Genomic DNA, 72,089 nt, shown 5'->3' on the forward strand with positions numbered 1-72,089 from the left:
ATGAAAAAATAGATGGTGCCTATACTAGATTTAACAATATTTGTTCAAGTTTAAAAGCTCTAGGTACAATCTACACAGATAAGCAATATGTTCGAAAATTCTTAAGAACCCTACCATCAAGATGGAGACCAAAGGTGACGGCAATTGACGAAACAAATAATGCGGAGAAGTTAACTCTAGATGAACTCATTGGAAATCTCAAAGTACATGAGGTCATACTAGATAAAGATGATGAGGTAGAAAAAGCCAAAAGAGAGAAGAACAAGTCAATCGCTCTAAAGGCTAAGATTCATGATGAATATGACATCGATGATGACGATGATGATATTCTAAATGATGATGAACAACTTGCATTCATTGTACGTTCATTTAAGAAATTTTATCGAAGGTCGGGAAATCATGTTCGCCCCCCAATGGAACAAAAGAAAACGTCATTCGATTCCAAGAAGAAGTTTGTAAGAAAATGCTTTGGGTGCGGTGACCCAAACCACTTGATAAGTGAATGTCCTAAGAGAGAGAATGAAAAGGCGTTTCTTGGAGGTGCATGGGATGATGAAGAAAATGACACACGAGAAGAAGGAAAGGAAACGTGTCTCATGGCCATTGATATTCCAAGTGATGACGACAAGGAATCACAAGTCGGACAAACCGACAATGAGGTTTGTCTCAATGGTGTTGTACAAAATGAAGAATGGATAATTGATAATGGATGTACAACACACATGACGGGAACAAAGAGTTCTTCACAAAGTATACGGAGCACAATGGAGGTGATGTAATCTTTGGTGGCGATGTGAAAGGAAAAATCGTCGGTAAAGGTAACATTACTAATCAAAATATTACACTTGATTATGTGTTACACATTAAAAATCTAAGTTTTAACTTGCTAAGTGTAGGAAGAATATGTGATAAAGGATATAACATGACATTTACTAAAAATTCCTCACACATAATAAAAGATGGTAAAAGTGTCATAAATGGAATTAGGAAGAAAGGCCTTTATACATGTAAATTAGATGATTTCAAACATGTAGATATTTGTCTCACTCTATACATGATACTAATACCTTGTGGCATAGGAGACTAGGGCATGCTAACATGAAACTAATTCATAACATATCCTCAAAAGACATAGTTAGAGACTTGCCTAAATTGAAATATGAAAGTCACTTTTGTGATGCATGCAAAGTATGAAAACAAGTTCATGCAAGTCATAAAACTAAAAACTTTATCTCTACTAAAAGATATGTAGAACTTTTACACATGGATTTATTTGGACCATCGACCGTTTAAAGTTATGGAGAAATTTTTATACTTTAGTAATAGTAGATGATTTCTCAAGGTATACATGGACACTATTTCTATAACATAAGAATGAAGCTTGTGAAAGATTTATAATTTTTGCTACTAAGATACAAAATTTGTTTGGTTGTACTATGGTAACAATAAGAACAGATCATGGTAGAGAATTTGATAATGATGCTCAATTTGGAGTCTTTTGTGATTTAAATGGTATTTTCCATAATTTCTCGGCTCCTCGCACACCTCAATCCAATGGGGTTGTTGAAAGGAAAAACCGAACTCTTCAAGAAATGAGTCGAACAATGCTTAATGAACAATTAATACCTCAAAAGTTTTGGAGTGAAGCAGTTGCCACCTCCACCTATATTCAAAATAGAGTCTTAATTAGACCATCAATGGATAAAACACCTTATGAAGTCTTGAATGGTAGAAAACCAACCGTAAGTCATCTTAGAGTATTCGGGTGCAAATGTTTTATCTTAAACAAAAAGGAATATCTTACAAAGTTTGAACCTAAAGATTACAAGGGAGTGTTCTTAGGATATTCGTTAGAAAGTAAGGCATATAGGGTTCTAAATAAATACACCAATGTCATAGAAGAATCCATAGACGTCACATTCAATGAAACTCCTCCTCCACCTAAGACTAAACCTTTAGAGGATGATGATGTGATAGAACAAGATGCTATAGAAATAATGCCAACTTAAACCGAGTCCAACGACACAAATGAGGATGGATCTCATTTAAAACCAAGTAAGGATAACTTAGCATCCTCGATCGATCTTAAACATGTTAAGGATCATCCCAAAGATCAAGTCATAGGAGATATCAATACTAGAACCACTAGGTTACAAGCATTCAACCTAATTGCCAACTACGCCTTCATCTCTCAAATAGAACCCAAAAATATTAAGGAAGCCTTATTAGATGAAAGTTGGGTAGAAGCAATGTAAGAGGAATTAAATCAATTCCAAAGGAGCGATGTATGAGATTTGGTTCCTTTACCTAGTGAGAACAACATCATAGGTACCAAATGGGTTTATAGCAACAAACTAGATGAAGATGGCAATGTAGTTAGAAACAAAGCTAGATTAGTAGCACAAGGATATAGCCAACAAGAGGGAATTGATTATGATGAAACATTTGCTCTCGTCGCTAAGCTAGAATCAATAAGAATACTTCTTGTATATGCATGTGCCAATAACTTCAAACTTTATCAAATGGATGTTAAAAGTGCATTTCTAAATGGTGTCATAAATGAAGAAGTTTATGTGTCACAACCTCCGGGGTTTGAAGATTTCGAAAAACCATATCATGTTTTTAAACTTAAAAAGGCTCTCTATGGACTTAAACAAGCTCCTAGAGCATGGTATGAAAGACTTAGAACCTTCTTAATAAGTCATGGTTATGAAATGGGAAAAATCGATAATACACTCTTTATTAAAAGGCATGAAAAGGATTTAGTTATAGTTCAAATATATGTTGATGATATTGTATTTAGGTCTACTAACTATTCTCTTAGCAATAAGTTTTCTAAGCTAATGCATGATGAATTTGAAATGAGCATGATGGGTGAACTCAAGTTCTTTCTCGGACTTCAAATGAAGCAACTAGAAGATGGAACGTTCATCAATCAACAAAAATACATTCATGAAATGATCAAAAAGTTTGGAATGGAGAACTCAAAACCAATGGCGGCTCCTATGGCAACAAATGTGAAACTTACTTTGGAAGGAGAAGGAGAACCATTCGATAGTACTAAATATAGGGGAATGATTGGATCCCTTCTATATTTAACGGCAAGTCGACCCGACATCATGTTTAGCGTGTGCTTATGTGCAAGATTTCAAGAAAATTCAAAGACATCACACGTAGAGGCCATCAAAAGGATCTTTAGATACTTAAAGGGGACAATGCTTCTTGGGTTATGGTATCCAAAGTTCACCGGGGTTGATATTATGTGCTTTGCGGATTCCGATCACAGTGGATCTATGATTAATAGAAAGAGCACAAGTGGAGTATGCGCGTACGTAGGGCTTTACTTAAAATCATGGTTTTCGAAGAAGCAAACGTCCGTTGCATTGTCTACCACCGAAGCCGAGTATGTGGCTATGGGAAGAGCATGCGCACAAGTGTTGTGGATGAAGCAAACCTTCCTTGATTACGGTATCATCTCATCTGAAATACCGATATGTTGTTATAACAAAAGTGCTATAGACCTATTTAAAAATCAAATATTACACTCTAGGACTAAACACATAGACATTAGGCACCACTTCCTTCGTGACCACGTCCAAAATGGTAATATTGTGATAGACAAGGTAGAATCTGCTGAAAACATAGCTGACATATTTACTAAGCCCCTTAAAAAGGAGACCTTTAACTTGCTTAGGAATGGGTTGGAAATGATGGAACATACTTCGTAAACTCTGCAGCAGATCATGCACGGTCGAAGGACGGTCGACCGTGTTAGCAGCCGCCTGACGTCTGACGATTTTCTTTATCTTTTATGCTTTCTCTTTAATATCCAAACAACTTTTCACCAACCACATCTCCTCTTTAAACCCCAACCACTGGATTTCCAGATTTACTTTTGTCCTACCTTCAAGTACTTTTCAAAAAGTGGTCCATATTCTTTCAATTCTCTTTAAGGTAAGCATCCAAAATCTTACTTTCAATTTTACTAGATTGATTATATTTTAGTCTTTCCAAACTAATAGGAATACTTGTTTCTTGCATGATTTTCTTAAAATATATGAGTAAAATTGTTCTAAAAGGCTTTTCTTATCAAATGTGTCATAATAATGATTTCTTGCATAAAAACTCATATATGTTTTAAGCCTTTAAACTCACTCATGCACACATATGTGTTTGAACAAATCATTATGATACTTGTTAATCTCATGACTAGTATCCATTCTTGACAAACATAAAGTAAAATGATGAAACTTTTCTAAATTTTCAAAAAGAAAATAGCACAATCTAATTTTAAAATTATGTTTTCAAAATGAGTCTAGACAAGAACTAATCCACACATGTTTAGCATATAGTTTTTCAAATTTGTATAAACTTGATTATTTTGCTAAAATTGTGGCTTTTCTAGGAAATGACCAACACGAGAAATCAACGTATCACGAACAATAGGCAACACATGGAGACTAGAACACTTCATGAAGAGCGTGTTGTTTATCATACCGAATTTCCCGAACTAACTCAACTTTTCACCCAAAACAATTGCTTCTCATTCCTTGAGCTTGATGAAATCATTTACCCAACATTAATTAGGAAATTTTATGATAACCTTGATGTCTCAAATCCCGAACAAGTTGCATTTCGGCTTTTCCATACACCTTACACTTTGTCTTTCGAACAATTTGCAACCGTTATGTCCATTCCTTCCAATGGGCGTTCCTTCTATACTCCTTCAACCGATCGAAGATCACTTAATCCCACATTTCCATTACAACCCATTTTAGATCTCATTACCATTCCCGGAGTACAACGGAACCTCAATCAACAACTTCGCATTCAAGATGACAAAATAGGCCATGATCTCCATCTTCTTTCAAACGTCATCCGGAACAATGTCTATTGTAGGGAACCTACCGCCACTCACGTTTCAGGAACCGAAGTTGTTGTCATGTGGTCTCTAATTACTCATGAACCCATAAATCTTGCTTTTCTCACCACTCAAAGAATGGGTTACCTCGAGAACTAGGAACTCGCCCACTTCCATACTCAAATCATCTTAATCAACTTTCCCGATTTGTTGACGCCATCAACTCCTCTCAAATTCCTCACCCCGTGTCCACAATTTCGCCAACCTATTGGGAAGCTCATTCGGTGATCATTGTCTCTTCCGACAATGAAAGCTCAACTATCTCTGATGCATTTAGCACCAACGGTGTTTATCCTTAAACAATCGATGTTGGTTAAGAATAACTTTAAGGTCGGGTAGATACAACACTTGTTCGAAGAATAAAAACTTGTTATGAATTGTAATGCTTATTATGTTTATTACTCTTTATGTTTAATATTGGTTCGAGGGGGAGCCATTCTATTGATAAACAGGAACAATTGATAAGTGTGTACGATTTAAGGAGGAGCATTACTCTAGGGCGCACTTAGTTCCAAGTGGAACTAACCTTTTTGCTTCGACAAAAGGGGGAGAAAGTGTATGGTAAGTGATGTTAACACTTATGTCGGCTTACATAGTTAACACTTACTCATATGTTTGTCATCATCAAAAAGGGGGAGAATGTTGGTTAAGATTCCAATCATAATATTCAAAGTTTAATCACTTTGTTTTGATGATGATACACAAGAGATAAGTGATTAATCATATGTCGGACGACATGGGTTCATAATCCTAAACTATCTCTAGCAAAAGACCAATACATAAGTAATTATCTTGGTAAAAATGTTACGCGAATGCACTACGGTCGACTGTGAAACTGACCGTGTATGTCCTGTACCAACGAATTCAAGTTTTTCTAAAACTGTCAATCTACGGCTAACCTCACGGACGACCGCAGCTCGACCGCAGTTTTCTCTGTTACCAAAATTATCCACTTTAAGTTAGACCACTTTGAGGCATCTATAATTTGCAAAACCTTTTTAAACATATTTATAATAGTTGTCCTTTTTGATCTCAAAAGAGTTTTGAACCAAAAGAGATTAAGTTTTACTAATCACACCTAATGACATCTTAATGACATTTTAAGCTAAATTTAGATTAAACACACAAGTGTTATATCTTTTCACTCTAGTACATAATGTCATTTAAATATACTAATAATGGTCATTAAAGTCCCAATAATGGAGTTGCTCTCCCATTAATTTTATGAACCACTGTATGTTTGTAAATGAAATTAGTCCAAGCTAGTCAAGGTTGTAACAAAGATCATTAAGCTTCAACTAGACTCAAACTAGTTCATTTGAGATGCAACAATATTCCAAAGGACAAGATACTCCCATAAGCAAAATGACAAGTAATTAAGAAAGGGTGATGAAGATTTTGGAAGATAATGGATTGTCAAGAGACAAAATTCTGCAATTACCTCTTTAGGTAATCAATGACAAATGGTCAAAGATTGAAGACTTTCTTCTTTTATGAACATGTCAACTTCCATACTTATGTCCAAAACAAAAGGGGTAATAGGGATAATTTCATAGATGATTGGCCTTTAGTTGCAGCTATTCAACAGGGGAAAATGACAATTTTCAAAGGACAAAAATAGCCATAAGAATCAGATGTCAGAGGTACACGGTCGAACCACGGTCGACCGTGCAGCGAGCCGTGTAGCTTCCAGGCAGATTTCTCTTTCCTATAAAAGCCAAGCCTTGAAGCATTTGAAGACTCACCTCTTGCACTTATATTTTCACATACTTACTGATATCATTCTCACAATTTAATTGTAATCTTTTTAGAGTGATTCTAGCAAGAGTACTTGTAAGCTTAAGTTGTAAGTTTACTTGTAAACTATCTTCTTAAAGGGATCTAGAAGGTAGTTGTGTTTTTCACTAGGATAGTGCATTAGGATCTTGTGGTAAGAGCTATAGGTGTTTGTGAATTCTTCAAAGGGACGTAAGGGTTCACAAGTTGCGGCTTATCAAAGTACTAATGTTGTATCCGGACACTCCATCGAGTTTGGAGTATCATAGTGAAGAAAAATCTCAATTCGTAGAATTGAGAAGTGGATTAAGGAAGATTAGTTAACATCTTCCCGGACCACTATAAATCGTTATATTTGTTCTCTCTTCCCTTATCTCTTTGATTACATTTATATATGCATGTATCTTGTTAGTACTATTTGAGAACAAACATTTCAAGTAACACTATATTAAGTTCAAGTTCGAGAAAAACTCAAAGAAATTTTCAAAATCGACTAAGTAACTATTCACCACCCTCTAGTTACTTACAAAACCCTTAAGTGCGTCAAACTCACCTTTTTGTCGGTCCATTCTTCCTCCGAAGTTCGAAGTCTAAAGATGTCGAGGGTCCCATATTAATCAAATTGTAACGTCCTCCAGATAGGGTCTGGAAGAAACGTCACTAATATCAAATAAACCAACATATTATAATATACGAGAACAATACTACATGATAAAATTAAACTTTATTGAGAGTACGCAGCGAAAAATGAAATGTCGTTAAAAGAATTGAAATTACAATAAAGTAAATGTTTCAAATGCAAGAATAGTAAATGCGATATCTCTTGTTCCTAAGTCCAAGTAGCATCACATAAGCAGTAAGTAAGTAAGCTTGAATCAATCAGCACCTAAGACAAACATGCTAAAGTGTCAACCAAAAAGGTTGAGTGAAATCATAGGTTTAACAAAAGTAGTTATCGTTGTTTTTAGACCACAAGATTTAGTTTGTAAAGTTGATCTCCCGCAGGATCAAAAAGTTATACCAATGCGTGATATTTAGACTAAACATTCAAGTTTGCCTCAAAGACAAGTTGTAGTTTATACTTGTCGGTTTAATTTCATTATTAAGTAATACACAGACTTAGTCAAATGTATCGGGGACGTTACTCCCGATAGGCCTACCCCCAATAATTAAGCATGCATTCAACGAGCAATTAAAAATATCACTGTAGGGACTTAGTCGAACATAGCCGGGTATAACATAGTTTAATAGTTTGGTACTTGTGTCTAAGTTGTAAAATATAAAAATAGCATGTGTCTCACCCCAATAAAAGTAAGTAAGTTTGCTAGCAATAAAGAGTGGGGCTATGAATTCACCTTAGTAAGTAGAGAGAGAGAGTTATTCCTCGAAATAGAAAGTTGGATGAGTGAGCAGAAAAGTCAACCTATTGACATTTAAGAGTAGTAAGTGTTTTTGCCCAAGTTTAAGTAGATGTTTAAGTATGATAGTGTTGTAAGTATAGTTCGTTTTACTAAGTTTCCTTTTCTAGTAAGTTTCTATTTTTAGAAAGTTTCCACTTTTAGTAGATTTCTTATCTTAGTAAGTTTCTATAACTAGAAAGTTTCTACTTTAATAGTGTTTTCCATTTTAGGATACTTGCTGTATTAGATAAGCTTCCAATCACCCCTTTCCCTTCGAATGGCCATTTTAGGTCTAGGGGCTTGAGCTATAGGATCCTTTAAATCAAAAATCCAAACCCTTCCGCCTAGAGTTTCGTAGAAACCATTCATCAAGAAAGTTCGAAGATCTATACATCTCTAATACATATCCCAAAATATTTTTATGTGTTATAATATAAGTAGTAGGTTATAGGTGTTAGTAATAGTAATAGTGTATACATGTTAATTAATAGTATAAGTAGTATTAGGGTTTCATTAATTAGGGTTAGTTAATTAAAGTAGTATTTTAATGATTAGGGTTTAGGGTTTTGAGGATCTAAATAATATGAATGTTAAGATCATGCACGAATATGATTATGAATATAAACATGAATTGAAAGAAAGATTTAACAGTTTTAAGATTTTGGATCATACCTTGTTAATGATTATGAAGATTAACAAGAAACAAGAAGAAAACTTGGTGATGAAGATCAAATAACCCAAATAATGAAGAACACACTTGAAAATCTTGATGAACACGAAGAACAAGCTTGAAGATCTGAATACCACAAGAGATGGAGAGGAGAGATTGTTTTTGAGAGAGGATTTTGGTGTGATTTGTGAATGAGAAACTAGGAGTCTAGGGGTGTTTATATAGTGCAAGTATTAGAGTGTTAGTCAACATAAGGATGTTCTAATTAATGATTTTATTTTATTTTATAATTTTTAGTCAACAATAGGTGGTACTAGTTTATATATATATATATATATATATATATATATATATATATATATATATATATATATATATATATATATATATTTTATTTTTTATTTTTAGTCAATATAAGGATGTAATTGTTTAAGATTCTTTAGTCTCATTATTATTATTATTATTATTATTATTATTATTATTATTATTATTATTTTTACATTTACTACATGATAAGTATTATTTTCTTTTTACTAATTCATGACTTGTATATATTTTTTTTTATTTAGTTCCCAATTGTTTTATTATTTATATAAATGTCAATTTTTATTTATTATTTATAGGTTATTAATTATAATATTACATAAATGCATAAATTTTAATTAGCAGTGAGTGTCGACTAACAGTCTATTATTTTCATCTTTTATTAACTTGTCAATTATTGCACAAAGTTAATTAATATGTTTTATAACTCTTAACACTTAACAATTGTTGATTAAAGTTTAATCATTAAGTTTTAATTATATTGTTTGGGCATTTAATATTGAAAAAATATAGAATGGAAAAATGAGGGTCGTTATACAAATAAGCCGTCGTATTCATGACATCCGTCCAAAACATCTTGGGTAGATTTGCATACAACCACATATACCTAGCCCACTCATTGAGCGTCTGGTTCATGCGTTCGGAAACTCCATTATGCTGTGGTTTTTCCGGAACTTTTCAACATACGAATACATGTTCCAAAGCAGCTTCTCCATTATCATTCTTCAAGCACTTAACTTTCAAGTTAGTCTCATTTTCCAAAGCAGCCCTCCACACTTTAAAAGTATAAAATACATCAGATTTAACTTTAAGATAGTAAACTCATACCTTTCTTGTGGAGTCATTAATGAAGGTGACATAATAGCGGGAACCACCATGCGACTTAACCATTGTAGGTCCATAAGCATCGGAATGAACAAGTTAAAGCTTCGCCTTCTTTGGCGCAATTCCCGATTTCCCGAATGAAACCTTCTTTTGCTTCACCAAAGTACATTCTTCACAAAACCCGGTATCCACCTTCTTCAAATCCGGAATCTTCCCATTAGAAACTAGTAACTTCATCCCCTTCTCACTCATATGCCTTAATCGTCATTGCCATAGAGTAGAATTGACCCCTACATTACTCGTCACATTAACCTCATCATCATCGAATACCTCAACCATGTATAAAGTTCCCCTTTTATGTCCCGAAGAAATGATACGACCATCCTTTTTGACTTGCCACTTGTAATCACCAAAGGTAGTATGATTACCTTCTTCATCCAATTGATCGACTGAGATAAGCTTTCATATTGAATCCGAATAATACCTCACATTCTTCAAAGTCCATTCAGATCTATGGGATGTCTTCAAAACCACATCTTTAATGCCTCTTATGTCTAAACGTTTGTCATCCGTCAATCTCACCTTCCCCCGATACTCTTTGAAATTCGTCATCATCTCCTTGCTAGAATTTGCATTGAATGATGCAACCGAATTCATGATCTAAGCTTCAACCGAATTTTTAACACAACACACTAGAGCGTCATCCCTGTCTCCGAAAGTGAAGTTCACCCTAGCATTATTCACCGTCGGATTCTTACATTGAGTGCTAAAGTGACTTTTTTGATTGCAATTCCAAAAAACCGTAGATTCTCGTTCCTTAGAGTAATAACTCTTTTTGGATGTGTTACCCTTCTTCGTACCATTATCGTTCTTCCTTCCCTTTTCGTTACTTAAGAGCAAACCAGAATTCCTCCTACGAGTGTCTTCACCAAGAATCAAATCCTGAATCCTTTCAAACTTAAGCTTAGAAGTTATCATGGAACTACTAACCACAGTAACCATACCCGACCAACTTTCAGGAAAAGACAAAAGCAAGGTCAGTGCCTGAAGTTCATCATCAAACACAATCTCCACCGAAGCAAGCCTTGAGATTAGATTGTTGAACTCATTGATATGATTCGTTGCACTTGCACTTTCCTTCATCTTCTTGTTGAAAAATTGACACATGAGGAACACCATGTTGGCCTCGTTAGGTTTCTCATACATGTTTGTAAGTGCGTTTAAGCACCCCAAACGTAGTCTTCTCATTAATAACGTTATAAGGAACGTTCTTCGCGAGAGATATCTTAACTGCCCCTAAAGCTTGGCGATATAGGAGATACTAATCTTCTTGTTTGACTTAATCAGGCTTCTCTCCCAATAGTGGTAAGTGTAGGTTTTCTAATACCGATCAATCCTAAACTTTGCTTCGTCTGCCGTCGTGCCCTAATTCGAACCTTGAGCTCTAAATACCAGTTGTTATGAATTTATGGACCCTAAACAAAAATCATCAATCAAATACGGTGATCCCACAAACAACAAACAGACCAAGTAATGAAAGAAAAGTAAACGACACAAGATATTACGTGGATATATGTAATCATTGTGATTGTTTTAGTCCACGGCCAACTAGAGAGCCTTTTTATTGATTTTTCGTGCTTCGGGTTACAAATTACATAAATCCTAATTATAATGCAAAGAGAAATAAGGAAACTAGCTAAACCGACTTGTTCATCACGACAGGGCTTTGCGACCGCAACCCTTAGGCTCGCGATCGCGAGATCTTCTTCCTCAGTCGTAAAAGTGAACCGTAAAAGTACGACCCAAACTACTCTGTTCAAGATTTCTGTGTACATCCTTTTCACGACTACGAAGGTTACACTCGCGATCGCGAGGTCTTCGTCTTCCTTTTTTTCGGTCTTCTTTGCACTGCAAGATGATATTGAAATTTGTTGGATGTGTGAAGGATATCAAAACAACAAGAGAAAAGGCTGATTTGGATTTTACTGTGGAGGCGCGGCGCGGCTAGGGCCTGACGGCTGAAAATTCTAGAATAAAATTTTTTGTTCCCTAAGTTGTTTCCTTGCCTATATAAACATCTCATTGTAACTCTAACATGTGTGCACAAAAATTATAGTGAAGAATCTGTGGTTTGTGCCCGTGGAGTAAACTTTTCTCCGTGTTTTGGAGTTGGGATATAACCACGTTAAATCTCGTGTCGTTTATTTATCGTTTCATGCTTTATTTTATCGTTTGTCGTTGTGGGTTTGGTGATTGTTTTAAATCACCTGTCTTGTTTGGGTCCATAAATTCTAACAAAATTTAGGTAAATTTGTGAGCTAGAAGAGCAACTTTAGCAGAGAGTGACATGTGAGTTGTCGCAATTTATTAATTTGAGATACATGCTAACTATACGGCTATACGCGTATAAAATGCTTGAACTCGATAAAGTTTCGTGATTAGCAAATGTAACATGTATCCTAGGGTCAAGGATAAGACAATTACAAGAAAAGACGGAGAAAAAGGTCTGATATGGAGAAAATTCAGGTTATGTATATTGGTGATATACCTGGCAATTGAGACCCAAATACTCAAATTCGGGTCAGATGGGTCAAGCTTTCGGGTCAATTGGGTCTTGAGAAAAATTAGCCATAACAATGTAAATCAAAACTTAAAAAAAGATTCAAATGAGTTTCTCTCCAACCTATTGAGTCTTATACAAAAAATGAATGAACAGGTCTAATGAGTATCAATACTCAAATATCGGTAAATAGAAATAGGTCTAATGGGTTTTGTGAATGGGTTAAATGGGTCAAGCATAAAAAGTTTCATCCGTCAAAAATTTATAAAGAATTCATGTTTATATCATTTATTATGTATATTAATGTTTCTTATGTATATTTTATAAATAATAATAACTAAAATAATGTAATAATGTAAAAAAAAAAAAAGTGATGTAACCCGTTTGACCCATTTGATCCAATTGACCTGTGACCCATTTCGACCCGTTACCCAAACCGACCCAACCTGAACCATTTTGACCCGTTTAAAAAAATGACCCATTTGACCTATGACCCATTTCAACCCAAAACCATTTTGACCCGTTACCCAAACCGACCCAACCTGACCCGTTTGCCAGACATAATTGGTGGTTACATTTGTGAAGTTATGAAACACATAATTAAATGTGTAATGTTTAATTTTAAGAATCCCGCTATTGTGAAATATAATGAATATAGTATTAAATCGTTGTCTGGAAAAGTGGTGTGACATTTATTCTCTCATAATGTTCACGCGATATATATACAAGCCTCTTTTTGTTTTGTTTGTGTTTGGCTGGGCTCGTTGTTGAATAGTCTTTAGACTTCATTTAGTCGCTTTCTAGTCCCGAGGCCTACCGTGGTCACTTTTCTTGCGTTACATCGTGTTGATAGGTTCTTTCAATTTTTTTATGAATGTCCCTAGGTTAATATAAGTTTCCATCTTTTTCGCCATAATAAAATATACACGCCTCTTGTTAGATCACGTCTTAAAAATAAGAACAAATTCAAGATCTTCAAACAAACTTGGCCAATATTGAATTCAAAAACTATGAATAAAAATACACAAGAGTCAAGATTACAGAACTTCTTTCCTGATACCAGTACTTTGAGTTTTTTTTTTTACGAATTAGTACTCTTAAAATTGTATGGAGGACACTATTAAATTTAGGACTCCATATATTTGTAGGTTTTTTTAGGAAAACAACAACTATTAAATATGAAGGGTAGTTTGTAAGAAAATATTTAGGACCCGTTTAAGTTTCATCTTAGATTCGCCACTTTCTATATACGCCTATTTCTTACGAATGAGACTACTTTCATATACTGTTAAATGGTCTATCTCCATCAACTAACTTTGTTTTTCCACTACACAGTGAATTGATTGGTTAAGAATTGAAAGATAATGGCAGACATGTCTTTTCCTTAATGAAAGTGAAGGCAGAAAAATATCAAGCCCAAAATGCTTTCTTTCTCACAAATAAGTTTTGATCAATAAACATACACTGATAAAAAAAATTATATTCATCCAAAATGGCTCAACATGGTCCGAAACTGGTGGTGCCAATAGATGTGACCAAGAAACCAAGGCAACAGAAGCTTCCCCTGCACAACCGGTGGCACCCTGATATACCACCCGTAGCTGAGATCACTGTCGGGGAGGTTTTTCGGGTCGAGATGGTTGATTTTTCTGGTGGTGGCATCACACGCGAATACACTGCCGAAGATATCAAATTTGCTGACCAGTCAGTTGTGAGTTTATCTCATTAGTATACATCTAATGTAATCATGTTTTTGTTCACTTCATATACGGTTTAGAAGGATATATTCATTATATGGTTACTCATTGATCCATATTAGCTGGTTAAGCTGTTCGAGTAACGGGTCAAAACAGGTCCAGGCGGATATTGTAATTTTTAGAAACGGGTCGGTTTTGGCATTCACTTAAACACCTACACAAATATTCAGATATCACCTATTTGACCCGTTTGACGTATAGTATAACCCAAATCAACCCGTCTATCCATAAATGGGCTGAATTCGCTACACTAGCCTATGATTATCAGGCCCAGGCCCTAGTAAAAAGAATCCCATTAAAATAGTTAGGCCTAAATGATAAGAATCTTATTGCAGACCATATACTAATACTCTGCCATAGATACTTTAGATATATTCTTAAAAAAAAAAAAAAAGATTCTTATATCCAATTTTTTCTTCTCTCACACATAGACTAACAAAGTTACAATAGTTCATCTATGGCTCCTTCAACACCAAAACTAGTAGTACCTGTAGACCTGAAAAAGAAACCGTCGGAACAAAAGCTACCGTTACATAACCGTTGGCACCCCGAGATACCGTCGGTTGCAACGGTTCAAACGGGTCAACTATTCAGGATTGAGATGGTTGACTGGACCGGAGGTGCTATTAAAGATGACAATTCTGCTAGTGATGTTAAATTTTTAGACCTTTCAACTGTAAGTGAAACAAAAATATATATCTTAAAAAGCTTGGATGATAACTAACACCAGAAGTCAACTCTTAGAAAAATTACAGATAATAATCAACTAAGTTTGTGATTAATTATACAAAACCAATATGACACTTGTAACCATCTCAAGGTAGTCGAGTAATTGCGCCCATGTTCTCCCAAGAGGCTTGGGCAGGGAAAATGGTCGAAAACGATCACGGGTTACCCGGATAGGCCAACGTACATCCGATCAGAAAATACTCCCATTTTCGGGTAGCCTGAACGGGTAAAAACTTATCTGTAGTATGATACTTGTAACATTTAATATGATGAAATGAAAAGGTAAGAAAAAAGTGGTACTGACTTGGTGTCAAAAATGATGTGTAGGTGCATTATCTGAGCGGACCGATTAGAGTTGTTGACGAGGAAGGAATAGCGGCTAAACCTGGCGATCTTCTTGCAGTAGAAATATGCAATCTGGGCACACTTGCTGGTGATGAATGGGGTTTTACAGCAATATTTGATAGAGAAAATGGTGGTGGTTTTCTAACTGATCATTTCCCTTGTGCCACCAAAGCAATTTGGTATTTTGAAGGCATATATGCATACTCTCCTCATATTCCCGGTAATTGAATTATTATAGACTTATAGTAATTTTGTATAATTTAAAAAAGTGATAAAAAAAAGTTAAGCGCATAATGTCGGATTATTAGGTGTGAGGTTTCCAGGTTTAACACACCCGGGAATCATTGGGACTGCACCTTCAATGGAACTCCTTAATATATGGAATGAAAGGGAAAAAGATCTTGAAGAAAACGGTTTGAAATCGTTGAAATTGTGTGAAGTTTTGCATTCTAGGCCATTGGCAAACTTGCCCTCAACTAAAGGTTGCCTTCTTGGCAAGGTATACTACTATACCCATTCGACCCATGACCCATTTCGACCATACCAAACCCAACCCCACCCATTTGCGAGGTATAATACTACTATTTGGGTGAACTATGATCACTAGTAGAGAATCATTATACTTATGAATGGGTTGATTTGGGTTGTGAATTCTACCTCCTAACATTAACACTAGTTGTCAATCAGAACCCAATATGACCCGTAGCCCAATCTACCCACTCTGCCCAAATTGCCACCTAACTATAAGTATGATATTGTACTAAAAGAGGTGTTAATGTCGTAGATTCCGGAAGGAACTGCTGAATGGGAGAAAATAGCTAACGAGGCTGCAAGAACGATTCCAGGAAGAGAAAATGGAGGGAACTGTGACATCAAGAATCTAAGTAGAGGTTCGAAAATATACCTTCCGGTTTTTGTAGAAGGAGCTAACTTTAGTACAGGGGATATGCATTTCTCACAAGGTGACGGTGAAGTCTCGTTTTGTGGGGCCATTGAGATGAGCGGTTTCCTTGAACTCAAGTATAATTTTTCTATCTCCTAAGAATTTTTAAATTTTTTTTTTTTTGGTATACCTGGTTTTCCGACTCGCTTTGTTAGCCAACTAATTTCGGGGCAACTACCCACTTTGCATGCAGCCCGGAGTCATAGATACTAACGAAAACATTGATTCTGTTGTACTTTGTTTTTTATGACTTGTAATTAGGTGTGAGATCATACGAGATGGAATGAAAGAATATCTAACTCCAATGGGACCAACTTCGCTTCATGTTAATCCCATATTTGAGATTGGACCAGTCGAGCCAAGATTCTCGGAATGGTTGGTTTTCGAAGGAATCAGTGTTGATGAAAGTGGACGGCAACATTATCTTGATGCAAGTATTGCTTACAAGCGTGCAGTTTTGAATGCTATCGATTACCTGTCTAAATTTGGATACACCAAAGAACAGGTTTAATATATAATATAAGTTTATAATCTTTTGAAATGGACTATTGAAGTGTTGTGTTTTACTGACATTTTAAAAAAATTTAGGTGTATCTTTTACTATCATGCTGTCCTTGCGAAGGGAGGATTTCAGGAATAGTCGACGCTCCAAATGCTGTTGCCACACTGGCTATTCCAACTGCTATCTTTGATCAGGTACTTGAAGAAACAATAATAATGATAAAACAAATAAAAACAATGGTGCAGATCCACAACTATAGATATTTATGGATATAAACAGGTAAACAACGTATAAGGTTTTCTCTTTTTTATTGAACAGCGATTGGGATCACCCGAGGGGGACTAAACCACCCGTTGCGATCATCTCCCGTTTCGACTATGCCGATGCAGCGATAATAACTCCGCCACCATCGCTGCCCGAGAGGAAACCTTGAAATCGATCTAAGGGTCTGGCCAAGTAAAACCCCCATCCCCTTTACCCCCTAAACGATATGGGAAAGGTGCCATGAGTGGATACTTCATGGCAGGGATGAAATTGTGTTTTTAATATGTAGCCAACGGGGGTCGAACTCCTGACCTCTCCTAAAGGAGGCAGACAACCAACCGCTGGACCACATCACAACTTCCGTATAAGGTTTTCTCTGTTCAGACTCCTTGGGCAAGGGATTTCTTTTTACTTTTTACTCAGATGTACGCGACCTAATCAGGTTATCCTGTGACCGTTATCAGGGCCGTCTCAATGATTTTAAAGACCTTGTTCAAGACATAAAAATAGACCCCTTAGAAAAATTAATTTTTTTTAATACATGTAAGTAAAAAGATAATACTACTAAAGTTATTAATAGAAGCAAACAAGCGTACCAATTTATTTTAATCACGGATAATTGTAATTTCAATAATATTCCGCTTATCCATTACGGAGTATTAATTTTTATAATTTTGAGCCTCAACAAAATTTTGGGCTCTGTTCGATTGCACACTCTTCACATGTACTAAAGACGTCCGTGACCTTTATGACCCTATTTACTAGCCACCTCGACGGCGGCTCGACCCTATTTACTAGCCACCTCAAGATATATGATAGTTAGGTGGGCCTCAACCACTAGATTATCTAAATAAGGGTGCAGGTTATGCATATCAATTATCTAATATGTGTGGAGCATGTTCAAAGGCCTAAAATAATTGAGTTGGACATTAAAGGGGTTGAATTCCATACAAAAGATCATCTTTCATTTTTAATAGATTCTGAAGATCAAAACAAACAATTTGGCTGCAGGATATTCGTCCAAAACGTAACAAGTTGCCGGTAGGACCACGCGTGATAAGAAATCCAGATATTCCAAGATGCAGTTATGATGGAAATTTACCAATTACAAAGAACCCTGGTGCAACTTTAAGTTGAATGATAACTATGATATGCTGAATACATGATTACATGTTATAGTGAATATTCTGTTATGTTGTCAACTATAAATATTTTCAAGCCGCTTTCAAGAAGGACCATCTTCCATTCCTTAAGGGACTACATGAAGATAAAATTGTACTCCGTATATCGTAATGTTGTCATATTTTGTATGTTTGAATTTTATTTTATGATACATTATCCTTTTAATATTTGTCTAGCCATATTCAAATACATATCGTCATGTGTTGTTCCAATATTATAATTAAAGTGCCCAATTACAATTACAACCAAACAGAAAACAAGGGACTCCTTTTCATTTGATTATTTGTTTATTGTTTATATCTATTCAAAGAGTCAAGTGCTCCATACTGATGGTACCCACTAGCATATTGTTTTTTTCAAAATTAATGGCCGGCCAAACCTAATAATACCTGGACTTATTTATGTTATCATATGCCAAAGTGGCTAAATTAAATTTGAAAGTTTGCAAAGGGGTGAAATATCTTTGTAATCTCGTTGTAAAAGTTAAGCATCTGTTATACGAGTATATGTTTCTATATTTTTGAAGGAGCAATTCTTTAGTTACTTCCATTTTCTAAGTGGCCATAACAAATCAAAGTTTAGAGGGGCGATTAGCCGATTATACTGAGTGCCTCTACACTCTTCTACTCTTGTATATGTAGAATAATAGAAACATGTAGGTTATAACTTTTATTAATATATGATATTATGATGTATAGAGTACAAATGACATACATAAACTCTAAAGCTCATCTATACAATTGGGTTGGACCATTCTAAAATACTAATACTCTCTCATAGTTTGAGCGGAAGTTAAGTACAAATACTCAAACTAAAATGAAATACATAAATACAAAGTTTGATGATACATAATAACATGATAAAATATAACAATGAACAAAATCTTCATGGAGCTTGACTTCTTTACACTTCACGGGCGTCTTCATCTTTTATTATTTTTACAATAAAAATAATAGACTTAAAGTAGGAAAGAAATATGTAGGTGATATTACGAAGTACTCTAAAGAAAAGAGAATAAGATAAAGAATGATACATTTGAAAAAGATACGATAGATATATTTTTTTAAGAGAAAAACAATCGTAATGAGAGAAGGTTAATTTAACGAAATGTTTTGATTAACGCGTAGGTGATAATACTCTTGGAGATGTTCACCGAATAATAACAAAGTATCTAATATGATACGATTATGCAACATAAGATGACAAAAAAATAGAAGATGATGTGAACATAGATGGCTCGATGTATGTAGGTAGCACAAAAAAGATAACAACAGTTACGTTATTTCTCGATTGTATGATGTACGACGATATAAGAGTGGCTGGCTGGCCTGGAAAAACAGATCAACATGATAGAATGATAGTGGCACGGTGGCGGCACATAAATAAAAGGGAAGGAGAAGATATTAGATTCGTGTACGAGGAGCGCAAAGAGAAGGAGGGTAAGAAAGGCGGCGGCAGACCGGTACTCGGTGGCGGCCCAGATCAATTTTTGATGGCGATGACATACCGGTTTCAGTGGAGGGGCAAAGAAAGGAAAGAAAAAGAAAGCGGAATAGGAACCCTAAATCTCCGATACCATGTAGAATAACATAAACCAGGTACGTTATAATGTTTATTAATACATTATTTATAAAGTACAGATGACCTAGCTAAACTCTAATGGACCAAACTCATCTATACAATTTGATTAAGTTATTCTAATATACTAATAGCATATGCCTCTCATACTCGTATGATAAAAATGGGTAATTACTCTAACTAGATATGTATATTGTCAAGTGCCTCTTATTCATGTCGGTAGTTCGTCATTATTTTATGGGTACGTGATTGATAGGATGAATGACTAGAGTTTATGCCATCATGTTTCCTTAGGTATATTCTTTCCGTTTCAACAATTTGTCCGCATGTTTCTCGCTATCAATTGCTAGTAGGCGAACACTTTCGAATGATTATTTGATTAAAGATGTGTGTTTCTACTTTTAGATGTAATAATAGTTTTAGTGGTTGTTTGTTTAGTGTATTTCAATGTGGGTGGATTCAACTAGGGGGGATGTAGCGGAGTTGGCCTTTCAGAAGGGGTTAAAGCTCTTGGAGGTTTTATGATTGATTCCAATAAGCAACAAAAATCCGCTTGTAGCCATGGAGGTTCATTAACGATGACTCCGAGCTACTTGCAAAGTGAACAGTTACTCTAAAATTAGTCGGCTCGTAAAGTAAGTTGAAAACCCAAATAAGTAAATAACTAATTGTGGTTAGATAGCATTGCATTGTGCTAACTCGATTAGAAATTTAAATCTTATCAATGTAAACTTATGTCTTTTCGAAATACAGTATAATTTAGGCTTTAAAAAATTATAAACCATATCATGCATGTATTTAATTGTTAATATTTGTCAAATACTAGCTCTTCTTTCTGATCTATAGAGTAATTTATATGCATGTGATATTTTAATAGTAATCACTAATCAGTAATCACCATTCAGGCATTCACCAGCATATTATATTTTGACCAATCTTAATAGTGATTGTTTAAACAAGAAAATTCGAAGAAATCGATGTTGTTAATATATTATAATTATTTGATACGAAATATATAATGGACAAATAATTGCACATTCAATCATGTACACCCAAATTATTACTCGTAATTATTTGTCGTATGCCATTGACCTTAATTTTGTAAACTTTAATTATTTGTTGTATGCTATTGACCTTACTCTGGTACTAATAAGTTATCCAGTCGAAAATTTAACACAATATGCCTGTTTATCTTGAATTAGACCATTCTATTTTCTAACTTGAGTCGAACTTAAACATAAGTGATTACTCGAGTTGAACTCAAATACATTAATATTCGACTCAATCAAAAATTCGTTTGATTATGCTTTTCATTATTACACCTAAATACCGGATCAAATGAACTCGTGTGACTCATACATTTAACCAGTCACACGCCTTCGTCGAAATGCAAATTTGACCTGGCTGATATGCATTTAGCATGAACATTAATTCGATCCGGTTAAAAGGCAACTAAATTTCGGTGCTTGGGAATTCTGCAAAGGAAAACCAGACTTAATCCTCAATAACTACACTTTGAGATCGTGACGATCTAATTAATCCGGCACAATGTTTGAAATTTCAATTTATGCGCCAATCAATTATGCATGCATTTTCAAACATATCCAACTTGTAATAATGAAAAATGGAGCTAAATTGGATTTTTTTTTTCCCCATTTTACATCAAGAAAATAAAATACGGAGTAACAATTAATAATAAATAAAATAAAACAAAATACAGATACAGATACATAATAAAAAAAGTAAAAATGAAAAAGAAAAGAATGGGGGTTAAAGCACTAGTAACGGTTCCGTGATTGGAACCAGTGGCGGAACCAGGATTTTTTGTCACCGGGGGTAGAAAAATTTTTAAACCGTGGAAATTTTTTTGAGCAAAAAATAGAGGTTTTGGGGCAAAAAAAGAAGGTTTTTTTGGCAAAAAATTGTGATTTTTAAGCAAGATTTGGAGGTTTTTTGGCAAAATTTGAAGAATTTGGGGCAAAATATATAGGTTTTGGAGCCAAAAAAAAAATCCAATAGGGAAAAGTCAAAAAATCCAAAATTTTTACACTAAAATTTCGAAATCGACTGCCCCTCGGTTCCCTTTGGTTTCGCCCCTGATTGGAACCGTGCTTGAATCCGTGATCCTAGTACGCCGATACTAGCAAATGTTTTAGGGTCCGCCGTTGATAAACCGTGAATCAAATATTCGTTGCAAAGACATTACCAAGCACGGACCATTTAAACGTTTACTGCAATTTCGAACGGCTATATTGCTTTTGTAACGGATATATATGAACATATGGTGTATATATACATGCATATAGAAGTGAAACATATTCTCTACAAACACAAAACACAAACATAAACACAAACACACTGCAATTTCATTTACAAACATATACACAAGATGGCGCGTTTTAACTTGTTCGATGGATGTGTGGTACAGAGGCCAACTAAGCGAAGATTGGAATATGTACTTGGACGTGCAGAAAAAGTCGTTCGAGTCACTCGATATCACCTACTAGGACATGAGGCGTTTGTTCGACTACATACGCGAACATGTTGACTTCGAGGCCTCGGATTTTGCTTGGTGTGATCCAGAAATCGATAAGTTCGAGTTTATCACGACCGAAAAAGAATGGCATGAAATTGTCGGGAAAGCCTTACTCAAATGTAACCGAATCAAGTTGTATTGTATTGGTATTTGGACCCGACAATTTTGCGTTCGTCCTCAGCCTAACTACCCCCACACCAACGAGGGGTACGTGAGTGACGATACGATCGGGTCGTATTAAACGTGTAATGTTTTTTATTTTTAGGAATTCGTAGGTTTTTTTATTCTAGGAATTTGTAATTTTTTTTTATTTTTAAAAATTTGTAATGATTTTTTTTTTTTAAGAATTTGTAATGGTTTTTATTTTTTTATTTTTAGGACTTTGTAATATTTTTTTTATTAATAAAATTTTAATGTTTAGGAATTTAAATGTGTATATAAGTTATTAAATATATAAATTTAATATAAAATAAATAAATGTGTGGCGATGATGGACCATCATGGATGTTAGTAATTTAGTGATGAGTTAGTGATGGGAGAATCATATCGCGTTAATGTAGCAGTAAGTGATCATAACGGACTGTCATGTTAGAATCAAATTGAGATTTGTGTTAATTTTTGAGATTATAACAATAACACACTTTTCTGTTTGATGGCCGTAAGGCCTTGTCTTCAATTCATCATCCCCAAATTCCCTCCATCATCATCATCAACCCTACTCCGCCCTCTCCGTCACATCGCCTCCGCACCACCACCGCAACAACACCACCGTAAACACAAAAATCCTCATCAGAATCAAACCGTCCGTCAACCACCTCCACCTACCTTCCACAACAGCCTCCGGCCGACGCCTTCTCTACAGGAAACCCTGGCTCAGAAGATCGGTAAAGCTACTCGCCGTCCTGGCGCTCCTTCCAAATCTAGGGTTTATACTGATGTTAATGTTGTCCGTCCTAAGGAGTATTGGGATTACGAATCGTTGACCATTCAATGGGGGTTAGTTACTAAGTTAGTTAGTTAGTTAGTTAGTTAGTTAGTTAGTTAGTTAGGTAGGGTTTCTATTTTCACCAATTGCTATACTAGTATATTTTTTTAGTTAATTTTAAGCTTATAGTTTGAGTTTAGTTAATGTAAGCTGCTGATAGTTATGTTGTATTACAGGGAACAGGATGATTATGAGGTGGTAAGGAAGGTTGGGAGAGGGAAATATAGTGAGGTTTTTGAAGGATTTCATTGTACAGATGATGAAAAATGCATTATAAAAATACTTAAACCTGTGAAGAAGAAGAAGGTTAGTCTTTATATATTTGTATTCTTTTAAGTTACTGCATACTTACTTTATTACACATTAGTGGATTATAAATAATGTAACGAACTTTCATAAGGGGTGTGCACTTTAATTACTCGAACAGGTGCATGTAGGTTGAGATTTATGTAAAGTATCCGTTGTATACAGCAACTCTGCAAGTAGGTTCTTTTGACTGGTGATTAGTAGTTTGAAATCTAGAGAAATCTAATTTATGAAAAATAAGATAGGAGAAGATATCTGTTAATCTGAAATTTGGTTTGTTTGTGGGAGACATAGAATCAGACACCCCTCCCAAACAGAGGCAAATGGAAACAAGACTTAATACACACACACACAAAAAAAAATAACCCCTCAGTGTACGTTTGCCTTCAAAAAAAAGGAAAACTCTAATGTATGCAGTCAGTTATGGATATCCGTTTTATAATGTTACTTCTACCATCTTCTCTCTAATTGCATTGTGTAATAGACAAATGTTCTGTTTGATCAATGGTTTTAGTTTATTTTTTTCATTTTGTTGAATGCAGATCAAGAGGGAGATAAAAATTCTACAAAACCTTTGTGGTGGGCCGAATATTATTAAGTTGCTGGATATTGTTAGAGATCAGCAATCAAAGACACCAAGTCTGATATTTGAGTATGTGAACAACACCGATTTTAAAGTGCTGTACCCAACTCTTTCCGATGTCGATATTCGCTATTATATATACGAACTTTTGAAGGTAAGCATTTCAAGAACTTATTTATTTTGTCAGCTGTTTGTTAAATGGAAGACCCATAAATACATGAATTCTGATTTATACTTATATATTTTTTACACATTTCTTATGTGTAAATTTCTTAGTTAAAAAATTACTATTCCCAAAGTAAAAAGCACGAGGTAAAAAACACGAGTATCTTCTATTCCTTCTATACGACCCACAACCCGCTGTTTCCGTAAGCTTACTCAATTACATAAACATTTTGGTCAAACGGAAAAGCACCACCCCAACCAAATTCTACAGCTCGAAATTTCCAAGCAGACTACCAGAAACCGCAAGCCAAGAAACGCCACCACGCGTTGACCATAAGGCTGTCAACGAGTTGTACTTTTACGGTGAATTTCTATCCCCTATATGTCTTAGATGCAAACTTTCGAGCCAGGTCTAAACTAGACCCACTAAGTCCGCTGTCGTCTTCCAGGAAGCTCTAACCGGCTACTTTTTGCTATCCAATATCTTTATTAACCATTCATTTTCATTCATATAGTAAATTAGTTCAAATATATTTATTATCATTATACATACTAGTATTATATATATACTCACTGTACACATATTATTCTTAAAACATCTACTTAACTACTCATTAATACTATCAATGTAAATTTTCTCCAAAACATTACATTCTGCTTGTTTGTTTTGGCAGTCCTGTATTGTTAGATGTAGTATGTTAGTTGAGTATTTTCATTTTGGTTTTTGAGCATTTGTGTAGATTTGGATGGGCTTTATTACATACACATGGTTATCTGAGATCATGTTCTTCTAACCTAGAGGCTTCCAGGTCTACAGATTTTATGCCAGATCAGATAGATTAGGGAGCTCCGTTAAGATTAAAGTAGGTAGCTGAAATGTAGCAACTTTGATTGGAAAGTCTAGGGAACTTGTCGACTTCTTGTTTGTATGTGACTATTTTGCCCTTTAATGATATATAATCCACTGGTTTTGTAATGTACTTTGTGTTTTTGTCTATATAGGCTTTAGATTACTGTCACTCTCAAGGAATCATGCATCGAGATGTGAAGCCACACAATGTGATGATTGATCATGAAAAGCGTAAGCTTCGTCTTATAGATTGGGGCCTTGCAGAGTTCTATCATCCAGGGAAGGAGTATAATGTTCGTGTAGCTTCTAGGTATGTATCATTCCTTATTTATGGATCAAAGTTTTATTTCATCATCTATACGATTTGCTGTTTTTGCAATGAACTTATTCTTGTGTAAACTTTCTTCCATCTATTTCAAGTTATTGTGCCGGGATGATCAGATGCAATTCAGTTTTATTTCTTTTCATTCACATATGCAATCCAAATTATTTCATGATTTTGTATGTGTTTTCTGGGTTATTTTGTATAACATATATATTCTTCTTACTCCTTTAAGTTCTATTTGTGCAGATATTTTAAAGGTCCCGAACTTCTTGTTGATTTGCAAGATTATGATTACTCATTAGACTTATGGAGCCTTGGTTGTATGTTCGCCGGAATGGTGATTATTTTTTTGCCATCTTTTATTTTGCATGATGGGATGTGTCTTTTACCATATACAGATATTTCGTTAAGTAATTATGATCAGACCATTGTTACTTGTTGAAGATGTTTCATTAAGTATAAGACCATTTCCAACCATGGCGATGATATCACGGGCAGTTTGGCCAAAAAGTGCAATCTAACTGTGACTTGACAATGTCAGTTTCTGACATTTTTAACCGTGTGTGTAGTTTTTTGTGTTAAATATTGGGTAGGGTGATGTGGTAAAATCTGATTAGAAACGGGATGGGAAAAATAAATTAATTATAAAAAATAAAAAATATATATTAATTAAAATTGGAAAATCAATGATTGGTTAAAAAGCAAACTGGTGATTTTTTTTTTATTTTTTATTTTTTTTTGCGTTGGTGGTCAGACTGACGCCCAAAACTGACGCCCGGTTAGGTTCCGTCAGTTTTAGTCAGTTAAGTCCATGTCATCTGACGGATGGGACTGACGATGGGTTAAAACTGGTCTAAGTTAGTCTAGAACAACTTATGTCTTCGTTCCTTTTGCATTAATGCTTATTGCGAAATGGTTGTCTTTTACAGATATTTCGCAAGGAACCATTCTTCTATGGACATGACAACTATGATCAGCTGGTCAAAATTGCCAAGGTATAGATCTCAAATGCCTTTGCGTGTTGACCCATCTATCATCTGAAGTCGTCTAGCCTCAAGTCCTCAACTTTAACCATTTTTTTTATCTCGGGTCAACTGTAGTTCGTTTATGAAAAATAACTTATTTCCATTATGAAATTTTTGTTGTTTGGGATAGGTATTAGGTACAGACGAGTTACATACTTATCTACAGAGGTATCGCTTAGAGCTAGATCCGCATCTCACCGCCCTTGTTGGGAGGTTGGTAAACATATGCAATTTCATATAAAAGCTTTGAGTGTCATTTTAATTTTTATAATGATCGTATAATGTTATTTTGTATATGTATATATGATTATTCATGCAGGCATAACAGGAAACCATGGACAAAGTTCATCAATTCTGATAATCAACATTTAGCTGTCCCTGAGGTAAAAATGTTGTATCATGAATGAGGAGATGTTTTGATTATTTTGTGTTATGTGCTTATGTTTTACAGTTTTAACTTTTTTTATGAGCAGGCAATTGACTTTCTTGACAAGTTGCTTCGGTTTGATCATCAAGAACGGTCCACTGCTAAAGAAGCGATGGTAGTTTTTTTCTTCCTCTACACGTTAACATATTTATATAAATCATTTATCCATCGATCAATATTTTAAAAAAATATAATGCTGCCCAGTTAGATAATTTTTGATACTATATCGATATCTATATACGAGTTCATGCTTAATTGGCTAATAGTGCATAGTAATATGTGAAGTTGGAACTCTTATAGGAAGTTAAACTTAACAAGTATAGAAAGTGATTTAGATGGTAACATATGTGAACACAATGTGACAGTTGTGGTTGGTATAATGCCAGGCACATCCATATTTTTACCCAAACATCCATATTTTTACCCAATCAGAAACGCAGAAAGCAGCAGAACTCGTTCATAGTGGACAAGAAAGAAAAAGCAATTGCGCTGCGCCTATTGGGCATACTTTCTTTTAATCTTTTATGTTAATGGTAATGTATTTTTTATTCTTTCTGTATTTGCTTGTACGAGAAACTTTTGTGTGTTTGGTTGCATTTTCTTACAGGTTCAGTTTAATGATAAATAAATAGTTCATATTGCTCTATAGCCGGTGTTGCAAGTTTTGAAATTGGAAAAATTCAGTTATTTAACCTTTTAACTTACCATCACTCGTAATTGTTATTAACTTTTTAACATATGATCACTCGTAATCTCTCTTACACTAATAACAAAGTGCTTAATAGGTGACAAGTCCATTACAAATTAAATCCTAGCCATCCATCCTTTCTTGATCATTTAATCTCATCCCTCCATCACCCCTAATCTAACTAATCACGTGATGTGTTGCCTGCTAACCTGAATTCTCCTTTATATCCCTGTCCATTCAAAACAACACGGAACACAAATTAGGGCAATTAGGGTTCAAACAATATCACTCGGCTCTTCATCATCATCATCATCATCATCATCATCATCAATTTAGTTATAACTAGAAAAATGAGCCCGCGCGATGCCGCGGGGCCTTTGGGTTGCGTATTCATAGTTAACGGAGCGTGTTATAGGTGTGTATATGTATTGAATATAGTCCGAGGTATTGAGCGTTTTTTTAAGTGTCCGTTTCGCGTATATTTAGTCTCGTTGTGTTCGTAGGATTTTTTTGAGTTGAACGGTGGGCTCGTTAAAATTTAACTCGCACCGAGCGAGAAGATAGAGCCCGCTAAAAATTTGGGTGGAGTTAGTTTTTTTTATTTTAATAAAATTGTATATTTACACTTTTTACCCCCGAAAAAATGTAAATTTGAGGGGTCGTTGTGTAAAATGAGGCAAAGATGAGGGGCCGAATCAGTGTGAACGCAAACGCAAAACTACATCCCAAATACATTGAAACTACAAAAAGTTTGGTGGCTATTAGTGTGTATGGTTAAATTATATTTACACTTTTTACTCCCGAGAAAATGTAAATTTGAGGGGTCATTGTGTAAATTGAGGCAAAGATGAGGGGCCGAATGCAGTGTGAACGCAAACGCAAAACTACATCCCAAATACATTGAAACTACAAAAAGTTTGGTGGCTACGAATGCAGTGTGAACGCAAACGCAAAACTACATCCCAAATACATTGAAGCTAAAAAAGTTTGGTGGCTACGAATGCAGTGTGAACGCAAACGCAAAACTACATTCTAAATACATTGAAACTACAAAAAGTTTGGTGGCTAGAGAAAATGTAAATTTGAGGGGTCGTTGTGTAAATTGAGGCAAAGATGAGGGGCCGAATGCAGTGTGAGCGCAAACGTAAAACTACATCCCAAATACATTGAAACTATAGGAAGTTTGGTGGCTATTAGTATGTGTGGTTAATAATGGTTAATTATATTTACACTTTTTACCCCCGAGAAAATGTAAATTTGAGGGGTCGTTGTGTGAATTGAGGCAAAGATGAGGGGCCGAATGCAGTGTGAACGCAAACGCAAAACTACATAACAAATACATTGGAACTAAAAAAAGTTTGGTGGCTACGAATACAGTGTGAACGCAAACGTAAACTACATCCCAAATACATTGAAAGAATACAGTGTGAACGCAAACGTAAACTACATCCCAAATACATTGAAACTACAAAAAGTTTGGTGGGTTTTAGTAGTTATGGTTAATTAATTAATTAATTTTTGATTTAAACTCGAATCGTCAGATACATAGTTTTTTACTTTCGTTATTAAAAAACGGGAACTTCACAAAAAATTAGGGCTCCTTTGAAAAACAAATCATTCGCACGATAATCACCAAAAAACTCAGACCTCTTCCATAATCGGAAAACGGAGTAATGCAGATTCCATAGCAGATTGAAGTCGTCACCGTCTCTTGATATGTAACAATGAAGAACAGGTATTGATTTTTTTGTTTTTTTTGTTTTTATTTTTTGTATCAATTGTGTTTCATTGGAACCTACAATCGCAATCATGAAAACTTGGAATCGACAATTGACGATTGAAGTCGGCACCGTCTCTTGATATGTGACAATGAAGAACAGGTATTGATTTGATTGAAGTCGTCACCGCCTCTTGATATGTAACAATGAAGAAAAGGTATTGATTTTTTTTGTTTTTGTTTTTTATTTTGTATTAATTGTGTTTCATTGGAACCTGCAATCGCAACCAGGAAAGCCTGCAATCGACGATGGAAGTTGTCACCGTCTCTTGATATGTAACAATGAAGAACATGTATTGATTTTTTTTATTTTGTATCAATTGTGTTTCATACATTTAACACTCGTATTATACCTCTATAGCTCATAAATCTAAATGTTGAAGTTCAATGGTAATCAATTTCATATGCAGCTAATGCTGCTAAATAGGTTGTAGCGGCTCCTAATGAATGAGGTTATGTTTTATGTTATCTCTCGGTACAAATTCTATCTTTTTGTGTTTTTGATTACATTACTCATTGTTTATGCATGATTCACAGAGAATTTATGTGCTTTTGATTATACTCATTGTTTCATTCGTTCATCTTAACCGATTTCAAGAATTGCTGTGATAAACTCATTATATTCAAAGAGAAATACGCCTGGATTGAACTGAAGTGGATCAGTGGATGCAATATCGACAACTAATTCAAACACATGTGTTTCTTCTTTCCGATTAATTGGTATGTTCATGTTACTCTAACTTTGTATCTTATTAACTTTGTGTTAGTGTGCACTGTGTAAAGATTAGTGTAGTTGTTTAGGATTTTTTTTAATACTCGTGGTTTAAATTGTCCGACTTTATGATTTGGGTTTGATCAGGTAATGGAATTTGAATGAGTGAATTCATGGTAATAGTTTGATTCTTCCATCATCGTCATTCTGGAGTGTGTTCTTGGTACATTATTATTGGAATCCGATGATCATTTTTGAGGTAATCCTTAATCTATCTTATATAGTATTTGGATTCAGTATTGTTCTGTCAAATGGGATTTGATGCTTTTTCTGGTAACCAATTAATATACACATAATCCAGACCTTAATAGTGAATCAATCGATTCTAGGCAGCATCAGGGAAGATGATGTTTAATTTTCCTTATATTTTTAAAATTACTTCATCACAACATATAAAATCTTTATAAAGAAAACTTTTATGAGTTAATCAAACTTTCAGGAGTCATATAATGAAAAACTTCAGGAGTCTAAACTTGAATGACTCATTCTGAAAGATCCACATTACATGTACATATATTCTACTCCATATTTTTAATTGGGTTAGTAGGTAAATAATGTGTTTGTTAATAATTAAAAAAGTGATTGTGAAGTTTTTTATACCTTAATTACTCTTCAGCTCAAGGTCATGGGAGACCATCAAAGGAGTTGTTGCTGGATTTTTTGAGTGATGTGCAAAGTTATTAATCGAGTATCGATGATTGTTAGAATGGGAAATCACGATGATTTCCCCATCCACAATCGGTAAGGTTTCTTTTTTCATAGTAGATTTGGATTTCCCCATCCACAATCGGTAAGGTTTCTTTTTTCATAGTAGATTTGTTATTGTTATTTGTTAGTAATCGTTAGCTTGCTGACAATATTATTTTAACTATTGCATGAAGCAGAAAATTTTTATACTCATAAACTAAAATAATTTGACTTTAGGTAGAATGCTTCCTCAGTAGTTATACAAAGATTATTTGACAAACAGTTTTATTGTAAAAATCAAGCCTATAAATATTTGTAGAGATTGTGGCCTCAAATCATTATAATTATAATTATAATTATAATATAATATGTAGCAGCTGCTAATGAAAACATTGTTAATTTGGGTGGTATCTTTAGAAAACTATACTAATTTGACGGTTATGTAGATTAAAGAGATCTGTACAATTGTATGTCACTATTCATTTTAAGTCAAAGTAATATTCAATTCATAAAATCTCTATCTCTACTTCATTTATAATAAAATCAAAATTGAGTGACAATTCAAACTAAAACCATGATCCTAACCATCCATTATCTAATAACCACTCAGTCTAAACCATCCAAACTAATCAAGATTGTCACGTGATTATCCATTAATTCAGATTTAATCAGTCCTAAATACCCCTGGCAAAGAAAAATGGGGTTTTTACAACAAAATAGGGGTTTTGGAAAACAATCTCATTCACAAGTTTTATCAGAAAAAAATATCAAATAGTACGCTCTCAAAATTCAGTTCGTCTTCAGATCATATCACTGTAGATTCAACCAGATTCCGTATAAGAGACAACTGGAAGTTCGTGAACACAGGTGCATATCGTTCTTTCTTCTCCTTTCTGTTTATATAATACAATAAATGCTGTTTAGGTTTTTAGTTTTTGTCGTTCGTTTGATTGTTGATCTAATTGTTCATGATATCATTCACAAATGATTGTTGCTCAAGAGGGGTTTCTGTGAGTCAAATTCAATCAGCAATTTACTGAACGTGAACCCAAATATCAACATACCTGATATACATGATATATAGGAGTCCAACTTTTGTTTTTTTTTTCTATGTAAAATTAGTAACAAATTCACCTCTCAAACGTAAGAACAGTCTTTATTTCATCCAGGTACATTCATCGACACATCATTCATTCGATTAAGTTTGATACAATTTTGTGCGACATGAATTTATTGTAGATTCAAGTGTGAACGATTTGAAGTGTAAGGATTCTTATGTTTACTTTAATTCGGTTTAATTAAGTAATTTGTTCTAATTACTTATTTTGTGATTTTTGAAGCTTTCTGGTTGCACTCAAGGTATTCGATTTAACGTCAGTGAGAATTTTTGAGGATCGTATCCTATTGTTGTGTGATGCGTAGTCCAAGCATTCTATCTCGTGGGTAACGGGTTTCTCTATGTTTGAATGGAATGAGATCGAGCAAAGGCTTGAGGTTTGTAGTATCATGCTTAATTAAGAATTTTTAATATAACTATGACAAAATTATTTTGTTAAAAACTTATGAAATATAAGTATGTACCTTTGCAGGCCCTTCATCATCCATTTACTTATAGACGTATTCCTTTTTTAGAAGGAAATGATGATTGGGCGTATGTTGCTTGCACAATTGATGTATTCCTTCTCAAAAATTCATCAAGATCAATTGTGTAAAGGTAAGAATTACATTTATATTGTACATACACGATACTTCCCAATGATGATTGGGCATATGTTGCTTGCAAAAATTGTTTTCAACAGGTAACTCCATTGTTGAATTGACCTTGGACATCGATGCCATCCTAGCCCTTGAATATATTCTCATTGTCCAGAAGAATCAAAGGTGTCTTTTAGGTAACAATATTTACTACATTTAAGTTCTTGCCGAGATACGATTTATTTTAAATGTATATAATATTTAACTCACATATTTTAGGTTCAAAGTCCCTGTCCGAGTTGTCAATGAGATTGGGCGGGTCTGCCTCATTCACTCTTTTTAAAAGTGCTACCGAGAAGTTTTTTCACAAAAACGCTTATGAACTCTGGAAGTTGATGGGAGATGATCGGGATCTACCTGATGGGCTGTATCAATAATTTGTAAGAGGTTGTTGATTAATGTTTATGTGAACACCTTTAAGTATGACAATATGTACTTTAACTACAACAGGATTAACTCTCAACCCAAGCCCTTATTTACCCATTTCCCAAGTTGAATGACCTACACAGGTTGCTACTTCTAAGGTTTGGATAACTATTTTAATAGGGGACTGCAATGTTTTTCCCGTTTCTCATAGTATAGATCTTAAAACTTCTTAATATTTTCTCACCTCTTTATGATGCGTTCAAGGTTTTTTTACGACCATTAAAATTCAATTTGTTTTCATATGTATTTTTTTTTTCATGATGCGGGTATGTTGAGATGGAAGCTGGTTGCAGCTACTTACATTGACTAATTTGAATACATCTTCAATAGTTAAATATGCTTACTACAACGCAACTTTTTGTAATTACCTTTCAATTTAACAGTGGCATCCCAATTATGATTTATTTTGGTATTTAAACAAACTAACAAATACTATATTAAATCATATTATTGAGAATTTGATATTTAATTTGTCCCTTACAAAAACCTCCCGAATTCACGGGTTCTAAGGTAACAAGTTAACGCAGGTTAATCACTCAAAAAATCCCGCGAATTCGCGGGTCTCCAGCTAGTTGCTATTAAACTTTTTAACTTAACAATTACAAGTGATCATAAGTTAAGGTTAATATCCATAATCAACATCGGTACTTGTTTACTTAAGATAGCGCTCATTGTAATGATTTTACTTCCGATTTTAAAAAAATACAAGTATAAAGTATAATATAATCACATAAATAGTTCATATTGCTCAATAGCCGGTGTTGCAAGTTTTGAAATTGGAAAAATTCAGTTATATAACCTTTTAACTTACCATCACTCGTAATTGTTATCAACTTTTTAACATATGATCACTCGTAATTGTTATTAAACTTTTTAACTTAACAATTACAAGTGATCATAAGTTAAGGTTAATATCCATAATCAACATCGGTAGTTGTTTACTTAAGATAGCGCTCATTGTAATGATTTTACTTCCGATTTTTGAAAAATACAAGTATAAAGATAATATAATCACATATAATTATTTGACAATTAAAATTTTGAAGAGATTACTAATAGAAGTTTTAGGTGGTGTTTGTTTTTCATTTTGTAGATCTTGTGGCATGTAGACATTTATATTGTAGAGTATTTGTTTTTCTGAATATATAAGATAAAATAGTGTATTATTTAACCTCGCAAACTTAGAAATATGCTTGTTAGTGCTGCAGATATTGTTAAATTATTTTGCATATATATAAAAACAAAGTGTCTTACTATCCAGCATACAAATCATTATGTTACATCTTCTCTATACACATGGTTTGCAGATCTTCGGAAAAAAAAAAAAACATCTTAAAAAAAAAAAAACAGTTCCACTTTAATGTGATGGAATGATATTATATATTATATATAATATAATATTATATTAATAGTAAGATTGATTGATTTATTCAAATGTCATTTGGTGAATACATCAACTCTTTCCTTCATCACCCCCAACACTTGTGCCTGAGTGGTACTTCAAGGTTTTTGGGTTTAACCACTCAAGGTTTTTGGGTTTTGAGAGATCTTGGGTTCGAGCCTTGTCAGGGTGATTACCATGGTTTTTCACATGATACTGATGGAAAAATAATCACAACGGGTAAACTACAAAGCGGAAACAAACTCGTTTGACAAGCATTTTCCGACCTGTATGAAACCGTGAGGATGCTAAAAAATAAGCTATACCAAATCCAACCCAAATCAGTCCCAATTTAGTACCAAATCAGCTAATAACAATAATCGAGCACACACAATACACACGAGACTTTTTACGTGGAAAACCTCTCAAAATCGAGAGTAAAAATCACGGGACTCGTAAGCCACTTAAATTCCACTATCATCAACAAAGAGAGCAATACAATAATCCTTCTCTATATCAACTAGAGGCATACAACATCGTCATACTCTTGAACAACAATAATCAACAAGTATATGAAACAATTAAAGATAAAAGATGAATGAATCACCCAATAATCTGCTCTCTGTTCCAGCAGCAAAATCACGACCTACAGACCTTATTAGATGAATTCAACGGTTGAAAATGTTGGCACTGATGTCAGGAAGACACATCCCAAAAATTGAGAAGATTCAACGGTCGGATCTCCGGGGATCGTCGATTTACTGGCCTGCTATCACTGTAGACGGAAATGGGGTTTCACTCTTTTTCTTGATCTATCTTTCCGCCCTCTCTTACGTATGAAGCTACACTTGTTTTGAATTAAAGGATGCCTCTGATGGTTGACCAAGTCAAACACCCATTGGGCCTAATTTTGTTGGGCTTAGAACATTGGGCTAAAACTTCCACATAAATGGAAACTAAATAAAAAACCCAACAAATCTCCCCCTTTTCAATTATGAGGAAGGGATCGCCATCCCGGCGATTGAGCAACATACCTTAAGCTTCTCACTTGCTAAAGCCTTTGTGAACATGTCGGAACCATTATCATCGGTATGAACTTTATCAAGTTCAAACGAACCATCTTCAAGACGTTCTCTAATCCAATGATACCGCACATCTATATGTTTTGTCCGCTTATGATACATAGAATTTCTAGCCAAATGAATCGCACTCTCATTATCACAAAGAACTACATATCGTGATTGCTTAAACCCAAGGTCTTGTAGAAATCTTTTCATCCACAATAGTTCTTTGCACGCTTCTGTTGCTGCCATATACTCAGCCTCGGTTGTAGACAATGCAACACATTTTTGTAACCTTGATTGCCATGAAACTGCTCCCCCTGCGAAAGTCATCAAATATCCAGAAGTGGATTTCATGTTATATTTGTTTCCTGCCATATCTGAGTCTGTATAACCAACAAGCACCGGCTCTCCATTTCCGAATGTGATACCTAACTTTGAAGTACCTCGTAAGTATCTCATAATCCATTTAACTGCTTCCCAATGCTTCTTACCCGGATTTGACATAAACCGACTAACAACACCTACCGCATGAGCTATATCAGGCCTAGTACACACCATAGCATACATCAAGCTACCAACCGCAGAAGCATATGGAACTTTGTCCATCTCCTCAACATCCTCCTTTGAAGTAGGGCAATCTCTATCTGTTAGCTTAAAGTTTGTAGTAAGAGGGGAACTAACCACTTTAGCATTCTTCATGTTGAACCTACTAAGCACATTTTCAATGTATTGCTCTTGTGATATATGTAACGTCTTAGCACCTCTATCTCTAGAAATCCGAATGCCAAGAATCTGTTTTGCTGGCCCCAAGTCTTTCATAGCAAAAGACTTGCTCAATTCTCGCTTCAACTGCGCAATTCTTTTAATATTTTTACCAACAATCAACATATCATCAACGTATAACAACAATATGATGAAATCATTATCACCAAACCTCTAAAAGAAAACACAATGATCTGAAGTTGTCTTTCGGTAGCCTTGCTTTCCTATAACCGACTCAAACTTCTTATACCACTGTCTCGATGCTTGCTTCAACCCATATAGACTTTTCTGAAGTCTACAAACTTAATTTTCTTTACCCTTAACCCGAAAACCTTCAGGTTGCATCATGTAGATTTCCTTATCCAAATCACCGTGAAGAAAAGCAGTCTTGACATCCATCTGTTCAACCTCAAGATCAAGACTAGCAGCTAACCCAAGAACCACTCGAATAGATCCCATCTTCACAACCGAAGAGAAAATCTCATCAAAATCAATACCCTTTTTCTGGCTGAATCCTTTAACGACTAACCTAGCTTTGTACCTTAGTTGTGAAGTAAGCTCATCTGTCTTCACTTTGAATACCCATTTGTTTCTCAAAGCTCTTTTGCCTTTAGGTAACTTCACCAGCTCATAAGTATTGTTCTCTTGTAAGGAATTCATCTCATCTTGTATGGCTTCACCACACTCCTTCTTATGCTCATCTTTCATAGCTTCTGCATAACACTCTGGCTCTCCCCCATCAGTGAGTAATACATACTCATCAGTAGAATATCTAACAGAAGGATGACGGTCTCGGGTAGACCGCCTAAGTGGGACAAATGAAGGAATATCTGGTACTGAAATCTCTACCTGCTCTGGAGCATCACCAACATCAGTACCATGTTCATCATTCTGAACATCATCTCCAACATTAAAATGTCATGTTCTTATTGATTAAAAATGTTCCATATTAATTGATTTCGTTGCGAGGTTTTGACCTTTATATGAGACGTTTTTTAAAGACTGCATTCATTTTTAAAACAAACCATAACCTTTATTTCATAAATAAAGGTTTAAAAAGCTTTACGTAGATTATCAAATAATGATAATCTAAAATATCCTGTTTACCCACGACCATTACATAATGGTTTACAATACAAATATGTTACATCGAAATCAGTTTCTTGAATGCAGTTTTTACATAATATCATACAAACATGGACTCCAAATCTTGTCCTTATTTTAGTATGCAACAGCGGAAGCTCTTAATAATCACCTGAGAATAAACATGCTTAAAACGTCAACAAAAATGTTGGTGAGTTATAGGTTTAACCTATATATTATCAAATCATAATAATAGACCACAAGATTTCATATTTCAATACACATCCCATACATAGAGATAAAAATCATTCATATGGTGAACACCTGGTAACCGACATTAACAAGATGCATATATAAGAATATCCCCATCATTCCGGGACACCCTTCGGATATGATATAAATTTCGAAGTACTAAAGCATCCGGTACTTTGGATGGGGCTTGTTGGGCCCAATAGATCTATCTTTAGGATTCGCGTCAATTAGGATGTCTGTTCCCAAATTCTTAGATTACCAGACTTAATAAAAAGGGGCATATTCGATTTCGACAATTCAACCATAGAATGTAGTTTCACGTACTTGTGTCTATTTTGTAAATCATTTATAAAACCTGCATGTATTCTCATCCCAAAAATATTAGATTTTAAAAGTGGGACTATAACTCACTTTCGCAGATTTTTTTACTTCGTCTGGAAGTAAGACTTGGCCACTGGTCGATTCACGAACCTATAACAAATATGTACATATATATCAAAGTATGTTCAAAATATATTTACAACACTTTTAATACATTTTGATGTTTTAAGTTTATTAAGTCAGCTGTCCTCGTTAGTAACCTACAACTAGTTGTCCACAGTTAGATGTACAGAAATAAATATATAAATATTATCTTGAATCAATCCACGACCCAGTGTATACGTATCTCAGTATTGATCACAACTCAAACTATATATATATTTTGGAATCAACCTCAACCCTGTATAGCTAACTCCAACATTCACATATAGAGTGTCTATGGTTGTTCCGCAATATATATATAGATGGGTCGACATGATAGGTCGAAACATTGTATACGTGTCTATGGTATCTCAAGATTACATAATATACAATATAAGTTGATTAGGTTATGGTTGGAATAGATTTATTACTAACTTTCACGTAGGTAAAATGAGTAGTTTTTATCAATTTTGTTTTACTCGCCATTTCTTCGTTTCTAATCCGTTTTGAGTGATTCCAGTGGCCACGGTTTCGTATTGAACTTAAATTTATGAATCTAAACAGAAAAAGTATAAGTTTATAGTCGGAAATACAAGTTACAAGTCGTTTTTGAAAGAGGTAGTCATTTCCGTCGAAAGAACGACATCTTGATGACCATTTTGAAAAACATACTTTCACTTTGAGTTTAACCATGATTTTTGGATATAGTTTCATGTTCATAAGAAAAATCATTTTTCCAGAAGTATAGCTTTTAAATCAAAGTTCTTCTTAGCTTTTAATTATCCCAACCAAAACAGCCCCCGGTTTTACTACGACGGCGTATATCCAGTTTTATGGTGTTTATCGTGTTTCCGGGTTTTAAATCATTAAGTTAGCATATCATATAGATATAGAATATGTGTTTAGTTGATTTTAAAAGTCTAGTTAGAAGGATTAACTTTATTTGCGAACAAGTTTAGAATTAACTAAACTATGTTCTAGTGATTACAAGTTTATAACGTTGAATAAGACAGCTTTTTATGTATGAATCGAATGATGTTATGAACATCATTACTACCTCAAGTTCCTTGGATAAACCTACTGAAAATGAGAAAAATGTATCTAGCTTCAAAGGATCCTTGGATGGCTTGAAAGTTCTTGAAGCAGAATCATGACACGAAAACAATTTCAAGTAAGATTTCTACTCGAAATAAGATTGTTATAGTTATAGAAATTGAATTAAAATTTGAATATGATTATTACCTTGTATTAGAAAGATAACCTACTGTAAGTAACAAAGGTTTCTTGATCTTGGATGATTACTTGTAATGGATTTAGAAAACTTGGAAGTAAACTTGCAATCTTGGAAGTATTCTTGATTTTATGAAACTAGAACTTTTGGAATTTATGAAGAACACTTAGAACTTGAAGATAGAACTTGAGAGAGATCAATTAGATGAATAAAATTGAATAATGAAAGTGTTTTTAGGTGTTTTTGGTCGTTGGTGTATGGATTAGATATAAAGGATATGTAATTTTGTTTTCATGTAAATAAGTCATGAATGATTACTCATATTTTTGTAATTTTATGAGATATTTCATGCTAGTTGCCAAATGATGGTTCCCACATGTGTTAGGTGACTCACATGGGCTGCTAAGAGCTGATCATTGGAGTATATATACCAATAGTACATACATCTAAAAGATGTGTATTGTACGAGTACAAATACGGGTGCATTCGAGTAGAATTGTTGATGAAACTGAACGAGGATGTAATTGTAAGCATTTTTGTTAAGTAGAAGTATTTTGATAAGTGTCTTGAAGTCTTTCAAAAGTGTATGAATACATATTAAAACACTACATGTATATACATTTTAACTGAGTCGTTAAGTCATCGTTAGTCGTTACATGTAAGTGTTGTTTTGAAACCTTTAGGTTAACGATCTTGTTAAATGTTGTTAACCCAATGTTTATAATATCAAAATAGATTTTAAATTATTATATTATCATAATATTATGATGTACAAATATCTCTTAATATGATATATATACACATTAAATGTCGTTACAACGATAATCGTTACATATATGTCTCGTTTCAAAATCATTAAGTTAGTAGTCTTGTTTTTACATATGTAGTTCATTGTTAATATACTTAATGATATGTTTACTTATCATAATATCATGTTAACTATATATATAACCATATGTATGTCATCATATAGTTTTTACAAGTTTTAACGTTCGTGAATCACCGGTCAACTTGGGTGGTCAATTGTCTATATGAAACCTATTTCAATTAATCAAGTCCTAACAAGTTTGATTGCTTAACATGTTGAAAACACTTAATTATGTAAAATAACAATTTCATTTAATATATATATAAACATGGAAAAGTTCGGGTCACTACAGTACCTACCCGTTAAATAAATTTCGTCCCGAAATTTTAAGCAGTTGGAGGTGTTGACTTATCTTCTGGAAATAAATGCGGGTATTTCTTCTTCATCTGATCTTCTCATTCTCAGGTGAACTCGGGTCCTCTACGAGCATTCCATCGAACCTTAACAATTGGTATCTTGTTTTGCTTAAGTCTTTTAACCTCAAGATCTATTATTTCGACGGGTTCTTCGATAAATTGAAGTTTTTCGTTGATTTGGATTTCATCTAATGGAATAGTGAGATCTTCTTTAGCAAAACATTTCTTCAAATTCAAGACGTGGAAAGTGTTATGTACAGCCGCGAGTTGTTGAGGTAACTCAAGTCGGTAAGCTACTGGTCCGACACGATCAATAATCTTGAATGGTCCAATATACCTTGGATTTAATTTCCATCGTTTACCAAATCGAACAATGCCTTTCCAAGGTGCAACTTTAAGCATGACCATCTCTCCAATTTCAAATTCTATATCTTTTCTTTTAATGTCAGCGTAGCTCTTTTGTCGACTTTGGGCGGTTTTCAACCGTTGTTGAATTTGGATGATCTTCTCGGTAGTTTCTTGTATTATCTCCGGACCCGTAATCTGTCTATCCCCCACTTCACTCCAACAAATTGGAGACCTGCATTTTCTACCATTAAGTGCTTTAAATGGCGCCATCTCAATACTTGAATGATAGCTGTTGTTGTAGGAAAATTCTGCTAACGGTAGATGTCGATCCCAACTGTTTCCGAAATCAATAACACATGCCCGTAGCATGTCTTCAAGCATTTCTATCGTCCTTTCGCTCTACCCATCAGTTTGTGGATGATAGGCAGTACTCATGTCTAGACGAGTTCCTAATGCTTGTTGTAATGTCTGCCAGAATCTTGAAATAAATCTGCCATCCCTATCAGAGATAATAGAGATTGGTATTCCATGTCTGGAGACGACTTCCTTCAAATACAGCCATGCTAACTTCTCCATCTTGTCATCTTCTCTTATTGGCAGGAAGTGTGCTGATTTGGTGAGACGATCAACTATTACCTAAATAGTATCAAAACCACTTGCAGTCCTTGGCAATTTAGTGATGAAATCCATGGTAATGTTTTCCCATTTCCATTCCGGGATTTTGAGTTGTTGAAGTAGACCTGATGGTTTCTGATGCTCAGCTTTGACCTTAGAACACGTCAAACATTCTCCTACGTATTTAGCAATATCGGCTTTCATACCCGGCCACCAAAAATATTTCTTGAGATCCTTGTACATCTTCCCCGTTCCAGGATGTATTGAGTATCTGGTTTTATGAGCTTCTCTAAGTACCATTTCTCTCATATCTCCAAATTTTGGTACCCAAATCCTTTCAGCCCTATACCGGGTTCCGTCTTCCCGAATATTAAGATGCTTCTCTGATCCTTTGGGTATTTCATCCTTTAAATTTTTCTCTTTTAAAAATCCTTGTTGCGCCTCCTTTATTTGAGTAGTAAGGTTATTGTGAATCATTATATTCATAGATTTTACTCGAATGGGTTCCCTGTCCTTCTTGCTCAAGGCGTCGGCTACCACATTTGCCTTCCCCGGGTGGTAACGAATCTCAAAGTCGTAATCATTCAACAATTCAATCCACCTACGCTGCCTCATATTCAGTTGTTTCTGATTAAATATGTGTTGAAGACTTTTGTGGTCGGTATATATAATACTTTTGACCCCATATAAGTAGTGCCTCCAAGTCTTTAATGCAAAAACAACCGCGCCTAATTCCAAATCATGCGTCGTATAATTTTGTTCGTGAATCTTCAATTGTCTAGACGCATAAGCAATCACCTTCGTTCGTTGCATTAATACACAACTGAGACCTTGCTTTGATGCGTCACAATAAATCACAAAATCATCATTCCCTTCAGGCAATGACAATATAGGTGCCGTAGTTAACTTTTTCTTCAATAACTGGAACGCTTTCTCTTGTTCATCATTCCATTCAAATTTCTTCCCTTTATGCGTTAATGCAGTCAAAGGTTTTGCTATTCTAGAAAAGTCTTGGATGAACCTTCTGTAGTAACCAGCTAGTCCTAAAAACTGGTGTATGTGTTTCGGAGTTTTCGGGGTTTCCCACTTTTCAACAGTTTCTATCTTTGCCGGATCCACCTTAATACCTTCTTTGTTCACTATGTGACCGCAGAATTGAACTTCTTCCAACCAAAATGCATACTTTGAAAACTTAGCGTACAATTCTTCCTTCCTCAATACTTCTAACACCTTTCTCAAATGTTCACCATGTTCTTGGTCATTCTTTGAGTAAATAAGTATGTCATCAATGAAAACAATGACAAACTTGTCAAGGTATGGTCCACACACTCGGTTTATAAGGTCCATGAACACAGCTGGTGCATTAGTTAAACCAAACGGCATGACCATAAACTCGTAATGACCGTAACGTGTTCTGAAAGCAGTCTTTGGAATATCATCTTCTTTCACCCGCATTTGATGATACCTGGAACGTAAGTCAATCTTTGAATAAACAGACGAGCCTTGTAGTTGATCAAATAAGTCGTCAATTCTCAGCAGTGGATAACGGTTTTTGATGGTAAGTTTGTTCAACTCTCTGTAGTCAATACACAACCTAAATGTACCATCTTTCTTCTTGACAAACAAAACAGGAGCTCCCCACGGTGATGTGCTTGGTCGAATGAAACCACGCTCTAAAAGTTCTTGTAATTGGCTTTGTAGTTCTTTCATCTCGCTGGGTGCGAGTCTGTAAGGAGCACGAGCTATTGGTGCAGCTCCTGGTACAAGATCTATTTGAAATTCAACGGATCGATATGGGGGTAATCCCGGTAATTCTTTCGGAAATACATCGGGAAATTCTTTTGCGATGGGAACATTATTGATGCTCTTTTCTTCAGTTTGTACTTTCTTAACGTGTGCTAGAACAGCATAGCAACCTTTTCTTATTAGTTTTTGTGCCTTCAGGTTACTAATAAGATTTAACTTTGCGTTGCTCTTTTCTCCGTACACCATTAAGGGTTTTCCTTTTTCTCGTATAATGCGAATTACATTTTTGTAACAAACGATCTCTGCTTTCACTTCTTTCAACCAGTCCATACCGATTATCACATCAAAACTTCCTAAATCTACTGGTATCAAGTCAATCTTAAATGTTTCACTAACCAGTTTAATTTCTCGATTCCGACTTATATTATCTGCTGAAATTAATTTACCATTTGCTAATTCGAGTAAAAATTTACTATCCAAAGGCGTCAATGGGCAACTTAATTTAGCACAAAAATCTCTACTCATATAGCTTCTATCCGCACCCGAATCAAATAAAACGTAAGCAGATTTATTGTCAATAAGAAACGTACCCGTAACAAGCTCCGGGTCTTCCTGTGCTTCTGCCGCATTAATATTGAAAACTCTTCCGCGGACTTGTCCATTCGTGTTCTCCTGGTTTGGGCAATTTCTAATAATGTGGCCCGGTTTTCCACATTTATAATAAACTACATTGGCATAACTTGCTCCGACACTACTTGCTCCGCCATTACTCATTCCGACACCATTTGTCCCTTTCGTTCTGTTAACCCCTGGTCCGTAGACCTCACACTTCGCCGCGCTATGACCATTTCTTTTACACTTGTTGCAAAATTTGGTGCAGAACCCCGAGTGATACTTTTCACACCTTTGGCATAGCTGCTTCTGATTGTTGTTGTTGTTGCGATTATTATTGTTGTTGGGATGATTGTTGTAGTTGCTATTGTTGTTGTTGTTGTTGTTGTTGTTGTTGTTGTTGTTGTTGTTGGGCCGTTTGTTGTAGTTGCGATTGATGTTGCGATTGTTGGAATAGTTGTTGCGATTATTGTTGTAATTGCTATTGTTGTTGTATTGGTGATTCTTATCACCGTTTTCCTCCCACTTTCTTTTGACTTGCTTCACATTGGCCTCTTCAGCAGTCTGTTCTTTAATTCTTTCTTCAATATGGTTTACTAGTTTGTGAGCCATTCTACATGCCTGTTGTATGGAGGCGGGCTCGTGTGAACTTATATCTTCTTGGATTCTTTCCGGTAATCCTTTCACAAACGCGTCGATCTTCTCTTCCTCATCTTCAAACGCTCCCGGACACAATAGGCACAATTCTGTGAATCGTCTTTCGTACGTGGTAATATCAAATCCTTGGGTTCGTAACCCTCTAAGTTCTGTCTTGAGCTTATTGACCTCGGTTCTGGGACGGTACTTCTCGTTCATCAAGTGCTTGAATGCTGACCACAGTAGTGCGTAAGCATCATCTTGTCCTACTTGCTCTAGATAGGTATTCCACCATGTTAATGCAGAACCTGTGAAGGTATGCGTAGCGTACTTTACTTTGTCCTCTTCAGTACACTTACTTATGGCAAACACCGATTCGACCTTCTCGGTCCACCGTTTCAATCCGATTGGTCCTTCGGTTCCATCAAATTCCAAAGGTTTGCAGGCAGTGAATTCTTTGTAGGTGCATCCTACACGATTTCCTGTACTGCTAGATCCAAGGTTATTGTTGGTATGTAGCGCAGCCTGTACTGCAGCTATGTTTGAAGCAAGAAAGGCACGGAATTCCTCTTCGCTCATATTCAAGGTTTGTCGAGTAGTCGGTGCCATTTCCTTCAAATAGTCAAATGAAACAAGTTAATCATACAGAATATTAAGAGTAGTCAATAGTATCTCGTAGCATAATATGAACTCATTTATAAAAGCATTTTCTTCATATTAGCGTTTTATAAGTTTAATTTCGGGTAGTACCTACCCGTTAAGTTCATACTTAGTAGCTAATATACAATTCAACTACTACAATTCTATATGAAAAACTGATTATAATAATATTTCGCATTCAAACTTTTACACAATATTTTACAAACTTACAATACCGCTTATTTTACATATAGCATGAAATATAGCACACAATAAATTTGATACAAGATGGTTGTAAAGATAATTCTAGCTAGTACACAAGTCGTTCAGCAAAGGCAATAAAGACACGTAATTCATACGTCCAGAAACAAGTCATGCATTCCGGTTTTACTAGGACTACTTCCCATCCTTGGTCTTGTGGAACATAACCGTTATGGCCGTTGATAAGATAGCGCGTTGTAATGTCGTCAAAGGGACGAGGGTTACGTAATATCCAACAGTCCCTTAACAATCTAAAAACCTCATTTCTTACCCCAATTACCGACTCCGTCACTTGTGGGAACGTTTTGTTTAATAGTTGTAGCCCGATGTTCTTGTTCTCACTTTGGTGAGAAGCGAACATTACTATGCCGTAAGCATAACATGCTTCTTTATGTTGCATGTTAGCCGCTTTTTCTAAATCACGAAGTCCTATATTCGGATATATTGAGTCAAAATAATTTCTTAACCCGTTGCGTAAAATAACATTTGGGTTCCCCGCAATATATGCGTCAAAGTAAACACATCGTAACTTATGGATTTCCCAATGTGATATCCCCCATCTTTCGAACGAAAGCCTTTTATAAACCAAGGAATTCTTAGAACGTTCTTCGAATGTCTTACAAACTGATCTCGCCTTAAATAGTTGTGCCGAGGAATTCTGACCGACTCTAGACAAGATTTCATCAATCATGTCTCCGGGTAGGTCTCTTAAAATATTGGGTTGTCTATCCATTTTGTGTTTTTATACTGTAAAATAGACAAAAGTTAGATTCATAAAAAAAAATACTTATTAATACAAGCAATTTTTACATATATCATAAAGCATAAGCACACTATATTACATATATTACACCACACGAATACAACTATCTTATTCCGACTCGCTCGTTTCTTCTTCTTCGGTTTTGGTTCATTTTGACAAGTTTCTAGGGATATATGATGTTCCCCTAATACGAGCCGTCGTTTTCCACATTGGTTTAGAAAAACCTGGTGGTTTAGAGGTTCCCGGATTATTGTCACAACTTAAGAAATACGGGCGTTGACGATACATATAAAGTTCATCGGGTTTGGAATCAAATTTCTCTATTTTTATGCCCTTTCCCTTATTGTTCTCTTTTGCCTTATTAAATTGTGTTGGGGTAATTTCTATAACATCATCGGATTCCTTGTCGGGATCCGATTCATCAGAAAATTGGTAATCCTCCCAATACTTTGCTTCCTTGGCGGAAACACCATTGACCATAATTAACTTTGGTCGGTTGGTTGAGGATTTTTTCTACTTAACCATTTTATTATTTCCCCCATTGGTTCTATTTCTTCTTCCGGTTCCGATTCTTCTTCCGGTTCCGACTCTTCTTCCGGTTCCTCTTCGGGAACTTGTGAATCAGTCCACGAATTATTAGTCCACGAATTATTCCAATTTACATTTGACTTTTCATTATTATTAGGTGAGTCAATAGGACTTGTTCTAGAGGTAGACATCTATCACATAATATCAAACACGTTAAGAGATTAATATATCACATAATATTCACATGTTAAAAATATATAGTTTCCAACAAAATTTGTTAAGCAATCATTTTTCAAGTAAACACGGTCGAAGTCCAGACTCACTAATGCATCCTAACAAACTCGATAAGACACACTAATGCAAAATTCTGGTTCTCTAAGACCAACGCTCGGATACCAACTGAAATTACAGTGGGGACAACCACCGTCCCACCCAGTGCCTTCCTAGCTAACCGCCTGGTGACCACTGAGTGTACCTCAGATACTGATTTTAGGGCCTGCCTCTCGGCTACTGCCAACCCTCGTAAGGGATCGCAAGGAGTAAGAGCCAATGCTTCGTCACAGGTAACACTGTGAGAACCTCCTTTACGACTAACCCGCCACACATAGACGGCGTTATACCAGCTCTGATACCAACTGAAATGTCCCGTTCTTATTGATTAAAAACGTTCCATATTAATTGATTTCGTTGAGAGGTTTTGACCTCTATATGAGACGTTTTTTAAAGACTGCATTCATTTTTAAAACAAACCATAACCTTTATTTCATAAATAAAGGTTTAAAAAGCTTTACGTAGATTATCAAATAATGATAATCTAAAATATCCTGTTTACACACGACCATTACATAATGGTTTACAATACAAATATGTTACATCGAAATCAGTTTCTTGAATGCAGTTTTTACACAATATCATACAAACATGGACTCCAAATCTTGTCCTTATTTTAGTATGCAACAGCGGAAGCTCTTAATAATCACCTGAGAATAAACATGCTTAAAACGTCAACAAAAATGTTGGTGAGTTATAGGTTTAACCTATATATTATCAAATCATAATAATAGATCACAAGATTTCATATTTCAATACACATCCCATACATAGAGATAAAAATCATTCATATGGTGAACACCTGGTAACCGACATTAACAAGATGCATATATAAGAATATCCCCATCATTCCGGGACACCCTTCGGATATGATATAAATTTCGAAGTACTAAAGCATCCGGTACTTTGGATGGGGCTTGTTGGGCCCAATAGATCTATCTTTAGGATTCGCGTCAATTAGGGTGTCTGTTCCCTAATTCTTAGATTACCAGACTTAATAAAAAGGGGCATATTCGATTTCGATAATTCAACCATAGAATGTAGTTTCACGTACTTGTGTCTATTTTGTAAATCATTTATAAAACCTGCATGTATTCTCATCCCAAAAATATTAGATTTTAAAAGTGGGACTATAACTCACTTTCACAAATTTTTTTACTTCGTCGGGAAGTAAGACTTGGCCACTGGTCGATTCACGAACCTATAACAAATATGTACATATATATCAAAGTATGTTCAAAATATATTTACAACACTTTTAATACATTTTGATGTTTTAAGTTTATTAAGTCAGCTGTCCTCGTTAGTAACCTACAACTAGTTGTCCACAGTTAGATGTACAGAAATAAATCAATAAATATTATCTTGAATCAATCCACGACCCAGTGTATACGTATCTCAGTATTGATCACAAGTCAAACTATATATATATTTTGGAATCAGCCTCAACCCTGTATAGCTAACTCCAACATTCACATATAGAGTGTCTATGGTTGTTCCGCAATATATATATAGATGGTTCGACATGATAGGTCGAAACATTGTATACGTGTCTATTGTATCTCAAGATTACATAATATACAATATAAGTTGATTAGGTTATGGTTGGAATAGATTTATTACTAACTTTCACGTAGGTAAAATGATTAGTTTTTATCAATCTTGTTTTACTCGCCATTTCTTCGTTTCTAATCCGTTTTGAGTGATTCCAGTGGTCACGGTTTCGTATTGAACTTAAATTTATGAATCTAAACAGAAAAAGTATAAGTTTATAGTCGGAAATACAAGTTACAAGTCGTTTTTGAAAGAGGTAGTCATTTCCGTCGAAAGAACGACATCTTGATGACCATTTTGAAAAACATACTTTCACTTTGAGTTTAACCATGATTTTTGGATATAGTTTCATGTTCATAAGAAAAATCATTTTTCCAGAAGTATAGATTTTAAATCAAAGTTCTTCTTAGCTTTTAATTATCCCAACCAAAACAGCCCCCGGTTTTACTACTACGGCGTATATCCAGTTTTATGGTGTTTATCGTGTTTCCGGGTCTTAAATCATTAAGTTAGCATATAATATAGATATAGAACATGTGTTTAGTTAATTTTAAAAGTCTAGTTAGAAGGATTAACTTTATTTGCGAACAAGTTTAGCATTAACTAAACTATGTTTTAGTGATTACAAGTTTATAACGTTGAATAAGACAGCTTTTTATGTATGAATCGAATGATGTTATGAACATTATTACTACCTAAAGTTCCTTGGATAAACCTACTAGAAATGAGAAAAATGGATCTAGCTTCAAAGGATCCTTGGATGGCTTGAAAGTTCTTGAAGCAGAATCATGACACAAAAACAATTTCAAGTAAGATTTTCACTCGAAATAAGATTGTTATAGTTATAGAAATTGAATTAAAGTTTGAATATGATTATTACCTTGTATTAGAAAGATAACCTACTGTAAGTAACAAAGGTTTCTTGATCTTGGATGAATACTTGGAATGGATTTAGAAAACTTGGATGTAAACTTGCAATCTTGAAAGTATTCTTGATTTTATGAAACTAGAACTTTTGGAATTTATGAAGAACACTTAGAACTTGAAGATAGAACTTGAGAGAGATCAATTAGATGAAGAAAATTGAAGAATTAAAGTGTTTTTAGGTGTTTTTGGTCGTTGGTGTATGGATTAGATATAAAGGATATGTAATTTTGTTTTCATGTAAATAAGTCATGAATGATTACTCATATTTTTGTAATTTTATGAGATATTTCATGCTAGTTGCCAAATGATGGTTCCCACATGTGTTAGGTGACTCACATGGGCTGCTAAGAGCTGATCATTGGAGTGTATATACCAATAGTACATACATCTAAAAGCTGTGTATTGTACGAGTACAAATACGGGTGCATACGAGTAGAATTGTTGATGAAACTGAACGAGGATGTAATTGTAAGCATTTTTGTTAAGTAGAAGTATTTTGATAAGTGTCTTGAAGTCTTTCAAAAGTGTATGAATACATATTAAAACACTACATGTATATACATTTTAACTGAGTCGTTAAGTCATCGTTAGTCGTTACATGTAAGTGTTGTTTTGAAACCTTTAGGTTAACGATCTTGTTAAATGTTGTTAACCCAATGTTTATAATATCAAAATAGATTTTAAATTATTATATTATCATAATATTATGATGTACGAATATCTCTTAATATGATATATATATACATTAAATGTCGTTACAACGATAATCGTTACATATATGTCTCGTTTCAAAATCATTAAGTTAGTAGTCTTGTTTTTACATATGTAGTTCATTGTTAATATACTTAATGATATGTTTACTTATAATAATATCATGTTAACTATATATATAACCATATATATGTCATCATATAGTTTTTACAAGTTTTAACGTTCGTGAATCACCGGTCAACTTGGGTAGTCAATTGTCTATATGAAACCTATTTCAATTAATCAAGTCTTAACAAGTTTGATTGCTTAACATGTTGGAAACACTTAATCATGTAAAATAACAATTTCATTTAATATATATATAAACATGGAAAAGTTCGGGTCACTACAAACATGTTGTGGAGTAACTGGATCCAAATCAACAAGATCAGTACTAGGTTGAGGAACTGAATCTGTCTTCTCAACATCTTTTAACATCTGATCTTCTGTAAAAACAACATCTCGGCTTCGTACAATTTTCTTTTGTAATGAATCATATAACCTGTACCCAAAATCATCTTCACCATAGTCGAGGAATACACATGGCTTAGTCTTCATATCAAGCTTTGACCTCTCATCTTTGGGAACATGAACAAAAGCTTTACATCTAAAAACTCATAAATGATGGTAAGAAACATCTTTGCCACTCCAAACCCTGTTAGGAACATCAAAACGCAAATGAAGACAAGGGGTTAGATTAATAATATGAACTGCCGTATTTAAAGCCTCACCCCAAAAGGAATCGGACAACCCTGCATGTGAAAGCAAACATCTAACTCTCTCAACCAAAGTTCTGTTCATCCTCTCTGCTAAGCCATTCAACTGAGGTGTCTTTGGTGGAGTCTTTTGATGTCGAATACCATTCTCCTTATAATAAGCATCAAATCTGCCAATGTATTCACCGCCATTATCAGTCCGAATACACTTGAGTTTCTTCCCCGTTTGCCTTTCAACTAGTGCATGAAATTCCTTAAACTTCTCATATACTTGATCCTTTGACTTTAAGGTATAAACCCACACCTTCCTGGAATGATCATCGATGAATGTAACAAAGTAGAAACATCCACCAAGTGTCCTAGTCTTCATAGGCCCACAAACATCCGAATGCACTAGATCAAGTATGTTCTCCATTCGAAAAGGAGAATGACTCTTAAACGCAACTCTGGTCTGTTTACCTGCCAAGCAGTGAGAACACTTACTCAAATTAATATCACTAACACCCGACAACACATTCTTCTTAAACAAGATAGACATCCCGTTTTCACTCATGTGGCCAAGTCTTTTATGCCACAACTCAGTAGAATCAACATTGTCCACTGCGTTAACAATGTTCTGGATGATCTTCGGACACGTGATGTATAATCTTGAGTCTTTCTTGCCTCTTCCCACTATCATAGAACCAAGAGTTAGTTTTCAAATACCATTACCAAAACCGTTATAATAACCATCATCATCAAGAATGCCTGTTGAAATAACATTAAGTCTCATATCCGGAATATGTTTTACATTATGCAAAACTAACTCCATTCCCGTGTCAAATTTTAAACAAACATCTCCAATACAAACGATCTTTGATAACCCGTCATTACCCATCCTAGCAAATCCATAGTCACCTGGAGTGTAAGATGAGAAGTGATCTCTACAAATTGCAACATGACATGTAGCACCACTATCAACAATCCAACTCATGTCATCATGAGTAAGATTGATCATATCATAATCAATACAAACAAAGAACTCATCTGTGATAGCGTTAACTTCAACCTTATCATCATCACCACCATCACTTTTCTTTTGTTTATTCTTGTCATATGCCTTTTTCTTCTCATTCTTTAACTTTGAACAATACCACTTTGTGTGCCCCTTTTCATAACAATTATAACACTCAACATTAGCAAATTTACCTTTGCATGAGCTACTACGATGATTGCCTCTTTTACCCTGACCTCTACTATGACTTCTCCCCTGCGTTTCTGTGACCAAGATATCTGACTGTGAAGAGGAACCTTATGACTTTCTTCTCATCTCTTCATTCAAAATACTACCCTTAGCCAATTCCATGGTGATAGTACCATTCGGTGCAGAGTTGGACAAAGATGTCCTAAAAGTCTCTCAAAAGTCCGGTAATGTACCAAGTAACCAGAGACCCTGAATCTCATCCTCAAACTTGATACCCATACCTGCAAGCTGATTTATAATACCCTGATATGCATTTAGGTGATCTGTAATAGGAGTCCGATCATGATACTTTAAACCCATCAACTGTTTAATTAAGAACAACTTGTTATTCCCAGTCTTTCGCTCATATAACTGCTCAAGCTTTTTCCATAAGGCTTTAGCATCAGTCTCCCCAGTAATAAAATTCACAACATTATCATCAACCCACTGCCGAATATACCCACATACTTGTCTATGCAAAATTTTCCATTGAGCTTCAGACTTACCCTCAGGCATACTCTCAGTAAAAACAGGTAAATAATAATCTTTCACATAAAGAAGATCCTCCATTTTACCTTTCCAAACATGATAATTTGAACCATTTAAACTAACTATCTTACTTGTATTAGCTTCCATCTTTCACACAAGTCAATTCAAATAACCTAGCTCTTGATACCAATTTGATGGGAAATAATCACAACGGGTAAATTACAAAGCAGAAACAAACCCGTTTGACAAGCATTTTCCTACCCGTATGATACCGTGAGGATGCTAACAAATAAGCTATACCAAATCCAACCCAAATCAGTCCCAATTTAGTACCAAATCAGCTAATAACAATAATCGAGCACACACAATACACACGAGACTTTTTACGTGGAAAACCTCTCAAAATCAAGAGTAAAAACCACGGGACTCGTAAGCCACTTAAATTCCACTATCATCAACAAAGAGAGCAATACAATAATCCTTCTCTAGATCAACTAGAGGCGTACAATGTAGTGACCCGAACTTTTCCGAACCTTTCTATGATTATATGTTTAATGAAAACTATATTTATATGATTAAATGTTTCCAACATGTTAAGCAATCAAACTTGTTAAGACTTGGTTAATTGAAACGGAAATTTTGTAAACGTCTGATTACCCAGTTTGACCAATGATTCACGAACGCTATAAGTTGTATATGACCTGATGATACATAAATGAATAAATATATATGTTTAACTTGATATAATGATCATCAAGTATCTCATTAAAAATAGTAACAATAAGTTATATACTTAAAAATGAGACTATTGACGTATGAAACTCGAAACGATACATATAACGATTATCGTTATAACCACGTCTTTCTAAATATATATGAAGCATATTATTACATTGTTATATTATATATAACATGATAATATGATAATTAAATATATCATTAAGTGTATTAACAATGAACTACATAAGTAAAAACAAGACTACTAACTTAAGGATTTCGAAACGAGACATATATGTAACGATTATCGTTGTAACGGCATTTAAATGTATATATCATATTAAGATATATTAATATATCATAATATCATGATAATATAATAATTTAAAATCTCATTTGATATTATAAACTTTGGGTTAACAACATTTAACAAGATCGTTAACCTAAAGGTCTCAAAACAACACTTACATGTAACGACTAACGATGACTTAACGACTCAGTTAAAATGTATATACATGTAGTGTTTTAATATGTATTCATACACTTTTGAAAGACTTAAAGACACTTATCAAAATACTTCTACTTAACAAAAATGCTTACAATTACATCCTCGTTCAGTTTCATCAACAATTCTACTCGTATGCACCTGTATTCGTACTCATACAATACACAGCTTTTAGATGTATGTACTATTGGTATATACACTCCAATGATCAGCTCTTAGCAGCCCATGTGAGTCACCTAACACATGTGGGAACCATCATTTGGCAACTAGCATGAAATATCTCATAAAATTACAAAAATATGAGTAATCATTCATGACTTATTTACATGAAAACAAAATTACATATCCTTTATATCTAATCCATACACCAACGACCAAAAACACCTACAAACACTTTCATTATTCAATTTTCTTCATATAATTGATCTCTCTCAAGTTCTATCTTCAAGTTCTAAGTGTTCTTCATAAATTCCAAAAGTTCTAGTTTCATAAAATCAAGAATACTTCCAAGATTGCAAGTTTACTTCCAAGTTTTCTAAATCCATTCCAAGTAATCATCCAAGATCAAGAAACCTTTGTTACTTACAATAGGTTATCTTTCTAATACAAGGTAATAATCATATTTAAACTTTAATTCAATTTCTATAACTATAACAATCTTATTTCGAGTGGAAATCTTACTTGAAATTGTTTTCGTGTCATGATTCTGCTTCAAGAACTTTCAAGCCATCCAAGGATCCTTTGAAGCTAGATCTATTTTTCTCATTTCCAGTAAGTTTATCCAAGGAACTTGAGGTAGTAATGATGTTCATAACATCATTCGATTCATACATATAAAGCTATCTTATTCGAAGGTTTAAACTTGTAATCACTAGAACATAGTTTAGTTAATTCTAAACTTGTTCGCAAATAAAAGTTAATCCTTCTAACTTGACTTTTAAAATCAACTAAACACATGTTATATATCTATATGATATGCTAACTTAATGATTTAAAACCTGGAAACACGAAAAACACCGTAAAACCGGATTTACGCCGTCGTAGTAACACCGCGGGCTGTTTTGGGTTAGTTAATTAAAAACTATGATAAACTTTGATTTAAAAGTTATTATTCTGGGAAAATGATTTTTATTATGAACATGAAACTATATCTAAAAATTATGGTTAAACTCAAAGTGAAAGTATGTTTTCTAAAATGGTCATCTAGACGTCGTTCTTTCGACTGAAATGACTATCTTTACAAAAACGACTTGTAACTTATTTTTCTGACTATAAACCTATAATTTTTCTGTTTAGATTCATAAAATAGAGTTCAATATGAAACCATAATTTGATTCACTCAAAACGGATTTAAAATGAAGAAGTTATGGGTAAAACAAGATTGGATAATTTTTCTCATTTTAGCTACGTGAAAATTGGTAACAAATCTATTCCAACCATAACTTAATCAACTTGTATTGTATATTATGTAATCTTGAGATACCATAGACACGTATACAATGTTTCGACCTATCATGTCGACACATCTATATATATTTCGGAACAACCATAGACACTCTATATGTGAATGTTGGAGTTAGCTATACAGGGTTGAGGTTGATTCCAAAATATATATAGTTTGAGTTGTGATCAATACTGAGATACATATACACTGGGTCGTGGATTGATTCAAGATAATATTTATCGATTTATTTCTGTACATCTAACTGTGGACAACTAGTTGTAGGTTACTAACGAGGACAGCTGACTTAATAAACTTAAAACATAAAAATATATTAAAAGTGTTGTAAATATATTTTGAACATACTTTGATATATATGTATATATTGTTATAGGTTCGTGAATCAACCAGTGGCCAAGTCTTACTTCCCGACGAAGTAAAAATCTGTGAAAGTGAGTTATAGTCCCACTTTTAAAATCTAATATTTTTGGGATGAGAATACATGCAGGTTTTATAAATGATTTACAAAATAGACACAAGTACGTGAAACTACATTCTATGGTTGAATTATCGAAATTTAATATGCCCCTTTTTATTAAGTCTGGTAATCTAAGAATTAGGGAACAGACACCCTAATTGATGCGAATCCTAAAGATAGATCTATTGGGCCTAACAAACCCCATCCAAAGTACCGGATGCTTTAGTACTTCGAAATTTATATCATATCCGAAGGGTGTCCCGGAATGATGGGGATATTCTTAAATATGCATATTGTTAATGTCGGTTACCAGGTGTTCACCATACGAATGATTTTTATCTCTATGTATGGGATGTGTATTGAAATATGAAATCTTGTGGTCTATTATTATGATTTGATAATATATAGGTTAAACCTATAACTCACCAACATTTTTGTTGACGTTTTAAGCATGTTTATTCTCAGGTGATTATTAAGAGCTTCCGCTGTCGCATACTTAAATAAGGTCGAGATTTGGAGTCCATGCTTGTATGATATTGTGTAAAAACTGCATTCAAGAAACTTATTTCGTTGTAACATATTTGTATTGTAAACCATTATGTAATGGTCGTGTGTAAACAGGATATTTTAGATTATCATTATTTGATAATCTACGTAAAGTTTTTTAAACCTTTATTGATGAAATAAAGGTTATGGTTTGTTTTAAAATGAATGCAGTCTTTGAAAAACGTCTCATATAGAGGTCAAAACCTCGCAACGAAATCAATTAATATAGAACGTTTTTAATCATTAAGAACGGGACATTTCATACAATATCATCATACTCTTGAACAACAATAATCAACAAGTATATGAAACAATTAAAGATAAAAGATGAATGAATCACCCAATAATCTGCTCTCTGTTCCAGTAGCAAAATCACGACCTACAGACCTTTTTAGACGAATTCAACAGTTGAAAATGTTGGCACTGATGTCAGGAAGGCACAGCCCAAAAATTGAGAAGATTCAACGGTCGGATCTCCGGGGATCGTCGATTTACTGGCCTGCTGTCACTGTAGACGGAAATGGGGTTTCACTCTTTTTCCTGATCTATCTTTCTGCCCTCTCTTACGTATGAAGCTACACTTGTTTTGAATTAAAGGATGCCTCTGATGGTTGACCAAGTCAAACAACCATTGGGCCTAATTTTGTTGGGCTTGGAACATTGGGCTAAAACTTCCACATAAATGGAAACTAAATAAAAAACCCAACAGATACATGCCCGTATGGATTGATATCCTAGAAGCGTATGTGTGTGTGTGAAATATGATCACGAAGGTGTATAATTCCTCTCTGGGTGATTCTGAAACAACCCGTTGTAATAAGAAAAACTCTTTTCTTTGCCATGCTTCCGTTGAAATACTTGTTGACATCAAATAACAACCTTACAACCTTTATTGTGTGGGTTGAAATTGACCATTGAAGGGGACGTGGGCTTTTTTTTTTTGCTTCTACGTTTAATCATAAATCGAAATGAAAATCAAATTCGGGAATTTCCAAAATTTGATTTCTTAATTCTTAAGAAATTTAATTAGGCATTTTTTGTGGAACGGCAAATCTATCTATAGTTAATATTAAATCTCTAACCTTATGATGTCATAAAAAAATTATCCTTTATAAAAATAAATCAAAATAAATAATAACGAAGAGTCGAATATATATTGGACTGATTCACAAGTTCTCGAAGAAGAACCGGAAGAGGAGGAACCGGAGGAGGAAATAGAACCGGTGGGGGAAATAATAAAACGGTTAAGTAAAAGAAAATCCTCAACCAACCGACCAAGGTTAATTATGGTCAATGGTGTTTCCGCCAAGGAAGAAAATATTGGGAGGATTACCAATTCTCCGATGAATCGGATTCTGACGAGAATTCCGATGATGTTATAGAGATTACCCCAACTGAATTTAAAAAGGCAAAAGAAAATAATAAGGGAAAGGGCATAAAAATAGAGAAATCTAATTCCAACCCCGATGAACTTTATTTGTATCGTCAACCCCCGAAGCCCTTAAGTTGTAACAATGACCCGGGAACCTCTAAACCACCAGGTTTTTCTAAACCGTTGTGGAAAATGACAGCTCGTATTAGGGGAACATCATATATCCCTAGAAACTTGGCAAAACGAACCAAAACCGAAGAAGAAGAAACGAGCGAGTCGGAATAAGATAGTTGTATTCGTGTGGTGTAATATATGTAATATAGTGTACTTATGCTTTATGATATATGTAAAAATTGCTTGTATTAATAAGTATTTTTTTATGAATCTAACTCTTGTCTATTTTACAGTATAAAAACACAAAATGGATAGACAACCCAATATTTTAAGAGACCTACCCGGAGACATGATTGATGAAATCTTGTCTAGAGTCGGTCAGAATTCTTCGGTACAACTATTTACGGCGAAATCAGTTTGTAAGACATTCGAAGAACGTTCCAAGAATGTCTTGGTTTATAAGAGACTTTCGTTTGAAAGATGGGGGATATCACATTGGGAAACCCATAAGTTACGATGTGTTTACTTTGACGCATATATTGCGGGGAACCCAAATGCTATTTTACCCAACGGGTTAAGAAATTATTTTGACTCAATGTATCCGAATATAGGACTTCATGATTTAGAAAAAGCGGCTAACATGCAACATAAAGAAGCATGCTATGCTTACGGGTTAGTAATGTTCGCTTCTCACCAAAGTGAGAAAAAGAACATCGGGCTACAACTATTAAACAAAACGTTCCCACAAGTGACGGAGTCGGTAATTGGGGTAAGAAATGAGGTTTTTAGGTTATTACGAGACTGTTGGTCATTACGTAACCCTCGTCCCTTTGACGACGTTACAACACGCTGTCTTATCAACGGCCATAACGGTTATGTTCCACAAGACCAAGGATGGGAAGTAGTCCTAGTAAAACCAGAATGCATGACTTGTTTCTGGACGTATGAATTACGTATCTTTATTGCCTTTGCTGAACGACTTGTGTACTAGCTAGAATTATCTTCACAACTATCTTGTATCAAAGTTATTGTGTGCTATATTTCATGCTTTATGTAAAATAATCGGTATTGTAAGTTTGTAAAATATTGTATAAAAGTTTGAACGCGAAATATTATTATAATCAGTTTTTCATATAGAATTGTAGTAGTTGACTTGTATATTAGCTACTAAGTATGAACTTAACGGGTAGGTACTACCCGAATTTAAACTTATAAAACGCTAATATGAAGAAAAAGCTTTTATAAATGAGTTCATATTATGCTACGAAATACTATTAACTACTCTTAATATTCTGTATGATTAACTTGTTCCATTTGACTATTTTGAAGGAAATGGCACCGACTACTCGACACACCGTGAATATGAATGAAGAGGAATTCTGTACTTTTCTAGCTTCAAACATAGCCGCAGTACAGGCTGCGCTACATACCAACAATAACCTTGGATCTAGCAGTACAGGAAATCGTGTAGGATGCACCTACAAAGAATTCACTGCCTGTAAACCTTTGGAATTTGATGGAACCGAAGGACCGATCGGATTGAAACGGTGGACCGAGAAGGTCGAATCGGTGTTTGCCATAAGTAAGTGTACTGAAGAGGACAAAGTGAAGTACGCTAGGCATACCTTCACAGGTTCTGCGTTAACATGGTGGAATACCTATCTATAGCAAGTGGGACAAGATGATGCGTACGCACTACCGTGGTCAGCATTCAAGCACTTGATGAACGAGAAGTACCGTCCCAGAACCGAGGTCAATAAGCTCAAGACAGAACTTAGAGGGTTACGAACCCAAGGATTTGATATTACCACGTACAAAAGACGATTCACAGAATTGTGCCTATTGTGTCCGGGAGCGTTCGAAGATGAGGAAGAGAAGATCGACGCGTTTGTGAAAGGATTACCGGAAAGAATCCAAGAAGATATAAGTTCACATGAGCCCGCCTCCATACAACAGGCATGTAGAATGGCTCACAAACTAGTGAACCAGATTGAGGAAAGAATTAAAGAACAGACGGCTGAAGAGGCCAATGTGAAGCAAGTCAAAAGAAAGTGGGAGGAAAACGGTGATAAGAATCACCAATACAACAACAACAGTAATTACAATAATAATCGCAACAACTATCCCAACAATCGCAACATCAATCGCAACTACAACAAACGGCCCAACAACAACAACAACAACAACAACAGCAACTACAACAATCATCTCAACAACAATAATAACCGCAACAACAATAACAATCAGAAGCAGCTATGCCAAAGGTGTGAAAAGTATCACTCGGGGTTCTGCACCAAATTTTGCAACAAGTGTAAAAGAAATGGTCATAGCGCGGCAAAGTGTGAGGTCTACGGACCAGGGGTTAACAGAACGAAAGGAACAAATGGTGTCAGAACGAGTAATGGCGGAGCAAGTAGTGTCGGAGCAAGTTATGCCAATGTAGTTTGTTATAAATGTGGAAAACCGGGCCACATTATTAGAAATTGCCCGAACCAGGAGAACACGAATGGACAAGGCCGCGGAAGAGTTTTCAATATTAATTCGGCAGAGGCACAAGAAGACCCGGAGCTTGTTACGGGTACGTTTCTTATTGACAATAAATCTGCTTACGTTTTATTTGATTCGGGTGCGGATAGAAGCTATATGAGTAGAGATTTTTGTGCTAAATTAAGTTGTCCATTGACGCCGTTGGATAGTAAATTTTTACTTGAATTGGCAAACGGTAAATTAATTTCAGCAGATAATATATGCCGGAATTGAGAAATTAAACTGGGTAGCGAAATATTTAAGATTGATTTGATACCAGTAGAGTTAGGGAGTTTTGATGTAATAGTTGGCATGGACTGGCTGAAGAAGGTGAAAGCAGAGATCGTATGTTATAAAAATGCAATTCGCATTGTACGAGAAGAAGGAGAACCCTTAATGGTGTACGGAGAAAAGGGCAACACGAAGCTACATCTTATTAGTAATTTGAAGGCACAAAAACTAATAAGAAAAGGTTGCTATGCTGTTCTAGCACATGTCGAGAAAGTACAAACTGAAGAAAAGAGCATCAATGATGTTTTTGTCGTAAAAGAATTTCCCGATGTATTTCCGAAAGAATTACCGGGATTACCCCCACATCGATCCGTTGAATTTCAAATACATCTTGTACCAGGAGCTGCACCAATAGCTCGTGATCCTTACAGACTCGCACCCAGCGAGATGAAAGAACTGCAAAGCCAATTACAAGAACTTTTAGAGCGTGGTTTCATTCGACCAAGCACATCACCGTGGGGAGCTCCTGTTTTGTTTGTCAAGAAGAAAGATGGTACATTCAGGTTGTGTATCGACTACCGAGAGTTGAACAAACTTACCATCAAGAACCACTACCCACTACCGAGAATCGACGACTTATTTGATCAACTACAAGGCTCGTCTGTTTATTCAAAGATCGATTTACGTTCTGGATATCATCAAATGCGAGTAAAGGAGGATGATATTCCAAAAACTGCTTTTAGGACGCGTTATGGTCATTACGAGTTTATGGTTATGACGTTTGGATTGACTAACGCACCAGCTGTGTTCATGGACCTTATGAACCGAGTGTGTGGGCCATATCTTGACAAGTTTGTCATTGTTTTCATCGATGACATACTTATTTACTCAAAGAATGATCAAGAGCACGAAGAACATTTGAGAAAAGTGCTAGAAGTATTGAGGAAAGAAAAACTGTACGCTAAGTTTTCAAAGTGTGCATTTTGGTTGGAAGAAGTTCAATTCCTCGGTCACATAATGAACAAAGAAGGTATCCAGGTGGACCCGACAAAGATCGAAACCGTTGAAAAGTGGGAAACCCCAAAAACTCCGAAGCATATACGTCAATTTTTAGGACTAGCTGGTTACTACAGAAGGTTCATCCAAGACTTTTCCAGAATAGCAAAACCCTTGACTGCATTAACGCATAAAGGGAAGAAATTTGAATGGAAGGATGAACAAGAGAAAGCGTTTCAGTTATTGAAGAAAAAGCTAACTACGGCACCTATATTGTCATTGCCTGAAGGGAATGATGATTTTGTGATTTATTGTGACGCATCAAAGCAAGGTCTCGGTTGTGTATTAATGCAACGGACGAAGGTGATTGCTTATGCGTCTAGACAATTGAAGATTCACGAGCAAAATTATACGACGCATGATTTGGAATTAGGCGCGGTTGTTTTTGCATTAAAGACTTGGAGGCACTACTTATATGGGGTCAAAAGTATTATACATACCGACCACAAAAGTCTTCAACACATATTTAATCAGAAACAACTGAATATGAGGCAGCGTAGGTGGATTGAATTGTTGAATGATTACGACTTTGAGATTCGTTACCACCCGGGGAAGGCAAATGTGGTAGCCGACGCCTTGAGCAGAAAGGACAGAGAACCCATTCGAGTAAAATCTATGAATATAATGATTCACACTAACCTTACTACTCAAATAAAGGAGGCGCAACAAGGAGTTTTAAAAGAGGGAAATTTAAAGGATGAAATACCGAAAGGATCAGAGAAGCATCATAATATTAGGGAAGACGGAACCCAGTATAGGGCTGAAAGAATTTGGGTACCAAAATTTGGAGATATGAGAGAAATGGTACTTAGAGAAGCTCATAAAACCAGATACTCAATACATCCTGGAACGGGGAAGATGTACAAGGATCTTAAGAAACATTTTTGGTGGCCAGTATGAAATCCGATATTGCTAAATATGTAGGAGAATGTTTGACTTGTTCTAAGGTCAAAGCTGAACATCAGAAACCATCAGGTCTAATACAACAACCTGAAATCCCGGAATGGAAATGGGAAAATATTACCATGGATTTCATTACTAAATTGCCAAGGACTGCAAGTGGTTATGATACTATTTGGGTAATAGTTGATCGTCTCACCAAGTCAGCACACTTCCTGCCAATAAGAGAAGATGACAAGATGGAGAAGTTAGCACGACTGTATCTGAAGGAAGTCGTCTCCAGACATGGAATACCAATCTCTATTATCTCTGATAGGGATGGCAGATTTATTTCAAGATTCTGGCAGACATTACAGCAAGCATTAGGAACTCGTCTAGACATGAGTACTGCCTATCATCCACAAACTGACGGGCAGAGCGAAAGGACGATACAAACGCTTTAAGACATGCTACGAGCATGTGTTATTGATTTCGGAAACAGTTGGGATCGACATCTACCGTTAGCAGAATTTTCCTACAACAACAGCTACCATTCAAGCATTGAGATGGCGCCGTTTGAAGCACTTTATGGTAGAAAGTGCAGGTCTCCAATTTGTTGGAGTGAAGTGGGGGATAGACAGATTACGGGTCCGGAGATAATACAAGAAACTACCGAGAAGATCATCCAAATTCAACAACGGTTGAAAATCGCCCAAAGTCGACAAAAGAGCTACGTTGACATTAAAAGAAAAGATATAGAATTTGAAATTGGAGAGATGGTCATGCTTAAAGTTGCACCTTGGAAAGGCATTGTTCGATTTGGTAAACGAGGGAAATTAAATCCAAGGTATATTGGACCATTCAAGATTATTGATCGTGTCGGGCCAGTAGCTTACCGACTTGAGTTACCTCAACAACTCGCGGCTGTACATAACACTTTCCACGTCTCGAATTTGAAGAAATGTTTTGCTAAAGAAGATCTCACTATTCAATTAGATGAAATCCAAATCAACGAAAAACTTCAATTCATCAAAGAACCCGTCGAAATAATGGATCGTGAGGTTAAAAGACTTAAGCAAAACATGATACCAATTGTAAAGGTTCGATAGAATGCTCGTAGAGGACCCGAGTTCACTTGGGAATGAGAAGATCTGATGAAGAAGAAGTACCCGCACTTATTTCCAGAAGATGAGCCAACACCTCCAATCGCTTAAAATTTCGGGACGAAATTTATTTAACGGGTAGGTACTGTAGTGACCCGAACTTTTTCGAACCTTTCTATGATTATATGTTTAATGAAAACTATATTTACATGATTAAATGTTTCCAACATGTTAAGCAATCAAACTTGTTAAGACTTGGTTAATTGAAACGGAAATTTTGTAAACGTCTGATTACCCAGTTTGACCAATGATTCACGAACGCTATAAGTTGTATATGACCTGATGATACATAAATGAATAAATATATATGTTTAACTTGATATAATGATCATCAAGTATCTCATTAAAAATAGTAACAATAAGTTATTTACTTAAAAATGAGACTATTGACGTATGAAACTCGAAACGATACATATAACGATTATCGTTATAACCACGTCTTTCTAAATATATATGAAGCATATTAATACATTGTTATATTATATATAACATGATAATATGATAATTAAATATATCATTAAGTGTATTAACAATGAACTACATAAGTAAAAACAAGACTACTAACTTAAGGATTTCAAAACGAGACATATATGTAACGATTATCGTTGTAACGGCATTTAAATGTATATATCATATTAAGATATATTAATATATCATAATATCATGATAATATAATAATTTAAAATCTCATTTGATATTATAAACTTTGGGTTAACAACATTTAACAAGATCGTTAACCTAAAGGTCTCAAAACAACACTTACATGTAACGACTAACGATGACTTAACGACTCAGTTAAAATGTATATACATGTAGTGTTTTAATATGTATTCATACACTTTTGAAAGACTTAAAGACACTTATCAAAATACTTCTACTTAACAAAAATGCTTACAATTACATCCTCGTTCAGTTTCATCAACAATTCTACTCGTATGCACCCGTATTCGTACTCGTACAATACACAGCTTTTAGATGTATGTACTATTGGTATATACACTCCAATGATCAGCTCTTAGCAGCCCATGTGAGTCACCTAACACATGTGGGAACCATCATTTGGCAACTAGCATGAAATATCTCATACAATTACACAAATATGAGTAATCATTCATGACTTATTTACATGAAAACAAAATTACATATCCTTTATATCTAATCCATACACCAACGACCAAAAACACCTACAAACACTTTCATTCTTAAATTTTATTCATCTAATTGATCTCTCTCAAGTTCTATCTTCAAGTTCTAAGTGTTGTTCATAAATTCCAAAAGTTCTAGTTTCATAAAATCAAGAATACTTCCAAGATTGCAAGTTTACTTCCAAGTTTTCTAAATCCATTCCAAGTAATCATCCAAGATCAAGAAACCTTTGTTACTTACAGTAGGTTATATTTCTAATACAAGGTAATAATCATATTCAAACTTTAATTCAATTTCTATAACTATAACAATCTTATTTCGAGTGAAAATCTTACTTGAAATTATTTTCGTGTCATGATTCTGCTTCAAGAACTTTCAAGCCATCCAAGGATCCTTTGAAGCTAGATCTATTTTTCTCATTTCCAGTAGGTTTATCCAAGGAACTTGAGGTAGTAATGATGTTCATAACATCATTCGATTCATACATATAAAGCTATCTTATTCGAAGGTTTAAACTTGTAATCACTAGAACATAGTTTAGTTAATTCTAAACTTGTTCGCAAATAAAAGTTAATCCTTCTAACTTGACTTTTAAAATCAACTAAATACATGTTCTATATCTATATGATATGCTAACTTAATGATTTAAAACCTGGAAACACGAAAAACACCGTAAAACCGGATTTACGCCGTCGTAGTAACACCGCGGGCTGTTTTGGGTTAGTTAATTAAAAACTATGATAAACTTTGATTTAAAAGTTGTTATTCTGGGAAAATGATTTTTATTATGAACATGAAACTATATCCAAAAATTATGGTTAAACTCAAAGTGGAAGTATGTTTTCTAAAATGGTCATCTAGACGTCGTTCTTTCGACTGAAAATGACTACCTTTACAAAAACGACTTGTAACTTATTTTTCTGACTATAAACCTATAATTTTTCTGTTTAGATTCATAAAATAGAGTTCAATATGAAACCATAGCAATTTGATTCACTCAAAACGGATTTAAATTGAAGAAGTTATGGGTAAAACAAGATTGGATAATTTTTCTCATTTTAGCTACGTGAAAATTGGTAACAAATCTATTCCAACCATAACTTAATCAACTTGTATTGTATATTATGTAATCTTGAAGTACCATAAACACGTATACAATGTTTCGACCTATCATGTCGACACATCTATATATATTTCGGAACAACCATAGACACTCTATATGTGAATGTTGGAGTTAGCTATACAGGGTTGAGGTTGATTCCAAAATATATATAGTTTGAGTTGTGATCAATACTGAGATACGTATACACTGGGCCGTGGATTGATTCAAGATAATATTTATCGATTTATTTCTGTACATCTAACTGTGGACAACTAGTTGTAGGTTACTAACGAGGACAGCTGACTTAATAAACTTAAAACATCAAAATATATTAAAAGTGTTGTAAATATATTTTGAACATACTTTGATATATATGTACATATTTGTTATAGGTTCGTGAATCGACCAGTGGCCAAGTCTTACTTTCCGACGAAGTAAAAATCTATGAAAGTGAGTTATAGTCCCACTTTTAAAATCTAATATTTTTGGAATGAGAATACATGCAGGTTTTATAAATGATTTACAAAATAGACACAAGTACGTGAAACTACATTCTATGGTTGAATTATCGAAATCGAATATGCCCCTTTTTATTAAGTCTGGTAATCTAAGAATTAGGGAACAGACACCCTAATTGATGCGAATCCTAAAGATTGATCTATTGGGCCTAACAAACCCCATTCAAAGTACCGGATGCTTTAGTACTTCGAAATTTATATCATATCCGAAGGGTGTCCCAGAATGATGGGGATATTCTTAAATATGCATATTGTTAATGTCGGTTACCAGGTGTTCACCATACGAATGATTTTTATCTCTATGTATGGGATGTGTATTGAAATATGAAATCTTGTGGTCTATTATTATGATTTGATAATATATAGGTTAAACCTATAACTCACCAACATTTTTGTTGACGTTTTAAGCATGTTTATTCTCAGGTGATTATTAAGAGCTTCCGCTGTCGCATACTTAAATAAGGACGAGATTTGGAGTCCATGCTTGTATGATATTGTGTAAAAACTGCATTCAAGAAACTTATTTCGTTGTAACATATTTGTATTGTAAACCATTATGTAATGGTCGTGTGTAAACAGGATATTTTAGATTATCATTATTTGATAATCTACGTAAAGCTTTTTAAACCTTTATTGATGAAATAAAGGTTATGGTTTGTTTTAAAATGAATGCAGTCTTTGAAAAACGTCTCATATAGAGGTCAAAACCTCGCAACGAAATCAATTAATATGGAACGTTTTTAATCATTAAGAACGGGACATTTCATACAACATCATCATACTCTTGAACAACAATAATCAACAAGTATATGAAACAATTAAAGATAAAAGATGAATGAATCACCCAATAATCTGCTCTCTGTTCCAGTAGCAAAATCACGACCTACAGACCTTTTTAGACGAATTCAACAGTTGAAAATGTTGGCACTGATGTCAGGAAGGCACAGCCCAAAAATTGAGAAGATTCAACGGTCGGATCTCCGGGGATCGTCGATTTACTGGCCTGCTGTCACTGTAGACGGAAATGGGGTTTCACTCTTTTTCTTGATCTATCTTTCTGCCCTCTCTTACGTATGAAGCTACACTTGTTTTGAATTAAAGGATGCCTCTGATGGTTGACCAAGTCAAACAACCATTGGGCCTAATTTTGTTGGGCTTGGAACATTGGGCTAAAACTTCCACATAAATGGAAACTAAATAAAAAAACCCAACAGATACATGCCCGTATGGATTGATATCCTAGAAGCGTGTGTGTGTGTGAAATATGATCACGAAGGTGTATAATTCCTCTCTGGGTGATTCTGAAACAACCCGTTGTAATAAGAAAAACTCTTTTCTTTGCCATGCTTCCGTTGAAATACTTGTTGACATCAAATAACAACCTTACAACCTTTATTGTGTGGGTTGAAATCGACCATTGAAGGGGACGTGGGTTTTTTTTTTTTGCTTCTACGTTTAATCATAAATCGAAATGAAAATCAAATCCGGGAATTTCCAAAATTTGATCTCTTAATTCTTAAGAAATTTAATTAGGCATTTTTTGTGGAACGGCAAATCTATCTATAGTTAATATTAAATCTCTAACCTTATGATGTCATAAAAAAAATTATTCTTTATAAAAATAAATCAAAATAAAAAAGAAAATATTAGAAGACATCTAGATGATGTCATAAACACTAATTAAAATAAATTAATAAAAAAATAGTAATTATTTATCTTCTACTTTTTAGTAAATTATTTTTTTCTTTTCATAATAACAACTAAATAATTATTCCGTATTATTTTTCTTTCATATAATAATTGTAATTTTAATTTTTTTTTAAATAAAGGTTATAACTAATAATTATTATTAAAAATATAAATACTCAATTTTAGAGCAAAATTTATTATTATTATATTATTATTATATAACTATGAGTTTTTTGACGGGATTAATTACGTTACATATGTATACAAAATACACGTCTGAATAAATTGTTATAATGTAGACTTTTATGACAAGGAAAATAACAACTGTGGTTCCACGGGTCAATATATTTACGTTCATTTATTCTGACCAAGTTAAGTATGTCAATATGTTTGTAAAAACAATGACAAGTTTCTTAGTACGAATCCGTGATTCCACGGGTCATTAAATTAAATGACTTTAACATTTACGTTCACTTAATACCTAAAACATATCATTAAACTATTTCATTAAAACAAACCCGTGATTTCACGGGTCATTTCACTAGAGCCATTTATATTTGTAAAAATTCACACAACCGCTCCGATTGTTGGGTTGCCATTTTGATCTATTTTAGGAGTTTCACAAAACTTAACATTTCACAACTAGATATCACATTAAACATTTGAACACATAATTCATTAAGATAAGATCAGTTATACAGACGTCGCATTCATGAGATGAAAAAACTTGTGCTTCTCCATTTTTTTTAAAAACAAAAACATGCTCTACTTCATTATAACCCTACCTCACTAATTCGGCTGCTAATTTCTAGCATCCTACAAACCTACAACACATTGTTCTCACCATTTACACACACTATGATGTCGAATGTCGCCTACTCCTCGAAGGTGTAGTCGACTTTGTTTCTCGTGCACTCGTTGAACAAGGACTTTCAGACGTATCCGAACTCTCATTATCACTATCTTTTTCTTTGCTCGAAAACAACTTAGATAATATTCTCGATGACATAACCATCCCTTTCGCCTTTTGATTATTACTATTCGCACCATCTTTTATTCTTAAAGAAGCTAATTCCCCTTTTAGTGTCTTGAGTTCTTCACTTGTTGGTGCTGAAGAATCCCATTCTTCTGTATTTGTTGTGGTGGATCTTGACCTTGAGCTTCCGTGGGACCCGACTGGCGGCAGTCCGCCGCCAGTTGTGGTCGCTCGTATCTGCTCAAAGAAAAGGATCTGTACTACGATACGTAACGGGAGTCTTTCGTTTTGAATGGCGTGCATGCACGCGTCGGCTGATAACTTCCTACAATCCATTAATCTGCAAACTCTTTTTCTATCAACCTTGCTGATCCCTGGGTGTTCCTGCAAGTGTCAAAACGGGTCGCTTAAAATGGGTCATATTATATTACACGGTTAATGATGACTAAAACAAAATGAAAAACTTTTGAAAACAAACAATTTACTAGGTTGTATGCTTTAAGATAGACTTTGGGAAATTATTAAACCATTTGACCAAATTGAGATAAAACACAACCAAATCAGTCTATTTACAAGCGAAGGGGGTCAAAATGGGTATCAACCAAATCAGTCTATTTACAAGTGAAGGGGGTCAAAATGGGTACATCTAATCACATGTCAAATACAATGTTGGTTGTGTGATTTACATTAATGTTTAAGTTTACCTTAAGGAACATGTCGATCGCACGATAAATTCCATCATGTGAAGGTCGAGAAAGACTTGAAACCGTATCTGCAAGATCAACGAACTTTGACAATGGCAAATCAGGGTTCTTCGCAATTTCAGCAAGGTAGCAATCGACAAGTTTAGCCACTTTGACTTTATCTGCAGAGTCAACAAATTTGACTTCTAGAAACTCATGTTCATCACCATGGTCAGCAATCTGATCCTGCATCATGAAGTTCTTAACGAGTTCTTGAACCAAATCGACATCAAGATTAACAAGATCAGCAACCGATGCATTTTGCAACTGCTCACCAATTTGTCTCACCAATTCCTTTATTCGTATTGCGTCACCAAGACTCACAAATCCGTGCAGCAATTGAATCAACAAATCACAAGAAACACTATTTCGTTCTTTAGGTAGCAAAAACATAATCATTTCGATTAAAGATTGAATTTTTACATCATCCCCACATGTTTTCCCACCTTTCTTCAACCTCCTATCCATGTAAGCTTTTAAAGATTCGTCGATAACGCTAACACTTACTTTTTTAGTCGCCCGAATCGCAATCATGACTTTTTTATACAAGTCAACCGAAAGATCACACAAATCTTCAACCCACCAATCTTTCGGAACCATAAGTTGTTTCCTGATACCGTTATAAAGCGGCGACTCGTTTCCATTTTCGTTAGGTAGCTTCTTTCTATTATAAGTATACGACCATTCGACTTTAGACGGATCCATGGTAGCTTTCGAAGCTATCGAATCTAAACAACGGGCGACAATTTTCAGATCGGTCGACCAAGGAAGAAAAGATTCGGTTGTTTGAAAAACAATTATCGAATCTTTCCACGTTCGGAATATGCTTGTATCTAAAAAGACTTCGGTTTTGTACACGAGGTTTCCTTTATCTACATTTTCGTTCATTTCTAGATACTCTGCAGCACATCGAGCCGCAACGACGTTGTACGGGTTGAGTGTGACCGTCATACCGTAACAAAACTTCGCACATATCTCAAATGCTCCGGGCCCACCGGGTATATCATGGATGTCAAGTTCGTTCGTGTTTTGATCACTCAAAACCGCGACCAGTTTCTGCAAACGAGCACTTTTCGACAAAAGGGGAAACTGTATACAAGGTGTTGTAGTATTAGTACAGTACCATTGTTTTCATATAGATTTAAGTACATTGTATAATATTATGCTATGCTATTCACCCTACCTTGTGCAAATAAAACTTGATGTTACCAACATTTACAATTATGTCAGTAGCGAGCTCGGCTGCTACATACCTAAACATAAATAAAATTTAGTAAGTTGAGATAATAAATTTTGATATAATTAAGATTTCGAATTTTAGAACTTTTGAAGTTAACTGATTCAAGAAACTATAGAACAGGTGCTAAACAGATAAAGTCGAATATTAAATTTATGTAAAACAAGAGAGGACTTTTCGAACTGACCGTGTATCTTCGCCACTGGATTGAAACAAATCAGGCTTTGAGCCAAGTTTCATAAACTTCATTCTGAACGAGTCCAATATCCCAGATCGTTCGATCGAAAAAACTGATTCAAGTAACCCCAAAATATAGTAAAACTGGTGTATTTAATTTGTAATATTACTAGATTATGGGGGTTATAAAATGGGGCAGCAATTGCATAGGGAGTTTCAAGATTTCTAGAAATGAACAAGTTGAAACCAAATATCAAGATCTAAAAACCAGCAATCCACATTCACCCACACAAATCTTTATTTTACCAATGAATTAGGACCTGCAAAAGAAGCCAAAAATGATGTTGGTATGAGTTCAAATGGACCACTGTTGCAGTAGACATCAACATAAGCATACATTTAATTTAATTGACGTCATCAGCACATATGTAAAATGTAGACTTGCATTTTATAACCAATAAAATTGTTTCAAATATTGAGTAAAACTTTAAAGAAAATTAATACATTCATTCAAGATGATTGAGCACATAACATAACATAACAAACCCTAAACCCCATTCCATTAAATGTTTAATACCCAATAAAAAAGATTAAATTTTTAAGCTGTTTAACATTAAAAATCGTATCTTTAATCAAATATAGATACTAATACATACATATATGACTTAAATATACATCAAACCTCAGTTATCTGAAAACCCCATTTGATGAGTTGAATTAAATACAAAAAAGAACACACCCCATTTCAAGATTCTCTATACCAAGAAGAATCAAACAAAAATGTAGCAGAGAAAC

The 72,089-nt window shown here is 34.7% G+C and overlaps 5 protein-coding genes across 12 annotated transcripts in view; 3 read left to right on the forward strand and 2 right to left on the reverse strand.

Moving 5' to 3' along the window:
* The first annotated feature begins 13,863 nt into the window (after positions 1–13,863).
* On the forward strand, positions 13,864–18,294 carry LOC139861483 (uncharacterized). 2 transcript variants are annotated; one of them, XM_071849878.1, is made up of 7 exons: positions 13,864–14,187; positions 15,290–15,527; positions 15,616–15,806; positions 16,092–16,327; positions 16,512–16,755; positions 16,839–16,946; positions 18,028–18,294. In XM_071849878.1, exons 1-7 carry the CDS (start codon positions 13,969–13,971, stop codon positions 18,151–18,153), a joined length of 1,362 nt encoding a protein of 453 aa, XP_071705979.1. In that variant the 5' UTR covers positions 13,864–13,968; the 3' UTR covers positions 18,154–18,294. The 2 variants fall into 2 exon arrangements, with proteins under 2 accessions (XP_071705979.1, XP_071705980.1); XM_071849879.1 differs by lacking the exon at positions 13,864–14,187 and adding an exon at positions 14,616–14,909.
* Positions 18,295–24,208: 5,914 nt separating this feature from the next.
* Positions 24,209–27,496, forward strand: LOC139863748 (casein kinase II subunit alpha-4, chloroplastic-like). The gene is made up of 8 exons (XM_071852354.1): positions 24,209–24,340; positions 25,354–25,511; positions 25,773–25,863; positions 26,456–26,521; positions 26,682–26,764; positions 26,871–26,934; positions 27,025–27,093; positions 27,365–27,496. Exons 2-8 carry the CDS (start codon positions 25,384–25,386, stop codon positions 27,494–27,496), a joined length of 633 nt encoding a protein of 210 aa, XP_071708455.1. The 5' UTR covers positions 24,209–24,340; positions 25,354–25,383.
* A 3,654-nt stretch (positions 27,497–31,150) lies between these two features.
* On the forward strand, positions 31,151–33,294 carry LOC139862763 (uncharacterized). 5 transcript variants are annotated; one of them, XM_071851389.1, is made up of 6 exons: positions 31,152–31,769; positions 32,056–32,165; positions 32,243–32,396; positions 32,535–32,616; positions 32,702–32,794; positions 32,877–33,294. In XM_071851389.1, exons 3-6 carry the CDS (start codon positions 32,361–32,363, stop codon positions 33,032–33,034), a joined length of 369 nt encoding a protein of 122 aa, XP_071707490.1. In that variant the 5' UTR covers positions 31,152–31,769; positions 32,056–32,165; positions 32,243–32,360; the 3' UTR covers positions 33,035–33,294. The 5 variants fall into 5 exon arrangements, with proteins under 5 accessions (XP_071707493.1, XP_071707490.1, XP_071707492.1 ...); XM_071851391.1 differs by having other exon boundaries at positions 32,072–32,165; XM_071851392.1 differs by lacking the exon at positions 32,056–32,165 and having other exon boundaries at positions 31,151–31,769.
* Positions 33,295–68,955: 35,661 nt separating this feature from the next.
* LOC139861610 (phototropic-responsive NPH3 family protein NPY4-like) overlaps positions 68,956–72,089 on the reverse strand; it is a 3,352-nt gene continuing 218 nt past the window's right edge. The window contains exons 1-5 of one of the 3 annotated variants that reach the window (XM_071850048.1): positions 71,977–71,994; positions 71,305–71,407; positions 71,064–71,133; positions 69,842–70,969; positions 68,956–69,521 (exon numbers count right to left, since the gene is read on the reverse strand). In XM_071850048.1, coding sequence (XP_071706149.1) covers positions 69,018–69,521; positions 69,842–70,969; positions 71,064–71,133; positions 71,305–71,366 — 1,764 coding nt within the window. In that variant the 5' untranslated portion in view covers positions 71,367–71,407; positions 71,977–71,994 and the 3' untranslated portion in view covers positions 68,956–69,017. Of the gene's footprint in view, positions 69,522–69,841; positions 70,970–71,063; positions 71,134–71,304; positions 71,615–71,976; positions 71,995–72,089 lie in introns of those variants that run through there. The other 2 variants (XM_071850047.1, XM_071850046.1) reach the window with 2 other exon arrangements.
* Positions 71,978–72,089, reverse strand: part of LOC139863749 (uncharacterized) — a 4,480-nt gene continuing 4,368 nt past the window's right edge. The window contains exon 3 of the mRNA XM_071852355.1: positions 71,978–72,049. Within this exon, the coding sequence (XP_071708456.1) occupies positions 71,978–72,049 (72 nt within the window). The remainder of the gene's footprint in view (positions 72,050–72,089) is intronic.

This window comes from Rutidosis leptorrhynchoides, chromosome 8, assembly GCF_046630445.1.
Source record: "Rutidosis leptorrhynchoides isolate AG116_Rl617_1_P2 chromosome 8, CSIRO_AGI_Rlap_v1, whole genome shotgun sequence".
Classification (NCBI taxonomy): domain Eukaryota; kingdom Viridiplantae; phylum Streptophyta; class Magnoliopsida; order Asterales; family Asteraceae; genus Rutidosis; species Rutidosis leptorrhynchoides.

Coding starts and splice junctions, on each gene's coding strand:
- LOC139862763 (XM_071851392.1), top strand. CDS start 32,361: ATGTTTGAATGGAATGAGATCGAGCAAAGGCTTGAG. Junction 32,397..32,534: donor AGATCGAGCAAAGGCTTGAG/GTTTGTAGTATC, acceptor TTCCTTTTTTAG/AAGGAAATGATGATTGGGCG. Junction 32,795..32,876: donor GAATCAAAGGTGTCTTTTAG/GTAACAATATTT, acceptor CACATATTTTAG/GTTCAAAGTCCCTGTCCGAG.
- LOC139863748 (XM_071852354.1), top strand. CDS start 25,384: ATGCATCGAGATGTGAAGCCACACAATGTGATGATTGATCATGAAAAG. Junction 25,512..25,772: donor AATGTTCGTGTAGCTTCTAG/GTATGTATCATT, acceptor CTATTTGTGCAG/ATATTTTAAAGGTCCCGAAC. Junction 26,765..26,870: donor CTCACCGCCCTTGTTGGGAG/GTTGGTAAACAT, acceptor TTATTCATGCAG/GCATAACAGGAAACCATGGA.
- LOC139861483 (XM_071849878.1), top strand. CDS start 13,969: ATGGCTCAACATGGTCCGAAACTGGTGGTGCCAATAGATGTGACCAAG. Junction 15,807..16,091: donor AAGGTTGCCTTCTTGGCAAG/GTATACTACTAT, acceptor TTAATGTCGTAG/ATTCCGGAAGGAACTGCTGA. Junction 16,328..16,511: donor AGCGGTTTCCTTGAACTCAA/GTATAATTTTTC, acceptor ACTTGTAATTAG/GTGTGAGATCATACGAGATG.